At 44.6% G+C, this 65685-nt stretch overlaps 2 protein-coding genes across 2 annotated transcripts; both read right to left on the bottom strand.

Moving 5' to 3' along the window:
• Positions 1–1169: 1169 nt before the first annotated feature.
• On the bottom strand, positions 1170–6932 carry LRRC43 (leucine rich repeat containing 43; the record flags this gene model as incomplete). The annotated part of the gene is made up of 12 exons (XM_009877111.1): positions 6837–6932; positions 6480–6755; positions 6295–6405; positions 6021–6160; positions 5179–5417; positions 4219–4397; positions 3852–3975; positions 3486–3625; positions 3235–3324; positions 2736–2945; positions 2085–2254; positions 1170–1252 (listed from the first exon to the last, which is right to left on the bottom strand). Coding segments are annotated over exons 1-12 (1858 nt in total), but the record flags the coding sequence as incomplete, so codon positions are not given.
• A 12957-nt stretch (positions 6933–19889) lies between these two features.
• MLXIP (MLX interacting protein) lies at positions 19890–39095 on the bottom strand (the record flags this gene model as incomplete). The annotated part of the gene is made up of 16 exons (XM_009877110.1): positions 19890–20477; positions 21176–21305; positions 22170–22293; positions 23272–23399; positions 25348–25446; positions 27306–27430; positions 28214–28400; positions 29111–29232; positions 33411–34074; positions 34215–34306; positions 35199–35288; positions 36219–36390; positions 36952–36993; positions 37216–37305; positions 38595–38680; positions 38989–39095. Coding segments are annotated over 16 exons (2380 nt in total), but the record flags the coding sequence as incomplete, so codon positions are not given.
• Between the last annotated feature and the right edge of the window lie 26590 nt (positions 39096–65685).

Here is a 65685-nt window from a genome sequence, read left to right as displayed (position 1 = left end):
ACCTTGACCCTCCTCCGGTTCTGCAGAGTCTTTGGTTTTTCTTTTTCCTGTGGAAAGAAGTACATCTGTCACATCTGGCACTGTCTCGACAGAATAAATCCCACAGCCGGGGGGGAATCCCCACTGCACTAGTACAGACTTCTGGGCCTTGAGCGGAAATCTAGTTGAATATGAATTTTTTATTTTTGAATATGACTTTTTTATTTTTGAATATGACTTTAAGAAACCCTAAAAGCATCTTAAAACAGGCAATCGATCTGGCTGCACCTTTTGCTTTTTGTTTTTAAACTCCTCTATAATTCCCGGGGTAAAAAAGAAAGATGCAGAAATAAATAATTTCAAGGATCCGGGAAAATCAAGTGTGGGGTGAAATGAGACCTACGTGAGACTACTTCCGAAGACATCCTTCAATGTCTGGGCAAGTTGTTTGCTCGAGACAAAGCTCGCTGCCTTTCCTTTTTGAGCTGTCTGGAAGGGATCCCAATTCCTCTGAGAGGACTTATTATTTGTGTGCATTTGCCAACCGAAGGATGCAAATCAGCCTCAGCTCCCGGCCGTGAGAGCGCCGGTCCCTACGAAGCCTCACTGGACACGCGGCTGCAGCAGAGAGAGGGCTGGGTGCTGCTGCAGCTCCGAGGTACGTGGTACCCAAGTGATGAGCAAGTGCTAAACGACCACGGTTTGATTTCGTGACTCATGGAGCAGCCAGGACTCGCAGACAGTGTGTGCAGCGGCACTTGGAGCAGCCCACCTGCCCCCCTCAGCCGCAATCGGGGTGTGCTTGTGAGTCACAAGTCAGAGCGGAGCACACAGCCACAGGATGCTGGGGGTGCTGGCTGTAGCAAGCTGTGGGGGAAGCGGATATTTAGGCCTGATCTTCTTTTTTGAAATAACACGCTCAGTGGCCTCCACCTGCACAAGGCGTGAGAGGACACCAAATTAAGCATGAGTCTCTAATGATTACTCTGGGTTTCGCGCATCGGCAACAGCTTTCTTTGCATGCAGCACCATCACCCGCCACACAACCCCCTGCAGAAAGGCTTCATTCTCACTCAAATCTGAAAGGAAGTCCCCCTGCATGCACACTGACCCTGGGCACTGGGGTGGAATGGAAGTAAAAAAACCCACTGCTCGACTTTCAGCTGTTTTCAGCAACAGTCTGAGCATACCTTGCAAATACACATCTCCTTGTGAGGAACAATAATCCAAGTACTGCAGGGCTCTGAGATCCTCCCCAAAGTTGAGGATCTCACTGTGGGTGACAGGACACAGAAAGCAGGTGAGAGCTCTCGGGAAAGGGGGTGAATTATGCTCTTAAATCAGCGACTAAATGTGATGCAAAAGCCGAGACAGGAGGCTCCTTTGGCAGCTCTGAGCGGTGCTGGGGAAAGCCAGCCCGCTCCACATCCTCCTTGACTCACGAGCAGCTCCTCAGCATCGCCTGCCACCCCTTCCTTCCCCCATTTCCTTCTGCTCTTGCATTACCCCACCAACATGCTGGCACTGCTCTTTTTTGTGGTCAAAACAAGACTGCTCAAAAAATAACTTGCAAGAGGTAGGGTGAGGTTTGTCTCCAGCATTTTAAGCAACACTGCTGGCTGAGCAGCCTGCGAGCTCCAGGACTCTGAATCTCTTCATGATCAACAGCAGACCAGGGTCTGTTCCCAGCCCTGCCATGGGCTGGCTGGGGCACATGAGGCTCTCTGTACATCTCATCTCTAAACCAGAAAGAACAATAAACCCTTCTGGAAAGTGCTTTGAGATGCAAGTTGGAAATGGATGAGGACCTTATTATGCATCCCAGACAGCACTCCCTGCGCCGGCTGCACCACCGGCTGGATTTAGCAGCAAACAAAGCAGGCAGCAGCATATTTCTCACCCAAAAAATCTGCTTTGCCCTTCTTCCCTGACAGGCAGAGCTGGGAGGTGCACGTCGCTCCCAGGACAGCCTGCAGCTCACCCTCAGCGCTTGTTCAAACACTGATTCAATAGGGTGTCCGGACCTGCGTCTGACCTTCAGCCCCTTCAGTCAATAGATGTATTCACAGCCCAGAGCTCAGGATGTGAGTAAGTGCCCCACTCACAGGGCTGGCAGGGTGCTGGGCACCGCTGCTGTTTGCTCTAACACACACCACCCTCTGCCCAGCCAGCTCCAGTCTCTGTCACCTTTGGCAGACGCCGTGGTTTTCCGCTTGGCCTGACTTTTTCTCTCTGTTTTTGTTTTTTTGCTCTTGCCTTTGCCGCTTCCCCTGTCCTGCGGAGAGAGATGTTTCCATAGTTAGGCTGTGTTGAAATTCGTTGCCCGCATTCGGTCCTGTGACAGCCATCACCATCTGAGTTCCGTCACTGGGATCTGAAGGGCAGAGGAAAGAGGTGAGGGGAAGCAGGCTGCTCAGAAAAGAGAATCTAGAAAATAGAAAATGTTGCTACAGCTGGTGCATGCTGCCATACCAAGAGAAGCATCAGCAGTCGATTTCATGTTCTCAAATAGAAAAATAAACTCATCTGTTTTCCAGGCCCTTAAAAAGTACCAATACTTACTGCTAATGTCAACATTAAATAACAGTATCAGCAGAGATGGATGGTGTTAGGTAGGGCTGTTTCTCACTTTATGGAGAGAACTGAGGGATGGATGGGAGGGATACGCAGGCCAGTGAGGGCAGAGCCGGCTGCGGGGCAGGATATGCTGAAGCCCAGCCCTGCCTCACTGCCTTGCCCCGGGACATACTCTTTACCTTCTCCTCCAAACTTGGTGACTGCAGTGGTTGCTCGGTGATCAGGACCCCAAAGTCACACACAGTTGCCACCAGGTCCTGGGTGGCCAATAGGGCCTCCAGGGTCACCCTCCCAGTGCCCAGGGTCTTCCGAATGGGAGGGTCGCTGCGGAGTTCACATGTTTTTTTCTTTTCCTCCTTCTTTTTCTTCTTGTCCCTGGGCACAGGACCCTGCAGGGCACCAGCAAGGGTACAAGCCTCAGCAGAGGGTTGGGGTCCCTTTATCCAACAGCAAGCAACCCCAACCCAGCCCCGTGCCCATCACTGCATCCAGATGGAGATGGGTGTAAAACCACTGCTGCCTTCTTCCCATAGCAAGGGGGGATGCTGGTGAGAGGTCTGCGATGGAAGGGAGATTCTCTGACAGACCAAACTGGCCCAAGAGAAAGGCCTTTGTTCCCTTATCATTATTTTTGCAGCTCAGATGGTGTTTGGACATCATTTTCTCCCAGCATCCTACCTTGGCACCATCCTTCTGCAGCTCCTGTTTTGCCTTCCCCTTCCTGACTGCATTTTCTTCTGGATCAGCATTGACAGGCCATGAAAGCACCTGCCCGGAGAAAGGAGCTGTTGCTGCAGAGGCTGGGATGCCTGAAGATCCCGGTCTAGGGGTCATCATCACCCCAGACTGCCTCCCAGAAAGAACACAATACTACTGCTGGCCCTCCCAGTAGCAACTTCTCCTTTCATCCAGCTCTGCCTCATGCTCACCTTCTCTTCCACTACCGAGACAATCGTTCCAGCCGCCAGGAAGGACTTCAGCGCCACAAGGTCCCTGGCAGTGTGCTCCTTCTGGTACCTGAAGTCGATGGTGACTGCCCAGGGCTCTCCAGGAGTGACAAACACTTTTGCTGTGCAGGGACACAAAAAAACTCCCCAAAGATATGAGGAGAGACCTTTCCTTCCCCAGGACAGAAGGACCCCTGGGACACGATTAGTGCCAATTCATTATTCCTCAGTCCCAGTAACAGCCCAGCTGCAGCCGAGAGTGCGAGAGACATCCTGATGCCACCACACCAGGAAGGGCCATAAACCTGCCCTGAGCAGTGGGACAGGGGATTTAGAATTCCTCATTACCAGAGTGAGTCTTGGGCTCCTCGGTGGCTGCAGGCTCCAGCTGGATCTTTGTTTCACCCATGTCCTGAGCAGAGCTGTCCACATCCAGGGTGGCCACCACGGGACTCTGATGAATTTTTTTAACCTGGAACCAGAGAGGGATCTCTGCATTCCCACGTGCAGAGTACTGCTGGGCTCCCCAAGAGGGACAGGCAATGTGGCCAGCAGGCACTTGTCCTGCCAGATGTGGCCACGTATGAATTGTCCTCAGTGCTGCTGCTGCCCACACCAGGTCCACTACAAACAGTCTCTGCAGCCTGGAGGTGAAGTCCCCCTGGCTGTGGCCTGACACCGCCTGTTGCTTTGAAGATCTCAGTTAAGCACAAACCTCAGTGCTGCTACCGTCCTTGATCTCCTCTTCCTCTGCAAACTCGTATGTCACACAGTAGCTGTAGGTGATCACCGGAGCCTCGGTACCAACCTCCAGCTGCTGCTGAGCGCTGGGATCAGGTACTCCCTTGATCTCCCCAATGCTCACAACCACTTGTGCTTCGCTTCTGATCAGCTCTGAAAGGAAAACAATCTTGCTATGAAGCGGTGGAGTGCTCCTTCCAAAGAGAGGAAGGCACAGAGCAAACAGAAACCTCCACGACGCCGTGTCCCACCACCCGACATCCCTCCTGCCCCTCCCACGCTAACGCTGTGACAAGCCACTGCCACATGGGGTCACTCAAAAGCCACGCAAACATCTCCTGGCTTGCCTGCTTTGTCTGCCTGCTTAACATTTCAGACTTCAAGGAGAACATCCAGCGCATAAACTCATTGAGAAGGGGCCATCGAGGGGCTTCCCACCCCCAGGTATCCCCAGCTCCCTACTCTCGTCCCAGTAGGGGCTGTGGCACACTGCAGGTTGTGCTGACAGCGCACACCCATGTGAGTATCCTCACCAGTGGAAACGTTCCTCTTTCAGCAGCTCAAGAAGGAAACGCGCGGTCTGAAACCAGACAGTACTGAGGAAGCAAAGAAGCAGGGACAAGAAGCAGGAAGCAAAGACAGGGACAGGCCATGACACCCAGGCAGCGCTAGGAATAAGTTATTCTTGCAATCCTTGGACCTGACTGAGGCGAAAACTACCTTGATTGCAATTACGCTGCTGCAGGGTCTGTCTGCCTGTTGACTGATGTGGTGAAAAACCGAAATCAGGACTCGTACTAGTGGGGTAAAAAGGCATGGAGAAAGATCTCAATTTGAGAAGATCCAGAGTTTTCCTTGGGGACTTCTATCTCAATCACGATGAAAAGGCCTCCTGAATCACAAGGGCAGTATGGACAGGTTCAAGAAAGCTCACCTGGCTGCCTCGCCAAACTGCGGAACTTATGCCTCTCGTCAGTCTCTACGTTGATGTCATCGAGGACGGCGAGCTTGGGCAGGCTGTCCACAAGGAAACCTCTGTAAGTGGGAATGAGAGCCAGCGGGTTCCCTTGGAGCACCAGGACACGGAGCTTCTGCAGACTGGACAGCTGGGAGACCAGCCCCAGCAGATCCGTGAGGTTGTTAAAGCTCAGGTCAAGGGAGACAAGATTTGGCCTAAGGAGAGAACGCAGTGAAGAAGGTGAGGCAAACAGCATCCATCTGAGGACAGAGAGCTACGGCCCTGGACCAAAAGCAGAAACAAAAATTGTGTTTCCCCGCACAAACTGGGTCAAACTGGGAAATCCAATGGTACAATCTCAAGAAGCCAATTCCAAATTCCTGAGCCACGTGATCTGTTGCCAGTCTGTCCCACAACTCAAAACATGTTTCTTCAGCATTCATTAACTGCCCCACTGCATCATTTGGTGATGCGGCACAAACCTGAGATCCTTCCCAGGGCGGGTTCCCAGCAGGCGCTTTGGGAAGGGCATGGAAAAAGGAAGCTGCCCAGGGACATGGAAACTGCAGTCGGCAAGGTGTCAAGGCAGCTCCCCAGGTGATCTGCCCATTCTACACCTTGGCCACAGAGCAAAGACAACCTCTGAGTGTGAGACAGAAGACAGCAGACAGAGACAGACCACTCTGCACAAGCAGCGGACACAGAGCCCTGCTGAAGGGCTGAGATTTCCTAATGTGGGCTGCCTCTGTGGCCTGAGGTCGTTTGTTCACACCTGCCCAGCTCCCTCTCAGGAGCCCTTGTTCAGCCTGTGGCCTTACCAGAAGGCCGCAGTGAGGAACTTGTCCCGTGAAGGGCCGCATAGCCTGTTGTGTCCCAGCCCCAAGTGCTGCAGTTCCAGAGGAGGCTCAACACACAGGTCCTGCAGATCGGCCACAGCATTGCAGCAGAGCTCCAGGACCTGCCCAGGACCGAAGGAAAAACAAGCACCCTTTGTAATGAGCTGTTCAACAAAGTGTTCCTGCCACTCCCTCGAGGTGTTCCCAGACAGGACCTCCTTCCCCATCCCGCCAGTGCAAGGCACCTCTGGCTCACCTTCAGCGTCCGAGGCAAGTTGGCCGAGGTTATTCTGCTGATGTGGTTGGCGCTGAGGACAAGCTCCTCCAACTGCTGTAACTGCAACAGACCCTCGTCCACCTCCTCCACCTGCAAAGAGCTGGGTTTGGCCAACGTGTCCCTGAGCCACCTCATGGCCAAGGTGTACCAGCAGCTGTGCTTACTCCCTTGCCAACGATCCGCAGGGACCTGAGGACCTGGAAGATGTTGGAGCCACAGACGAGCTCAGGTGTCAGCACAGCTGTTTCCCGCAGGTGCTGGTCCTGGGGGGTGCAGCCCAGCGGTGGGGCCCAGGGGCTTTGCCAGTGGCTCAGCAGCTCCACCAGTGCCTCGGGACTCTCCTCGCCTACTGGCATAGCCTCCTCCTGCCCAGCTGGGTCTGTCCTCAGCCACGCTTGGGCTCTGCGGGAGCTTGTGTGGGCATTGAAGCGAGACTTGTTCTGCAGAGGGAGAAGGGAGAGACAGTGACAGCCCTGCAGACCCCGACCACATCCCACGGCTGTGCCCCCCTTGTCCTCTACCCAGCTGCCGAGGCCGCAGGGGAAATCTCGCAGACCCAGGTGCCGCAGGTGCTCCCGAAAAGCAGCTGTGAAACTGCAGCTGCCCGGTGTTGCCATCCAGCCCCAGCCCAGCAAGGAATTTCCTGGCTCAGAGGGACGCACTCAGGTTGCTAGGAGATGGTGAGGATGCGGATGCCTTGGAGACCAGGAAGCAAACTCAGCGTGGAGGGAGCCTAGGACAGCACCGAGCTCCCCAGGCTGGAAATAAATCCCTGGTTTTCTGGATCTCCCAGTGCGAGGGGGGAAGAGGCAGCCCTACAGGGCTGTACACAGCTTTGCGGGGTGCAGCGTCAGCCTGTTCCCCAGCCAAGGACCTGTGGCATGGCATTTGCCATTTCACTTATCTACATCCTGAGTGTCACTCAAGTATTGGGGAGGAAGCAGCCATGTTCTTAGCTGTAAAATCACTCACTGTTCACTCACACGGAGGGCGCAGGCTATCGGAAAACAAAGTTCACAGCTAAAAATTCTGTCTCTTACCTTGGAAAAAGTAGATGAGCCCATGAACAAAAGCCACAGCTCTGTCTCAGGTCAAATTCAGGTCTCTGCGTTCTGAGGTTTATTTGTTTTTTCCTGCGATACTTGTTGAGGCAATGGCTACAAATTCCATTTTAGGGAGACTACAGAGCACTCTGTGTCAGCAAAACTTCACCAAATGAATCGCAGCAGATGCTCTGCGGCATCTGGTGGTTACGTGGTGGAAAACTGAACTTCCACTCGTGTTGGGTTTTACAGGACAGATGCGGATCTGCCCCTTTATCAGCTCAGCAGCTTATCACAGCTGCGTACAGATAGGAAAGGATGTGCAGAGCGTGCACATGCCATGGAGTAGAATAACCAGGCAAACTGCTGTCCTCAGTTCAGCAGAAAATGAAGTCAAATCTTCTAAAAATCTTTGAAAGAGGGTTACCAGTGGTCAAATCGCGTTTCGCGGAAAAGCCAAGCTGTAAGAATGCTGCTTTGATTATTTGTATCACTGTCAAAAATAACTGGGCCCCGTTGCCATCAGTGCTGCACAGAGAGATGTTCCCTGCTCTCGGAGGAAGTTTGGCTGCGATTCCTTGTCTGTCCTTCCTGGCTGTACCCCTCGGGGAGGCTGGAAGGGGACTGGCAGTGCCCACTGACCAGTTTTCTCTTCTTTGTGAAAGTTCACGCACCTTCCACACGTTACCGCTTTTCTGGTGCTTCCAAACCAGCATCCTTCCAAGATCACCCTTCTACCTGAAAGGAGCCATGTGTACCCATCATTTTCTTTGTGGGGATGTTCCTAAGAAACACTTTGCATAAAGAAACATCTCTCTCTCTCTTCATTTTACCCACAGATAATAATAAACCCCTCAGCTAAAATACGTGTCTGCCAGAACTGTCCTTTTCTAGTTCTTCTCCAGCGCTCAGCCGTACTGCCTGCTGCGCCCTCATGCCCTAAGCCATGGTAACTCATTCTCTTACTTTGCATTACTTAGCATTTGGGAACACAGGTCATGCAAGAGCAAATGTATCCTCGTGGGATGCTGCATCCCTCCGCTCAGCTGCACGTGGCAGAACTACATTTGTCAATCTCCATCATTGTGGCTTCAAGCAAACAGACGAGACCTGAAGTTACAGGCTGGTGAGACCCGAGTGCAACATGGTACAGCAGAGACATCCGCTCCCATTTCAGTCCTTGGGAATCAGCTCAGCCCAGAGAACAGTCCTGGTGCCGGCATGAGGTGCTTCAGAGTTCACACGCACACCAAGCTTTTGATTTTCGGGGACAAGATTATTTCACGTGGAAAAGAAAAGTGATTATTTTGACATCAAGATGTTGTTCCTTCAAAGTTTTCTGGTGGCTTGGATCCTCTCTTGATCACAGCCTCACACTTGTAAATCCTAGGAGCAATTTTTCCATTTTGGTATGTACGAGAATTTCCTGCGTTTTTACTGGAAATGGAAAATAGCCTCCAGGGAGTTAGGGAGACAGGCAACAGAGGTGGTGAGGTGGGATCCCAGACATCCTGTGCTGGGTTATGTGAGGGGGTCTCACCCCAGGGACAGAGTCTTGCAGACATCCAGCAAAAGGACACATATGTTGACCTGGAGGCCTTACCTGCCTTGCAAACAAGCTCCTCATGGCTTTTCCAGTCCCCACACTAACCTGCTCTTACACTGACCCTGCTGGCTTTGGGCCACTAACATGCTCGTGTGCTCCAACCACATTTTAAAAAATTACAACAGAGTTTGTTCTGAATCCAACATTTTGGAGAGCCCAAGGATTTAGATGGGACAGCTAAGCCAAGCGCCCTCAACTCCCAGTCAAATACACGATACTGGGCACCATCTGTGTCAGCTTGAAACTGCCTCTAGATCATAATCGGCAAAGACGCATTTGAACCAACTTTTGATGTAATCTTTCAAAAAAGAAAAAACCCCAAACTACCACCCACAAAAAAAAAAAGCCACCATGGAGAAGCCACTGACGCAAAACTCCATGATACTTAAATGCAGCTTGGCCGTCCACATCCACGGCACTCCAGGCAACGAGCAGCTTGAATATCAACATCCAGCCAGCTCCTGGCCAAGGCAGCTTGCTCTCCAAGCCCACCATGAAACGCCGAGCAGGTGAGTGTGACTTAACCTTACTATGTTTGTAAGGTTGCATTGGATGATGTTCTTTGCCATCTCAGCCACTTTATGTCTATACACCTTAGAAATCTAGCAGAAAAACAGGGCGTTTTGCAAAAACTACATGGAGGGTTGAGACTAATAATTGTATTCTTCTTTTGTTTTTCTCTCCCCTCTTCACTGGAATGCAGAGATCAACAGGTTTGCCATCCTCCTCTTCTGTTCACTTGTTTCTTTGGGCAACTTGGCGCCAACAGCCAACTTGGAAGAAAGCAAAATGACTACAGGACAGAGGCAGAAGCACTTTACTACCAGAATAAAGCCCTTAGCATTAGTGATAGAAGAGCAAGCAACCACCTTGTTTAAAAACTACGTAAGTGCACTATTTTGCTTTTGCTGCATCTACTTCTGTCGAGAAATGTGCTGAATTATTATAAAACACTAGAGAGACCATCAGAAAAGAAATATTTGGGTTAGAAACTAAAACAGTTTCTTCTCTGTATTCCATACAAAGAAACCATTAGACCATCAGAAAAGAAATATTTGGGTTAGAACCTAAAATAGTTTCTTCTCTGTATTCCATACAAGGAAATGTGCATTGCATTACTCTAGTGCAGAGTTGGAGCAATACCTAGAAGAGCTTGGGCAATTTTGCTCAGCTCATTTCCAGACTAAAAGCGTTGCTCCTTCTCAGCCTCCTGAGTCACACTGGGCTTGAAGAAGGCATCTTTTTCGAGGAAACTAGTCAGATCACTGGCAAAGGGAGAGAACTGCCTCGCTCTTCAGTCTGATCTTAGTACTACAGCTGTCAGGAGCACTTCTGCCGAAAATCCTGCTCACCCACCCTTTCCCTGGAGATGGTAAAAAGTGCACTGAACGCCAGGGTTAATGCTTCAGAGAAATTTCAGTTCCTGGGAACACGTTCCCAGGAATATAATGATAAAAATAATTGTAAATATTTCCCCTGAATTCATTCCTGAAATTCAAATCACTCTGCCGAAACAGGCGAAAATACGCTCAGGTCAAAGCAAATCTCTTCCATGAATAAATTTTGCCTGTATAGCAAACTAAAAAAATTCAAAAAAACCAAATAAAAAAAACTTAGAAAAGCTGAAAGCAAAGCCAAGCAGGCTGTTGAGATAGGAAGTACTTCACAGTCACAGCCAAAGTGTGCGATACGTACTCAACAGAAGGAGCACAGGTATTAATATAGCTATTTAAAAATAACACCCCCCCCCCAAGCATACACCAACTGAAAGACAAGTGTGTATGTGCCTAGATATTCAAACGCACAGCAACTGCTGGGAAAAACGTAAACCAAAAAGATTCAGAATTTCTCTCTCCTCTTTCTCCCCTCCAGAACACGTGTAGCTCTGTGACACCCCAAATTGAGAGATGGCTAAATGCTGGCTCCCAAGTCAAAGACATGCTGAAGGAAATACCCAACTGCCCGGCTTTTGATGGAGATTGCTGCGTTTTCCACGTTTTCCACAACGTTTTGCAAAACCTGCGAGGTGACATAGAGTTAATCTGCGGTAAGAACTTAACTCTGTTTGTCGATGCGAATGTCAACCAGCTGCGTGTGACCCTGATCGAGCGAGCGGCGCGTTACACCTGCAAGAACAAGGAGCTCCCGCGGCTGGATTGCAGCCAGGTCCAGAGGACGAGAATGGCAGAGAGGAAGATGTGCATCTGGCAGGTTTTGCAGAGATATCAACAGCTTATGCAAAATACAGCAAAAATATACTCCTCAGCAGAAATGTAAAAATCCAGGATGACTAAATAAGTTTAAGATACTAAAGACTTGGCTAAAGGTGACCTGTTGGTAATTACATGATCGTTTGATGCCAGGAACAACATTGATCATGTTCTTGCTACTCCACACATTATAACCATGCAACCTAGTTTTATTTATATTTAAAGGACGAATGTCTTAAATTATTAATCATATTTATTGCAAAACTATTTATACTGTTTTGTGTGCAACAGCATATAAAATGGACTAATGTAAGTCAGGGTGATTTAATTAACCAACCAATCAATAAGCAAACAGGAGAGCATGATTCTAGTAATTTTAAGGTTATTTACATTTTTTTCTTGCAATTACTTCTCAAAAGAGAAGTTGACTGTCAGGAGAGTGACTTTGTACTTCTCTGCTAGCAAACTGTATTTATGAATTTATGTAATACATCTCTTTTTATAACTTTATTTAAGCAACTATAGTTTACGTATATTTATTAAAATTTTTAACTTTTATAATTTAATATTGAAAGGGATTAATTATGTGTTTGCTACTTAGTAGATGAATGGTTTTACTCATTTTCTGTCATTACGTTTGGATGGAACCCGGAATTTAATTAAAATGAGATTAAATAAAACTCATATTGCTGGATTCTCTTTTTACTATGTAATTCTTACCACTCCTGGAGCCTGTTAACAGAGCAAATGCACTTGGATGGTCTGAGAGCAATAGGACTTGTCTTATACTTGTTTTTCCTTTGTTTTGTATTGACTTTGTTTCGTATCAACTTGCAATTACTCCAAATAACGGGGAAGTTAATAATAATACATTTATTAAAGTTAGTCTAAGCATTAAGATCACTTCCAAAAGTTAGCATTATCTATACAGAAAAATTAATTTGACTCGAAATGCCCACTTAAAACACCAAGAATGCTTCCTCTCTCTGGTGCCATCCCCTGTGTTCACTGGTGGCCACACCAGCACACAGCCCCCTGCAGGGCTGACTTTGCTCAAGAGTACTCAGACCCGAGCTCCCAATCTCCAGGGAACTGCAGCTGGACAGCTTCCCTGCAGCCCCTCTCATGTATCCGCAGGCCACTGCTAGGTCACCCTGCAGCCTTCTCTTCTCCAAGCTGAGTAACTCCAGCTCCCTCAGCCTTTTCCTCATAGCAGAGGTTTTCCAGCCTTCCCATGTCATGGGAAGAGCAACTCAAGAAAGGAGTTGTTCTTCCCCACAGGGAACTGCACCACCTGCCCCACAGACTCAGCTCAGGAGCGTGAGCTCCCGCACTTGGGATGCACATTGAAGTGGGGAAACATCAGCTTATGTAAAACTGTGGCAAAGCCGCTGTTCTCCTCCTGTGTGCTTGAAAGAGAACAGCGTGTTGCCACAAGAGTTTGGGATGCACTGAGGCAGAAAGGCTGGCTGACACCAGAACATCAAACTTCAAAGGCCTGAGGTCAGAGAGTGATGACCAGCACCCCACTGAGGAGTCAGAATGAGAGTGCAAGTGCCTGCCCAGGTAAGCGAGACAGAAACAGCGACTGCGGCATTGTCAGGGCTCACATAAATCCCCATAAATCCAGATAAATCCTGGAGGGCTGGAAGTTGAGGGATACACCTGTGCTACATAACATACCTCTGCTATGAAAATGAGGTAGCCACCAGTGAAGTTTCCTTGACAAGCATTTATTCTTATCTCCCATTTATTCTGACTGAAAATGAAGCTGTCGGCTTCCATGGCCTCTGACGAACTTACAGCTGAGATGGAGGAGTCACAGGTGGGTTTTGTAAGAAGTGTCAAAAGGGCAGGGAGCAGCAGGACTTAGGGGCGTGATGAGTCTAATCTTCTGTGGGTTTGTGATATACGCACCTTATTCTCAGATAGGAATGTTAAACATCTCTCTGGAGGACAAGTGGGACTTTTCTGCGTTTGCACACAAGGAACTTCCCCAACACTCAACCACTCCTTGTCCGCCCACCCCCACCTCCTGGGGTGAGGAGCACACTCAGGAGAAAAAAGTCCTCAGTGATGACAGCAGGCAAAGAAGAGGCTCCTGAAGGTAAACACAGGTTAAAAAATTAAAAAAAAAAAAAAAAAAAGAAAGAAAAACTACTGCTACTGAGCATTCTTTTCCATATAAAGGCAGCCCAGAGCCATTTGCCCACCAAAGTGCCAATTCCCTCACAGCAGTGATTTCCTGTGGCATAACTTCCACAGAGCAAACGTAGGCCTGCTTTTGGCACTGTTCAAGGATTAGCAGAAACAGCCACAAAAATAAGCCATTGGCATATTAGCTACAGCTAGAGCAGCCTCCCTGAAATCACCACAAAAACAGCGCTCTCCAACCGCAGCTTCCTCCCAGATAAGCGCGATAGCATCGCTGCAGTAACACTGGCGTTTGTACACTTGGTCAAGAGCAAAGCCAGGCTGAAGCGTTGGTTTATCGCTGTTTAAAGAGCAGTGAAGAATCACTGTCTTCTACCAAAATGCTTTATGTGAGATAAAGCTAGTGATATTAAAAAATGAAATACAGAGTCTGAAAACTGCTATATCTTCTCCTGGAACCACAAGCCTGACTCATCAAAGGTTCTCATAAGCTATGTGAAGTCAAAGTCACCAATCACAAGGATGAGATTAATCAGCATCAACTCTTGTGCAATGACTTTAAATTAAAATCCCTCTTTTCACTTCAACTTAGAGCCTCAGTCGCTCAGTGCTGCTTCCATTAGACAAGAATATCCAATATACCGATAAGGCAACACCTGAAGCATCCTACTGGGGAAAACCAAAAATCAGTCATTAAAGTCAGAGCTGAAATACTGTTTGTTTGATTTTTTTCAGTGGACTTAAGCAGCTCAATGCCTAACACTGACATCAATTTCATGGGAATACCGTGTTGTCCAATCTCAGCGCTGCTCTGTGGAGTCCACTGTCCAGGCAGCACATCAGCCAAGAACCCCAAAACCAAATCTGCAAGAAACCAAGACCCTCAGGGCTCAAGGCACTGGTGCAGCCCCTACAGGGTTAAGAGTTTTACCTTTCTTGGAGAAATACCAGGGCTGCCCTTCGAATTACTAGTATGTTAGAAGTAAGGGCAGAAATAAACAGATGTTTGCCTGCTTACTTTTGTCAAAAGAGCTCGTTCTCACTATTATGCTTAATGTAATTAACGAGGGTCTGATCACTTTAGGAACACATCGGAATATTGATATGTTTGTAAAATGATGTTTTGTAAAATGTGAAAGCACAGGCTCGCTGGTTATCTAGGGTGAAGAACCACGTACGCTCTGCAGACACCCAGACTTGAGGCGACGGTACTTTTACCCACCTGTTTGTTCCCAGTCTCTAACCTGCTTCAGTGAAGGGCAGCAGAGTTGACTACAGAGGGTAATTCTCGGTTTTTGCTGATCTGGCTAACGCTGATTCCGGTGAGACAGGGAACAATCCAGCACAGAGCAAACGCAGCCTGGGAGACAATGCATGAGAAAAGGAAATCACTTGTAGGCTGCTCCAAGTAAGCCCATCAGTGAGTTGATTCTCTCAGCCAAGAAGGGTCCAAGGGGCGCAGAGCTTCTTAAAAGGAGTCCAAGCTTCAGAAGGATAATAAAGGATAAGCCTTGCAATGGGAAAGCCAAACACAGATCCCGAAGGGGTAACTTCAGCATTGCTAACAGGGAAATGAGCCCTTGTCACCTTCCAAAGTTGCAAAGAAGACGGTGGATCCTGGTCCTGGTCCAGAAACAATTCCACTTATTGTTTCCCTATATCCAGCTAGAAAATAAAGGCATTACCATCAATTTCTTCCAAAAAATAACCTTTATTGTTTTGGTTGTAAATATAAAAAAATGCATTGCACAATTTAACAGACCTACTGAAAAGTGCTACATATCAACAGCACAACAGAAGTTGTGTCATGCAACAGAACAGGAAACCTAGGCAAAGCAAGAGCACAACCTGAAGTCCTCATACCTCCGAGCTTTTTTTTTTCTTTTCTTTTTTTTTCTTTTTGTTTTTGCTTTTCTTTTTTATTTAAAACAAGAATGAACTCCACTCACTTAAAACACATTTAAATACAAGGTTAGCAGAAGAAAATGAGCAATTTTTTCACTGTATTGTTAATTAAAAGGCTTGCTCCTAGCATTGGTATCTTTCGATTCAAAACCTTATTCATGTTGGAAAAGTTCAGATATAAAAGCAGTTCAGACAACACCTAGAAAATCATTCTATTATACACCTAAGATGTGTTTCTTTGTAACTGAATCAAGTTTTACAGATCAAGCTGTAATTCAGTCCTATCACTTCTGCTCTAACAGAATAAAGGAGCGTGAAATCCAACCAAGAATGAAACAAAAGGAAACCTGAGGCCTTAAACGAAGTTGTGAGAATAATATTGGGGCCCTATAAAAGAAAAATATAAAATATCTCCTCTGAAATGCAAGTGTATAAATTGAGGAGTAACTGGAAAACTCCCATTGTCTCACCTAATCAAAAACCCTCCTAGAAGTCATCAACAATTGTCCACAGTCCTCTGAGACTGGTATGACTGAACTCCTAAAGCACCTAAACCAGGTAACATCAAGCCTTTTGATTTTTTATTTCATGCAATAAAGGTGAAAATGAACCAAAAGAGAAAGAAAAAGGTCAAAATAGTTAACAAGCCTTTTGATTTTCACTAGTATCTTCTAGTTGGCAACATCAAGGCAAGAATTATCCAGTCCAGAAATGCAGAAAGAGCAACGGCTTCCAAATAATTTGTACTACAAAAGCATTATCTTACTGAATGTTTTTGCAGTGAGCTTCCCTTTCCTGCTCTCAAACTGCTCTTCGGGAGTTTGGGGCTCTAAAAGCAAACAAAACAAAATTTACCTGTCCCTGTCACCTCTCCCACACATGCCTACACACACAGGCACACTCTCAAGGGAATGTAAAAAATCCCCTGAAGGTACAAAGTAAAGGTACGCTATTTTTCCAATGCAATTTGTCATCCCTTTGTCTTTTCAAGCCATTTGATTTAGAGATGCGAGCATTTGCATATTTACTGGGTTTCTGCCAAACTCCTGCTATGACAGTATGGACATGTGTGCACACAGGAGGTGAGGGAGGTGAAGTCAGCAGGAAAGAAGCAATTCTTTCCACGCATAAACATGGTTTTTCGTAACCTCCGTTTCCAAGTGGCCCGGTAACACCACACAGATAAAGTCCTCTTAACCCCCAGGGAAGCCCCACTTCGTCAATTCACCGAATTTTCCGCGTAGCACCGTGTTAAGGGGAAGAATGTACGACTTACCAAACGCAACGCCAAGATCTAAGGCACAGATGGAAACATTCTAGTGAACCTCCCTTCAAGGCAGGCTGCCCGAGGGGTCTCGAAAAGCACAGAAGAACATGCCAGTCAGATGAAGTGGCATTAATCAAGAATCCTTTGGTTTTGTGCAGAAATCAGATGGTCATAATGAAGCATGCCCTTGTCTCTGTTTCTGCTACTCATTAGTTCTCTCAACTCTAGTTTGTTCCTGGACTTTTACCACTTATTCCCTCTGCTCTCAAGGAGCATCATACAAGCCCAGTAACTCCACCACATAATGCACAAGTTCTCCAGAACTTATGTTTGGGGTGGGGGTCATCTACAATATGCTGATTAATAGAAATCAAGGTCAGAAAGAACCACCAGACAAATTCAGTTGGACTTTGTGTGCACAACAGGCCACAAATATTTTATCTAGCCACTCCTTTATTGAGTGAAATATGTTGGGACTTGACCGAATACGACTTGTATTCGATTATCTGGGGATTGTTTAAAAGTTTAGCACCAAGTCACTGAAGACAGACGTGCATCATCTGTGCAGACTATAGGCACCGTGTATTTCACTTGCTGAAGTGTGCTCTGGTGACACTGAGGAAATTCTGCCACAAAAAAATAGGTGAGAAAGTGCTCCCAAACTTTTCTTTTCTCCCTCAATAAACACAGTGTTTAGACTGAGTGGCAAGACAGACAGACTAAGGAGTTCAAATATAAACCAAAGTTGAATATGGTGCAGGAATTAATACATACGTGGTCAATCTCTCTTCATACCAATCCTCAGCAGTTCTGCTGTGCAGATCTGAGACAAAAACCAGCTTTTTCCTCTTGTGTTTTCAAATGAAGTGAAATCACACCCCTCACAAGTTTGACTGATAAAAGAAAAGAATTCTGATTTGCAATAATAGAGTGACAAAAATACACCGAGTCACTGCTTCAAAGAGCAGCCACATCATTTCTGGTAATTGCACTACGTGGAAACTATCTTTTCACTTTTCCTTCCCTCCCTCCTACACTCTTGTCTAAGTAAGCAATTTTGATTTAATTTTTTTTCTCCTTACTCTGTTAAGATTTGTGGTCTTGGTGCCATGAGTTTGTTTCTCCACCACAAGTTATTAAAAAAAGCACTTTCCCTCCAACTGTACCAGCTCATGGTACGATAAGCACGATCGTTTTTCCTTCCGCATCCAGCTAAAAGCTGCTAATGGAAAATTTTTAGCCATTCAGTCACACTACTCCTTCCTATTCCTTTAAGGTCCCTTTCAGCTTCCAACTCATTCAGTGAGATCTGAGATGTTAGGGTTTAAGCTTGGAAGTCATCAAGACTTGCCTGGGCTTTGAAGTATGCTTGTAGTGCACTTTGCTTGTCATGACAAAAAACTCTAATATCATTGATATTAGTAATGGTGCAAAATCCAGCACAATCACTGCCTGACAAGCAGGAGACCATGCCGCAGGGGAGGCATTACAGAATCTGTACATCTGAAAAGTACAGCAAAAACACAAGTGCGTCTGTTCTCGGACAATTTGCCTGCTGATTTCTTTGTAGAAAACCGGATGCATATTTTTAACATGCAAATACGCATGTCGATATCTACGCATCAAAATGAGATAGTCCAGTAAAGAACAAATTTGAGGGACGCTCCCCAGCTAATCACAGTGTTAAATGACTTTACTGGCATTAAGTTCACGATCAATGGTAAAAATACGAGGATTTAAAGCACTGCTTTAAAAAAGAATTTACACTTATTCAACACTTTTTACCCAGATGCCCCAGAGAATATTGCTTAGTGGATTACAACATTATGTATGAAAGACCTAAATATGAATCCCCCAGAAAATCTATTCGTTATTTAATTACTACGACAACCTTTACACACTATTTCAACAAACCATTCCTTAGCTGAGGCCTGGGTTTTGGTTGGTTCTTTCACAGGGACACAGGTTTTCACATGTGCCACAAACTTCAAATGATATGTCAGATACACTGTAAAAACAAAGAACAAAAACAACAAAAAAAGCACATTTCCTCATTCATCTGCCCAACGAGGCGTGCTGGTACTCAGACCGTGCTGTTTTGTCCTTCCCTTAAGTTCCTTTCCCTCCCAAGCAGTCCCCTTCAGCACCCAAATTCCTCCACTCACAGTTCCTCTGCCCAGGGAGAGGGACCTGGCGTTAACGTTTCACGCTTTCTTCTTGCTACAGTGCTGCTCACACCTAAGTGAACTCTACAATGAAAGCCAGTAGCTGCAAAATCTCCGGACAAAGACGAAAGAAGAACTCTCCTCATGCTTAGTCCCACTCCCCAAGCCTCTCGTATCTTTTTCAACTTTGGCGCACCAAGTGGAGAAGATCAGGGACAATGTTGAGAAAACCCACGTGCCCCAAAGGAGAACCTAGAGACCCCATTTCAGCATGCCCAAACGTTTTGGCTGCTCCTCTTTTTAGTTAGCACTGTGCTAGCCTGCTGATCCCCCTGAGCCAGCCCGCTTCTGAAGCTCGAGGTACCAGGGGAACATCACCTACGGTTTGCATAGCTCTTCAGAATCAGAATCAAGTAATAAGTGGAATTCCAAGGGTCACTGGATCATTCCAGACCATGAACAATCAGATGGAACGAATATCTCAGTGCAGCCTCAGGACTTAGTGCTGCTGTAACGAGACTGACCTTATCTGCAGCAGAGCATGGGACTTGCTGTAACTGTCACAGAAAAATGTCACGCAGTATTTTGGGTTTTAAACATATTTTCATGTGTTTTGTAATTCACGTGGAACACCACCTTTCCAGACAGACCAAACTGAGCAAAGTCCTTCAGGTTTTTCAGACAGAAGGCAAAAGGATGAAGAAGCAAAGAAGTGACTACAAGTCCATGTGGTTTGATATAGCTTTCTGAGATAACAAAAGACCCAATTTCTTAAGATTACAAACTCCGTTCTTGTCTCTGAAGCAGTACTACATTTGTCTATGGATTTGTCTTTTATCGGTGCATTTTATGAGGAAAGCAGCTGAACTCTGTGAAGTGCAAGCAAACAGTTCAGAGATTAAATGGGCATCAAATTCACGTGTCTCCCCTAACTGCAGAGTACACGCATTCTAAAACTGCTTCCTTGCACTCACCGCACAGCCTGCTACTCACTTGCAATGGCTATATCAGCAAAATAAAAATCAGTCACTTTATTTGCTAGAAAATAAAGCATGTCTTGAAACTGATTATATGCAATGATACACTCATCAAAATAAAAATACACAAACCAGCCTGAGATTTTAATTCTAGTATTTTTGCCATGAGTTGACGCCATTGACGGATTTTTCTTCTCCTTTGGTTTTTAATATGATCCTGTTTAACAGTTCTTACTATTCAAGTAAAATAAATGGAACTGAATACCGGAAAACAAAATAAAAAGCACATTTTGTTTCACAAAATCAAAAGTATATCTCTCCGTGAAGAGAACATTCCTTAGTGTACAAGATTTACACTTCAGAGAACTTTGTACTTGAAGCTGTTTCATAGAAATACGTTTGTTGCATATAGATGCATGCTGCATTGACGGAGATATATTGCTGCCTGCAGGACTCAAACCTGCTAAATTTACCTGAGCTTGGTGTTTTCTCACTTAACGGAGTACAGCACAGCACTGAAGAGGAATCAAAATGCTACGACAATGTCGCATCACACTTCCACATATTCTGAAGGCAGAGCCAGACGCCCTGAGCAACGTCTCGGGCGATGGAGAGCATTCTTTCTAAAGTGCACCACCTGGAAGGAGACTCCCCAGGCTGCCAGCCTGGCAGGTTCTCCACCCCTTGTACAAGCAACTCATTGTCTTTGGTTGTTAGGTTTCGCCAGCTGTTTTGCTCATCTTGATGACTGCCTCGGTGGCTTGCTCTGGCAGGCACGATGGGTCTGACAGAACTGAGGTGGTTGTGCTTAGATGGCGGAGGGTGTTCAGCACCACTGTAGAAAAAGAAAAAAAAAAGTCAGAAAAGTACCAAGAGAAGTCCTCAGTCTGACTGAAAACAGATCCATGCAGGACAGTGAGCAGGTACTGCAGGGCTGTTATGTGTGACAGACTTGTGGAAACACCTCTGCAAAATGTGTGCACCTCCACACAGCGACAGGGAGTAACAGATGTGCAAGAACTGTGCCCCAGGAACAAGGAATGGAGATCCAGGGCTTTTAAAAAACCCACCTACTTCTTCTACAACAGAGAGTACCACCTGGTAATATCAACTGCAAATGTAAATACATTCTGAATTGCAAGGGGGAAAGGATCAAGTAACCATGCCCAAACAGATCATCATTCCAAAGCTGAATATGAATCTCGGAAGTCTTCCTTCATAACGAGATGAAACACTCTGCAAAACTTCCTCCAACTAGATCAAAGTGTTTGAAATTTAAATGCAGCTTTAGACTGTTCAAATTCTGGTATCTAAATTCAGCAATTTGTTCGGGTTTTTCCTCTGTTCAGTGTTAAGCATGCAGCCAAGTCTCTTCAGTCACAAGAGGTTCTTATTTGTCCACGGAGGTAATAAAAAGGAACTGGAAATCCTAGTCAGCATCATGTGCTTTCCCTGTCATCCACTCACAAGTAATATTATGTGTGGTCTCATTTCCTACAATGCAGAACTACTGCTGGATAGGACTTCACTTACTTGGCCTCAGAACAGGAAGAGGACAGTGCTGATCCAACCAGGCCATTGCTGTTTGATTCAGATCCTTAAAGCTTGTTGTGGAAACCATCCCATTGAAGGACTCAAACAATGGCTTAATAATAATGCTGAACTGCAAATCATCAAATGTTAAGGGAGATGACAAAGGAGGAGTTCAAAACGTCCTACGGGAAAGGCTACTACAGCTCAGTCTGCGGAGAAAAGACGGACTCCTACACAGTGACCTTCAACTACCAGAGGGACTGCAACATTTAAAAAAAAAAATTTTTAAATCTGCAACGCTAAGACAAAGGAAAAAATTGTAGTGTATGAAGATATACAGAGTACCACCATCAGCCTGGGAGCTGGGGCCAGCTGAGGCTTTCGGGTGAGCTTTCCTCAAATGGTCACTGTATTTGAACTCAAATCAGCTTGTTACAACATCATAATTCACCACGCAGATTCCTGCTTACATGTACATTTATTGCAGAAGCTGATTGGATGATAAAACTCATCTGAAGGCCCAGAACCTGTGGTTTTACCTGTTACTCCAGATGGGATTCTCTAACCACAGTCAGCAGCAGGGGAGAACGTGGCCCAAACCCATCTCAGCACTGTCAGGTCCCCATCCTTCTCACTGTGGCTGACAATCAAGATGGGTCTAACGATTGCCTGGAATACTTGGGGGGATGTGCATACCTTAGAGACATTTACAGAGTGACGGGAAGAGCAACGTGGGCATCATTCTATCAGTATTCTAATATTTAAAAGCATTCTATTCTTGGCTTATCTCCAGTAGCCCAAGACCACATTACTCATTTCCCTCCTATACGCAGCAGAAACGACCACATGTCCACACACAGATGTGAATGAAAACTGAGGACATATGTTATTCAAATAACTTGGCTTAAAGTCACAGCATCAGAATCCAGAGTTCCTAGCTCTAAATACATTAGTACCAAATCTCAAAGTCCAGCAGGTTGATATAAAAGGATACAATCCAAAACTTCCAGTTCTGCAGGATCCTGCTTCTCACATACTCATCAAACATCCTCCTCATGTCGTCAAACCTTTGCCGTGTTACAGGAACCCCGGTAGCAGGGAGCTGCTGTTGACAAGAACTGAAAAGAAGATGTTTGGAGGTCAGAATCCCCACCAGAAAGGCCACATTTCTCTTCTAGATTAAATTATAACAAGAGAAAAATTTTTATCCCTGGTACCCTGACCGAGATGGCCTCCCTGTGCGTGACCCCCCAGAATGTAACTGTTGTAGCCCGGAATATATACTGTTTTCCCATCAATTTTGTCTATATTCATGTGGCAAAGTGACTTCAAGCTGCTACACACTCCTTATTACAAGCAACAAAACTAAAAGTATAACATAAAACTGCGTCGTTCTTGGCATCCAATTAGAAAAAGGAGTCAAGGGAAAAATTACAAACATCACAGATTCTTAAGAAACAGATCAATTTAAAACCAGACATTGTTATACTTTTAAAGAAAAACAGAAAGATTTTGATTTGCTGGTAAGTCTAACGCAATGCATAAGCCTAACCCTTCTGCAGATGGAAGAAAAACCACTGGGGTTCTCAACATGCTTTGCAACAGTACATAACTATTGTAAACCCACAGAGGAACGGAGGCACCAGGAAGGTGAAGCAACTTATCAGTTATGTTCAGCCAGTGGCAAGCTCCATGATTCCACGTCCCGCATCTTAGGTACTCAACCACATTTTCCTATAAAGACCGACTGCATTTGGAAAGAAAACTGCAGCAAAGCCATCATGGAGAGCAAGAGTGTTTGATCACCCAGTGAGCACGGCCTTAAAAAAGCATTGTCACTGGCTTCTTCCCAGAATTACTCTAGCTGACCTGATGCATCTTTTTGCATGCTGCCCCTGCTGTGCATTCATCTTCAGAGCCGGCTGAAAATCCACACGGTTTGCTACCAACACGCATCCCACAGCAACTCTGCTTTTTGTTCGCAAGCTGGTAGCAACTCTACGGTTCAAAAACCCCTGAGGCAGACATTCCCTGTTGTTAGCCAAAGCAACATTCCAGCTGCTCTGCTTCGTTACAGAAGACTCCCCAAATCTCACATGATGGCAGCGTTTAGCTCCTCGATTTCTTCCCGAAGGCGCCTGGTTTCCTCTTGCATCTGTGTTCTTTCCTGCTGCAGTTTAGCGATATATTCTACTGTTTTCTGGAGCGTGATTGCATGGCTGATCTAGACCAAACACAAACATAGAGCTCACTTTCGGGAATAAAGCTAGACAGATGAAGAGTTTGCCCCTAACCTGCTGTAACACCCAGAAAAGCACTTCAGCACCTTTTCTTGTTTCCTTCACTGTGTGCAAAAAAGCACTCAGACAGGCAGAGCGAAACACTTAATACTGAACTCTTCATTTCTCTGACTCCTGTGTGCACACTAGTACAGAGAAATGTGTCGGCAGTGGTTGTTTTCTTCCACAAATTGCTTTGTTGAAAGAAGTATTTTAATAATTCAAAATGTTTGGTTTCATTACCTACCCTCTTAAAAATATTTACAGTTCTTACTTAAGTACTGAAGGATGTTCTGCATCTGCTGATAGATTTACAGTGCTGTTAGAAGCATTGTTTGAAGTTGACAATATAGATTATTTAGTTTGGGAAACCCAAAGTTATTAAACAGAAGGTAACACAGTCTAATTATCACCAAAGGAAACAAAAACAATGTCATAGATCTTTTTAAAGATACTCTTCAGTTTTGAGGAACAAATTAAAAATCTGTACTTGATAAATAAACTAATCAGACTTTTATCAAAGCTGAGTTTTCAAAACTGATAACCTTTCAATCAGGCTATTCATAGCAGGAGGTGAATTTCTGAAAACTTATGGCCTAAATGTATAAAACTATAAAAATTATGTGAACATGTCAACATGCCGCACAATAAGTTTTCATGTTTTCCATGTTTTAAAAGACACTGGTATTTAAAGGACGTTTAGAAGTCTCTTGTGCAAATGAGCAGGTGTTCCAACTATTCCGATTTCAATGTAGTGAATAAAGTTAACTGGTGTAGCCAGAGTATGTCACTGGATAATGATAAACCAGGTGGGAATGTTTTTCCTTTCTAAGTCTCTGCACAAAAGACAGGTGACAGAAAAAAAAAAAAAAAAAAAAAAAAAAAAAGCGCCCTGAGAATCTGCAAGGCTGTGGGCACAGGGCCAAATTCTTAAAGGCAGCTGGGTAATACTGGATGTAAAAAGTCCTAGAGGGATTTTCAAAATCTCCTGAACTGGCCAGGTTCCTGACTCTTCCTGGGAGACAGAGATCTCATGGGTGTAGGAAGTTTTAGAAGTTCACTGCACTTGTTCTCTCTTTGGCTCACTGACACACTCCACCAGTACTTCAGGCACGCAAGGCTCTGCCATCCTCTCCGCTGACCGAGCGCAGCACCGCTGTATTCATGTGCAGTGCACAAAGCTAAAGCTAACGCTAACGAGCTGTGCTCATAGGTGGGTGTAATTAACTCGGGCCAAACGCCAACGTATGATAAGCCAGGCCCAGCATCATGCCAACAACACCGACCTGGCTTCTGGCTAGCTCATGGCTCAGGGAAAATGAGCTTGCAGAATCACAGGACCTCTTTGATTGGAAGAGACCCCAAAGATCAATTGAGTGCAATCACTAACCCAGCACGGCCAGGTTACAACACTGGCTCAAGCACAGCTGTTTTTTGAGTCCAGCTATGGGGACCAGAACCCATCCAGAATGGGTATAAAAAGCCAGTATGTCAGGAAAAAGGTGACATAACAGTATATGCAAAGTCATCTTATGCTGCAAACATGACAAAAATCTTCATTACTGGGGTCCCAAGAGCAAGGAGTGCAAAGATCAGGTTTTCTTCTTTCTCTCTTGGCTTCAAAGTTGTAGCATCTTATCAGATAAGAATTATTCAATATTGGAAGCTGCATCAGAAGAAAAACGTCTAAAAGATGAAGCGCTTTCACACTATTTTGACTACAACCTGTGGATTTATCACCCTTCCCTTTCCAAGTCCCTCAGCTCTAGTATCTTCACTGACTGACTGGCATCCTTAGCCAACAGTCAAGAGATTAAATTTATTAACAAGTCTTTTTAGAATAGCTCTTTCTTATATTCCATATTAAACCGTCAGTGCTGCCAATCTACTTACCAACTTGGAGTTGGCTGAAACCAGGCTGTTCAGAGTGCTGAATCCAATCTTGATATTAAACCTTCGTTTTTGTTCTGAAATATTCTTCACTCTTCGATTCTGCATAAACAAAATCAGCTCAGTCTATGCTGTTTTCCTTTACCGTATGGCTATGACTGTTTCAGCTATTCAAACTCAAAGTGTCATTTTTACTGAATTGTGGCATTTCCAGTCTTCCCAGTCAAAGCCACACGACTATAAATTTGCAAACAAGGATTTAAGTTATTAAAAAGAAGTGTTCACTGTATTAAATTCAATTCCAAACGCTGTAGCTTTTCCTTCTGAAGTAGAAATTTGTGTTTAAGGTTGCTACACACAATTCTCTTTTCTGAAGTCAAATTCCAATTTTTGAGACATGTAATTAGTTACGGTCTCACTGAAGCCTTCAAGTTTAAAGCAGTCCACATAATTTATTCCTACTACATACATAATGTCTACTGATGGAACAGGCGGCCTGACAAAAATAAAAAAGAAAAAGAAAAGAATCCACAACTCTGGGACACCCTGAAGTTAAAGGCTTTGCCGGGAACTAGCATTTTCATTTATAGCATTACAAACTTAAATTTTTTTTCCCAAAAAAATTATTGGAAGAAAGTAAGGAGTTCGCACTTTGAGAATGCACTCTTGGAGAGCTAGGCTTTCTGGCAGTAGCTCACCATCGCCCCATTTTATAATGAAGGAAAACAATAAAGTAGTGAGATGGCTGCCCAAAACCACAGAAAATGCAGGTTCAAGAGGAGAACTGAAATTTCCAGTGCCCTCCATGCTTTGCCAAACTGAAAAAAGTAAAGGTACCCAGCAACACAGAACTGTTTAGTCTAACTAACAGTGCAGAGGAGGTAAAGAGCATACATCTACAGACTTGCAAGTGTAACTGCTTTTGTCTTGTCTTACAGAGGAGTTTCTAACAGTACATATCCAAAGCAATTCCAGTCGAAGCAGGTGAATTTAAATGGCTTAAAGCCTATTCCCATTACAGTGACCTTATTTTTAAGAACACTCCTCCATCTAGTGGCCGCTCTGCCACCATCGGTCAGTCCTAACAACCTGCTCTCTAGCAGCACAAACGAGCTGCAACTACCAATTGTGAGCATTACACCAAGCCACTAACTGCAGATTCTCATGAGTAACTTGCAGCACGCTCACCGAGAGGCAGTTCTTATTCTCCCCTGCAACAGAATGAGCATTAAGAGCAATCACAGGCTGCAAGTGTTTAAACTTACCTTTGTGCCCTGGGAGCAATCAATCTGACATCAACTCACAGGGTATACAAAGACAGAAAAGCCAAAAACGGGCTTGGCACTTGCAAAAAAATGGTTCAGTCACGCTTCCTTTCACAAGATTAACGAGAGGGTTACAGCTGATTGTCCTGCATTGGTTGTTTTTCATAGTTAAGTTTCTCATACCATCACAGAAAGTGTTGTGACAAGGTCAGTGTGTGTATGAGGTACAGCCAGCTTTCAGACGCTATCTCTAGACCGCCAAGTTCTTACCCCAATAATTCTCGAAGTTTTTTATAGGTGTAACGTGTAGAGCCTGTGGAGCTGCTTCTCTGTGGAGCAGCACAGCATCACTGGGGACAGGTAAGTAACTCAGCACGTCAAGAATTCCCCCTCCAGTGATGGCCAGAGCCCTGCAGACTGAAGAGCCCCAACAAAACAACGGCAAAAAGCCTGAAACCTTTGACCAAGTAAACTGAGACCTGTCGTAACACTCCTGTGAGCGACAGCAGAGTAGATCTGAAGTCTGACATTTTAAATTGAACAGAGCTGCACAGATGCAGCGCAAGCTAAGCCTAAGGCACAAATACTCTGCTGTTCTGGAAGCGCAACTTGAGATCTCTAGTCCGTACTCAGATGCCAGGGCAGAAAAGTAGCTACAAAGGCAAAGAAAAGCACCTCAAAGGAAAGGGCACACACCTTAAATGCAGCCATATTAGGGTCAGTGGTAGGTTTTCCTGAGCAGCTGTTCTGGGGAGACTGTGGACTGGGGCTCTGCTCAGAGGCGCAGGGAGAAGCTTGGCCTGAATTCTGACAGTCTCGGCCTTCATAAAGGAAGAAAGACAAGTCACATTAACAAACAACTTTCTGTAGCAAAGGAAACCGCTGAGAAGTTTCTATTCAGAATTGAACTGAAATGCAGTCGGCAACCAAATCACACTCATTGATGCAGCAACAACATGCTAGAAAATGTCAAGATTGCTGGGAAAGCTTAGTACTTCACGGCACAAGGCTGACAGACCCCAAATAGCGATACGTAACACTCGTTTCACACACGCATGGTTCAGCAAAGGCATGTTGAACATGGAGGCTGCAATTCCATCGTCCTGCTAAGACTTCCCCATCAGAGGCTCTAAGGGCCTGGGACGTGATCACAACACTCACAAGCCATTTACCAGCGAAACCAGCATATTCCTCTAAAACCAGCCCAGGTACCGCTCTACCAACACGCATGGAAAAGGAGTCTTTGCACTTACCTACTGTTAACAAGGATTGTGTCTGAGATCCTCCCATCAAAATTACAGTTACAATACTGAACAACAAACCTATTCAGCACTTACTACACAGATGCCTTTCAAACGGGTTTCTTTTCCTGGTGACTACGACAGAACACCCTTTTAAAAAGGAGTCACTTAACAGGAAGCACAAAAATCGTAGTTCATGGGAATGCTGCATGGTAGTTTAAGGCAAAGATCGTAAACAACTGGATGCAATCAAAGCTGCAGGACAGAAGGACCTAAAAAGCTTTTCCCTCCAAAATTCCCTGCCTAACCAATGGAACCACACTTTGATGTGTATGGAAGAGAGAGTACAGCTTTCTAACTTACTAGGTGTAGGTGAGGGAACTTGTGAACTGCTACTGTGGGAAGGGATTTTCTCTCCTTTCACCAACACATCCTGGACTACACTAGGAGAGAAGAGATGTGAGACTGTGGACTGGCTTTGTTGACTACTTGGTGCTCGCTGTGCTGGACCAACCAGAATGTTACTACGGAACTCCGTCACCCCGGGAGCCTGGGAACAGCATAGAAATAGCACAGAGAAAAATAGAGAGAAGAAAAACAGAGCAGGAAGGCAGGGATGGGGGCAGAGGGAGAGAAGGGATGAGAGAAAGGAGAAAGGGGAGGAGGGGAGAGAGAGAGAGAGAGAAAAAGAGAGAGATTTGTTACCTTGCCTTTCACTAAAAGTAGCAAATTAATACATGATTAACAATGTGATGACACAAAACAAGGGCAATATAAGGAATTGGCAGGCATTGAAGTCAGACTTCTGGCAGCAGACCAGTATCCTTTCATAACTTAAAGCAGTATTACAACAGATCAACAGCATAATATACTAAAAACTAACTCCATCTTCCTGCACATAACGTATTGGGAAACCCACTTACATACTCAAGGCATGCTTTCCCGTGTGTAAACGGAAAGGTGAGCATTCTGGGTTCCTTCTAGCTTCTGCACAATTAACAAAAAGCACAAACCATCCCCACCCATAGCACTGTTTATACGAGCCTCTTATTGTTGTGTGAGACAAGAGTTTGTGAAGACTAGATAGTACTTCCAGTAGTCAAATTAAAAATAAGCACACATGATGCAGAATGCACAAACGCATACGGCTGGGCAACAGGTGAGGTCTAGCAGACTAGTCACCCTCCTGAACGCATGACAGCTCTAACTACTTGCAAATAACGGGCCTAAAAAAGAAATAGTTTTTTTTCTGCTCCTTACTCTGACAATTCCAGCTGGTGCAATTGCAACATTAGACTGAGACGTGGCTGGCGTCAAAATCCCCTCTCTTTTTAAAGGTGCTGGAGTTACAATCACAGCTCTGGACTGTCCCTGAAAGGCAGCTGAAGAACACAAGTTAGAATAGTTAATGAGACAAAAAAAAAAGCTAGAGATTATTATTTTGTATGAAATAACTTGTCAGTGAACAGAGGAATGAACTAAGGGGCACCTATTTGGTGCTATTTCACTGCAATACACAGTGCCACCAGTTTTACAATGATCTCAATCCCACGAATCCAGTACAAAGCACTAACACACGAGTTATTTCTGAGGCTTCGAGCATCGCTGTCGTTGTTTCAAGGTGAATTTACAGAGGTACCCAGTAAATCAGGGAAGTGCAAAGTGTCTTCGTTCTGTCAGAACTGGGTTTCACAGGCGGAGATCATCTTCACCTCTCCTCTCACAACCATACTTCTTGGCTCTCAGGCTCAGTCTGCTGACCCAGAAAGGGTCAATGACAGCAACCAAGGGAAGGATGCACATTCAATACTCCATGCTTCCTTGTAAATATATATATAAAGTTCTCTTCCTCACCAGTTCACTACTAGCTTCTTTCACTATCTAGTTTTACAGTTGCTTCACACGACACACAAGCACAAGACAAGCACACACGATTGGGAATCAGCACAAAAAAAATCCAGAAAATAGGCTGAAGAATGAGGACTTGTGCAGAGAACCTGGAGATAACTGTGAATAGCAGCAATTGTGTCCATAGAGAAAGTTACAACAAATTCTCAAAAGAAGTCTGTATGAGAGGTTTGCCCCCACAACAGCAATCAAGATCCTTGCTCTGAAGACTTTTCACCACTACAGCATTCTAGTCTAACATAAAACTGTTAGAATTTTTCTACAATTTAACCAATGTGGATGTACAGTTATTGACAGTGCATTAACGCTGACACTGTTCTTGCCCAGACTTTAGAGAGCACGTGACAAACCATTCTATATGGTTACTAAGGGAAGAATCACACAAAGACACAGTTTCTTGCATGCTTTTTGAGAAAACTAAACTAAACTTACTCCATTTCACACTAGCCTGTATTGGCTTCAGCTCTCCTTGGTACCGTTAGGCTAATTCCACCGTCCCAGTGTCCAGTTCAGAGCCAGGGAGTCGCTTTCACACCACACAAAACTTCGCTGCCAGGACCTAAGTCCCTTCGCAGAGGGAGGTTCCGTCGAACCGACGGGCGTCCCAGCTGGCTCCCTAACACACTCACATTCGGAAGATACTATCCTCAGAGCTCAGACTCTAGGTTGCCCAAAGCAGTCCCAGGGGCCAGATTTCATAAAAAAATCAAATAAAAAATAATTTGAGTGGTACAGCAGCAGGATCAGCTCGAGCTGGGTGTCTCCGAAGAGGAACTCCAAACAAAGAAATCCCTGGGCAACTACACCCTTATGGTCTGTGTGCCCACCCCTCACGTGCTCCTCACGAGCCTTTTGGTCCAATGGTTATTTCTGGTCCGGGATCTTCTAACACCTGACTGGGTTCCTTCTCTGTCTCCAGGCAGGTCGTTAACTCTTATCTTGTCAACTTGCAGCTTCTGCTGACCATGGCAGCCTCCTTATCCTCTGGATTATGTTGGCTCTGGAGACTCTGTTTTGCTGAACTAAGGAAAAGCTCCGCATATGTAGGTGACAGTGCACAGCTTGTGGCCTAATGCTTCAGAAAATCCAGCTGCTCATGCTAAGTAATGCTAAAACCCCCAGTATACTGGATTCCCTACAATTATGCTGCAACCCCTACATCCTAACGCTAAATGATTAACTCAGAGCAATTAATTCTATTTAAAACTTACTTATTTAAGCTAAATGGCCAGTATTTCTAACAGAACTAATAAGGCCACGATGTAGGAAAAGTGTCACCATAGCTCAGTCCTGGCCAACCTACCGCTCTGCAGTTTAGCACCAGGATACTGAAGGACAAACACAGCAGAAGAGGGAGACAGTGCAGGGTATCTTAAGTCCTCTCCCTTACTGTGTCGCCCGTGACTAACAACTGTGCTTTGTACCAGCTGAGGTTTCTGTATAGCCTTTATTAGGAAGCCCTGCGGACTGCACAAACGTTGTGCCAGTCCTCACATGGGCGTAGCTGGCAGAGAGCAGCGCTGTCACTCCGCCACAGGGAGTTCATTCTTTGTCTGACCGTTCCCACATGAGAAGCTGGAATCACAGCCCTTCCACTGCTCACTCATGTGCGGCCCAACTTAGGACGTCTCTGTTGAGCTAATGAGCCGACCAGTGCATTAATGCTGCTGCACAGACTCTGTGTTTCTGACTTCCACGCTTGGGTAACTGTAACAATCAACACATATTTAGATGCTCCTTTAGATTTTTCATATTCTATCCTACATCTGCATCTTTTGTAGACTTTCAAAATAATAACATTTATCTCAAAGGGCTGATAGCAGAGTTCTTTCCTATGGGAATTCTCACACCTGATGAGACAATCTATGCAAATTTTTGAGCCCTGGACTCAAAAATCGCATGATAATATGTGTTCCCTTTCTAACACATGTTATCATGCAATTTGTTTTATAGTCTTGAGATGACTGGTTTGTCCTGAACGTAAATGACAGGCATAAATGCCTTAGTTACAAGTACTGATGTTTATTCTACTGCTAAAAATAAAGCTCCAGTCTTTACGCAAAATCTTGGTTTTGACCGCTGAGCTCGGTGTCCCAGTAGTTTATGAGCACTGAGATCCCTGAACACATGACACTGCCAGGAATGAAAAACAGCAATAACTTTAAATCTACAGGAGAACTAAAACCATTTGTTGTGATGGTCCAGAAGTAACTGATGAAGTATTGGGAAAGTGATATGTAGGGTGAGGAACAACCCAAGCAGCACTAAGAAAGCTAGGAGCAAAGGCTTTCTGAAAATGAGCTGCCTAGAATGCTTTACCAGGTGAGAAATGCATGTCTCAACTGCTGAAGGTATGCAGACTCTTGCTTTATAATGTGCTAGAGACAGGAATACTGCTATTAACACCCTAGTGCTATTAATCGTGGGCCAACTTTGTTCCTAATGACATGCCAGTATTAGATCCCTGGGTCTGTTCTGCTCCTATGCAGTGATGATTCTATTTTTTTATCAGTGGCTAACCACAATGCCGTGCCCTGGCAGACACGCCTACTACTTAGTAAAGTCTTTTTAATAATACTCCTCCAGGCAGGGTTTTTCTTGGATTATTGTTGCACATTTCAGGTGGCTGAAGTCACTTGGCCTCCAGCCAGCACAAGTGTAAAAACAGTGTGTGATAGTCCCAAGAAAAAGCATATTAATGCCTTCCCTGCTCTAGCCTTGAGCTTTCTCACAAGAACCACCACAAGCAAAACTTTGTGCTCACACTCGCTGCTCTTAGCCTTGTGTGGTGCTAATGGCTCCAAATCACACCTAGAGTGGAGGTCCCAGCATATCAGTTGGGCACTTCTACTCCAAACTGAAAACCGCGTGTTCCTGACTGCATCTGAGTCTGGAGACAAACATCTCCAGCGCCTCCTGATTGTTCTTAGTCCTTCTCCACTGGAAGGACTGATTCTCATCACCCTGGTCCTGCAAGGGAGCATTGATGGTGGATGAGAGGCACGCTCCCATGGCCAGCAACGCTGTGGTCCCCTTCAGCAGTTGCTCCCTAGCAAACACAATACTCAAAGAGTTTCAGGCACACCCGGGAAGAACATCGGAATACATCCTGACCAAAGGACATACACCAGCACCCTGGTGTTACAGGGCCTGATGTTACACAGGCAGGCACAGCCACTTGTCCACGGCAACCAGATGAGCGAACAGCAGGGACAGATCTGCCATTCTCCACCCCACACGACCTCCCTGCCATCGCCTGCTCTACTGCGGGTGAACGCTCTGAGGGGTAGAGTTAATGAGAACAGCATGATACATCAAAACCAAGGTTTCTAAGGGGCAGGAGCACAGAGCTCTAGTCAACCTATGTGTGGATGCATCTACACTGCCCAGCACAAGTTTTACAAGGAGGTTCCAACCCCCCTTTTGCAAGTCAGCTTTTCACACTCACAACCAAACTGCTTCCAATTCTCACAGCAGTGCAGAGCATCCCACTGAACAGCGTAGCCACACACCAGTGGATTCAGGGGTACCTTGGACACCCTCAGAAAGCTGTATTTTAACCTATCATGTAAACCAAGAAAGGCAAGGCTGTCTCTCCCTCCTGCCAGTCCCACTCAGAAGAGTAAACCATCACCCCACCAGCGCTCCTCACCTGGGGTGATGAAGGCATTCTTTACCAATAAGGACACTGTTTCAGGCTTCGAAGCAGGCACTATTTTTTGTGACTGTTTGGGCCTTGTCCCAGCACTGGTCAGAGGAACAGCTTTGGGGAGTGCAAATGTCAGTTGGGACTGGAGCTGGGGCCGGGGCTGCCCCTGCAGGACAGTAGTCTGGAAAGCCAGGTTACAAGGCACTCCTGCCCCCGGCTGCTGCGTTGCCAGGACAAGGTTCTGGCTCTGGCTGAAGGTGGTGGCAGGGGCATTGTGGGTCAACGTAGCAGAAGCTGTGTGGGTGATAACTGTAGATTCACAGAGGCCAAACTTTTGGGTTTCTGGTGCAGCGAACGCAGCTGGCGGCGAGCTTAAGCTAGAACTCAGAGGCACTGCAGGCAACGGGGACTGGTGCTGTTGTGCTGCAGGTTGAAGCAGCGGCAAGGGTGTCTGAAACACTGGCAGGAAAGTTTGTGGCCCGCTGAGAGAGGAGTCAGGAGTGAAGTCCGCCGGCTGGATGAAAGATCCCCCACTTCTAATGCTGGAACACTGGTCAGTGCCAACATCAGGAATGACAGGAGCAGGTACTGAGGAAGCAATCAGTCCGTCACTGATGTTCCCTGCTGGAAGTGTGTTGGGCAACGAACCCGACGGCAGGACAGGAGACTGACAGAAAAGAAAGACATCACAGATTCAGACATGAGCCCCGAAACTCATCTGAACTTCCTCTGAGAAGGACATTGGTCATATCTGGGTCTTCATAGCACATACGTGTCTGAGATGAGGCTGTTTTAAACCTCCCTTACCTGGGAAGAATGGCTGCTGCTGTCTGTTGTGGCTGAGCTGACAGCAGACACAGACGGGAAATAATTACTGGAACGACTGGGCGTGAATAAATCTGAAATATGAGAAGTCATCTATTAGTTTTCTACTTTTCATACTCAAGATACAGCATTGCTAGATACTAAAATTCACAGGAATATCAATATTGATACTGATTAGCAAACAACAAAACCAGGAGATTTTCCCTTCACACAGCTGCTGCCGACTGAGCAACGAATTGTTGTGTTCCAGAGGAAATGATCTCTTCAGGGCAGACTTCAGCTTTCATGCAAGCTGAGGACAACCCAAAAATCAGTCTGCTGCTTAAGGTTCACCTACACGAAGGCAGCCAAGAGCCAATTCCTCAGCACAGTCCCACAAAACTCAGTTATCTGACACAGACTGCATGCAAATCCAGCAAACGGATGGGACTTTTGACTTCTATGAAGAATCACAACCATCAAAGTTGTCAGCAGTAGTTTAATGTCCTATGTAATTCTTGAGAGTATCAGAAAATGTTCCAAGGCAATTAAAGTATTAAATCACCTCATCACTAAGAAACATTAAAAGGGGAAAACCTTAGTGATTCTGGGAGTTCTCCTGTCCACATCTGATGTTCTGTTTTTGATTACTCAACGACTTAAAAGTCTAAATGCTATTCTTTTGAAAGGCAAATTAACAACCAGGTTCAAACCTTTCAATAAACAATCCTAAAGTGACTCTCAGACCCAGGTAAGCAAAGTACTGGGGTCACAGTAACAAAGGAGTCTACCCACGCAGGCATCTGCTTGAAAAAAAGGGCAACAAAAACACGTGTGAAGTGTTCTTCACCTTTCGTTTAATCTTCCACCTTCTAAAGAGAGTAGACATTTGCAATATTTAATGTGCTGTCAAAAACTAGTTCATAAATCACTGCAATTTTAAAGAAACTGATTGTCTATATATATATGTATGTATATGATTCTTACCCTGAAAAGGCTCAAAAGTGTCCATAAAATCAAAATTTGGCTGGAGAGGAATAAGCCCTGGTTGAATCATGTCAGCATTTCCTAAGTGTCCTGCAAAATTCAGGAGATAGATTACATTACTTTAGCTTCACATCACTTGTACAGTAACAGCAGCAGCATTTGGCTAGAACACCACCACACACTCCACAGCCAGCCTTGGCCAGGATGTGTACAAAAAAATGCTGCTGAAATGAACTGAGCATCTGCTTTTCTTCAGAAATACAGGACTGTTCTGAAATCAAAACCGTTGAGGAACAGAACTTTCACCTCGCCAAATGGAAGAGGTGAAATCAGAAGGCTCTAGCTAACAACCAGGGATCGCCAAGCTTGGATGCCCCCTGTTCCCAAACCTCCTGTCCTGGCCCTGCTGCACAATGCATAAACTCACTGGGAAGCACAACCTGAACCACCAGAGCTCACAGCGTAGTATTTTAAAACACATCATCCATTTATTTTGTGTAATCCACAGTTGCTCTGGAGTTGCTCAGACATCCATGCAGCGAGGATGATGCACGACGGACACCTGCTGTTCCTTTAGACAGAGCCTTCAGCAAGCGTTCAATAACTACAGAGTTCCCGGGACTGTTCTTACAGGAGATGTGACCTGCACTTGTTCTAAGAGGCATACCCAAAGAAAAAAACCATAGGCACTGCTTTAAAAACACAAGCACGTGCATATGCTTTGAGATAAATTATGTCTTCACCACTGATAAATACTGCTCCTTATAGATTTATTCAAAGCAACATTAGAAGACATTGATAGGAGCAGCATGTAATAAGCTAAGACAGAAATTGAATTTGGATGAATAACTGGGATTCCATAACCTATAAAGCATATGGCAGCTACCCTCTCTGACCTATTTTTAACTGTATCAGCAAAGTCAGATACATTTCTTAGGCAAGGCTGTAAGGGCAGCAAAGCAACAAATGACACTTCTCCAAGATGTTCCCCCTGCAAGAGAGCTAAGAGCCAGCAAATACCTATGTCCCTGGAATTTGGCCAGGAAACCAGCTGATGTGAAGACAGTGTGGAGAAGAGCGTGTCGGTGAACTCAGACATAAGCATATCTGCATCCAAGAGGCTGCCTTCCTCCATAGGGACAGGGGTTTCTCTGCCGTACCTTCTTTTTTGCCAGAGAACCACATCGTCATCCTGCCAAAGGAAGGGAAGAGATGTCAGCTGCCTAGACAACGCTAAAGCAGTCTGGTGTGAATGTACAAAAAGTCTCTGTTTTTCACATGGGGCATACTAAATGGTGCTACCACCACTCCTTTAAACATTTTACCTTTTTTCAGGATCCTGGCACATTATTTGCCCAGGTTGTGGGCAGCAGGAAGACTGGCAACATGTAGCACGCACATCTTCTCCGATCCAGTTACACAAGGGAGGCAGCAGTGCCAGTTACGGCTGAGTAATAAGACGAAATAATGTGCCAGCCCTCGAAGAGATTGATCTTTCTGGGCACCTGATGCTGATTCTCATTTCTCCTGCCACAGCACTTTACTTTCAACCTCTCCTCCATCCAATTAAGCCACAAATTTTAGATTGCTCTCTGAGGTGCAGAACCATTAAGGTGTCTAACCTTAACTAAGGCTTAAGCAAGATGCTTGACTTCACATTTCAACCAATGCAAGCTACTACATGTTACAGCTTTGTTATTTATTGTGGCTTCTATAAGCACAAATGCTGCCACTCATCAGTGGTATTACCTACCCTGACCAAACTTGAAAGATCTTCATCTTTATGCTTCTGTAACTGCCAACGAAGACAAAAACAGACAAAGTCAGAACAGGTCAGGTATATGCCAAGAGAAGACCGGATTTTGCAAAATTTTTTAAGACTCAATCATGCACAATTAGTCCCTGCACAATACTACTAGCTTATCATCCATTTTAAGTATTCCTGCATGCTAGCAAAAGTACCATCAGAACTCAAAAAGCAACAAGCAAGCTACTGCTGCTGTGTAAACCAACAGACCCTTTTCTTGAAGTATGTTCTCCACTTGTGGTATTCCCTGATGACTATTTCAATTCTTCGTTTCCAGTATTTCCCTTCTGTTGCAATGGCCTGAGAACACAAACACATACCATGAATTACACGGATTCATGTAATGGCTGAATGTTCAATAAATTTCCAAGCAAACGTTCAGGCATAAAAAATGCAAAAGAAAGCAGGCTAATTCTGTTTGAGTTAATGTATCAGCAGCCCACACTGTCCCAGAGTTCAGCTGTCACAGAGCAAATCTGGCAGTACTAACTTCATCCTTCTCACAAAAAACAAACAAGAGATGATGTCCGACTGCACTGTCAGCATCTCCCACTCAGCTCAACCACAACCAATAGTCAAGAAGTGGCACAAAAGTAGCCCTTTAAAAAATGAATTTACTAAAATATTATGTATAAAGCATACAATACTCTATGCTGCAGAAAACGGGCAAACAGACTTTCACAAGGTTACACAAACACACACATGCAAGAGCTGTTAGGAACGACTCAAAGCAATAGAAATCCAATGAACGGCTCAGCGAGAAGTGTGACCTTGCAGACCACATCCTAATGGCAAGAAAAGGATCAGAACAACACTGGTCTGTAAAGTATCGCAGACAGCAGTGTCCAAGTGGGGGACAGTGGACTAATGAGAGCCGTAACACAACGTTCTTGTGTTTGAGGGTCATTTATCAACATTGTTCTTGCAAAAACCTGAGACAGTTCCACAAACGCATCTGGAACTCCTTTGAGTTATAAATTATTGTAGAGTTAGGCAGTATAGAGAGAATCACATATTGCCACATGAAAGGCCTCACTGGCTTTCTGGAAGGAGCCAGAAGGCGGACATTAGTTTTTATTTACGTTTACAAGAGCACAAAAATGAAAGTAGGCAAACTCATAGTCACTCTTTTTGTGAAGTTACCTTGAAAGAGAAAAAAGAAATTGCTTGTTGTCCTGAAACCACACCTCACCAATTCAATAAAATACAGAAAACATTCACAGGTCGCTTAGACTCAATCCTCAAAATAGTCATCGCTGATTTCTTACTGACTTCAGCAATCTCCAGCCAGAAGAGAGCAGAGGCTGTTAAAATCTTAACTACTCAAATTGCACTTCTATGACTCACGTTTCACCAAGCTACAACACAGACCTAAGATCCATAGGTGACAAACGTCTTTCTGGTTGCACCTTGATCATCTCAATGTGTCAAACTTACAAAAATTAGTTCAGTTTGCCTTATATTAACAGTTTCTTCTAAATAAAGACAAGAAAGCAAACAATTGCTACGCTGCTCTCATTATCTAGTGGACTAGAAAATCTTCTTATAAACTCTAGAGCTCATCAGCTTGTTCCTCAGGTTTTACACACCTCTGGCCGACGATGCTCATCAACATCAACAGAGCCGTCCAGGGGAGTCACAAAGTGGCACACCGGATTCTTGCGCTTCTCCAGGTCTGAAACAAGAATGGAAACTCGAGTGCTCAGCACATGCGGCCTCTGCCGACAAAATGTGAAAAAAAATTTAGCAAGGGTTCCTTTCAGATAACCAACAGGAACTGGGGAGATCTCAGGCTGTGCTTGGATCACTCCACGTGGACACCTCTAGGAAAGCACCGACCCAATGGCACTGCCCTGACAGCCTTGAGACATCTGGGCCTTCAGCAGATTTTTGAGTTTTTCGTTAGACAGTAATTTCAGTTCTCTTGCTTCTTACATTTATGTCTCTTGGAAAATACTTGCAACAACGAAGTGCTATACTTACACTGCATGTACCATGCCCTCCAGATGGCGTTATTGAGACGGATTTTATCTCTCCACTGAAGTTTCAAGCCTTTAAAATTTTTCCATTTTGGCGAAACCAGCTTTCCACTGAAACAAAACAAACAACAAAACATCACGCTTTCAGTTTTCCTCTTCACACTCCTTTCAAGACAAAGCATCCCCCTAAAACCACTAAACTGCCACAGGAAGAAAGTACAAGAAGCCATGCTTGGCCAGTGACAACTTTTTCCACGTGCTGACCAGGGTTTCCTGAGCAAGGTGCCAGAGACAAGTCCAGTTTTTAAGACTCTTTCATGTTCTCACCTGCCTGCTACCAACCATCACAACTGGTCCCGTAAGTATCGTCAGCAGGACTAGAACCCATTTCACTCACACTTTTCTTGTGGCCAGTATCCCACCTTCTCAACCACCAGCCTATGAACTTCCCTCAACTCAGAATAAGATGTTCAAAATTAAGCCCAAGCCCTGGCCTAGAGTTATTTGCATGTTTGGTCACATATAGTTTTGGCTTGGATTTTGCCGAGGAGCTGGACAAAATCAACACAAGCTCATTTCTACAGTTCCAGTCAATTTTCCAGGCTGGTTACACCGGAAAGGAAGAATGAAATGCCAGTTCAGACCAGTGCCAGTTCTACAACGGTGGTAAACACAGCTGAGCCCAAAGTATCACCAACCGGCAACATAACTTCTCCAAGGAACAGGAAGGCTGGAAAGAGAAAGGCCTTATGCATCAGCAATTTTGGGAGGCAGAAAGAAAAAAGAAGCAACGGGGACTCCAGTAAGCACTGAAAAAAACCAAACTACCCAGCCCTTAAAACATACCTTTATGAATCGTTAATCCACGCTACTGACAGAGCAAAGGAAGTATGAAATACTCATCATGGAGTAAATTACAAGCTACAGATTAAGTTACAGGGCTTGTGCCCATCCCAGGTCCTCTCTCTCATTTTGTGTGGTTTTAGCCATACAGCTTCCTAGTTTCTATCTCTTCACGCTGTACATCCCTGCCACAAGGGAATCGGACCAGCGGCACAAACCACAATCAGTACAACAACCCCGCAAAGGCAATGGGCTCATCTTGAAACATTATGAGCATCAGGTGTTCTGTAGTGGCGAGTACACAAAGGAGTGACAGGAGAAATAGCACCTCCAAACACTTCGTCCTCTCGCAAAATCACCAAGTATCTAGTCAGTCGGGAGCAACTTCGACCAGAAATTGCTGTTGCAGTGGAGAGAGAAGTACTAGAACAGGCTCTAAAATGACTATGAGAACAGGAAGCACAGACATCTCCTACAGAAGCGCCAGGCACTGCCTTTGGCTTGCCCAAGGCAGGCCTGAGGCCAGAGAGCTGTTGATTCCCAGTTTCCTACTGGATCTGGAAAAGCCAATCACAACTCTTCTTAAAGAGAACTAATAGAACTTGTAATACTACAAACAAGTAAACAGTCCCCACAACCTACACAGAAGAAGCCAGAATGCCAGAGCTGCCAACAGTAAGATACTGACCTACCACTTTCTTTGAGTATTTGTCTCGTCACTGCTTTCTCCCTGGCCAGCAACCTGGCTCTTACCACTCACGGATTCCCACAACCGTGACAAGAACAGCTCAGCAAATGCCAAAGCACAGCCAAGGGACAGGCACGGAAAAGCCAGCTTTGCTCTTTCAATTCTACTATTACATGTAATGTCAGTTGTAGCAATAGGTTAAACCACCATTAGGCAACCTGTTACCCAAGAGTATAAAGATTATTTTTTTTTTGGACTCCTCATCCTCTTTAAAAATAAACTGCTGGGCTTTTGTAGGGAATTGAGTATAGAGACTGACATCAACTGCACCGAAAGGATGATTCTCAGGAGCAGGAGAGCAGAAGAGTGACAAGCTGGGTCCATGCCCTGCTGCCGCTCAGGGTGGGTGCTGAGCCCTCCGGGCTACACTGAACGGCTCTGCTGCAGCCTTTAGGACTCCGGTGCTTGAGCAGAAATAAAGAACAAACAAAATTTGGTTCATAAAATAGAACACTGGCTTCCTCTAAGGCAAGCAGACTTGCTGGAGCAAGCAGCTTCACTGACTGGAAGTAACAGTAAACCATGTAAACTATTAGTAAGGAACAGGAGAAAACTATTAATATGTTTGTGCTTTTCTCTGTAGCTGGGCTCTCAGACACTCAGCGCAACCACACTTTCTACACTCTTTGAAGTCTTGGAAAGCCCTTCCGTGTTTTTGTTTTGATTTGTAATGCCACTCTGAAACATATCTTGCAAAATCCCACTTCTAAGTTTCAAGACTCAGAAAATTTATGGAAAGCTCTCCAAATTAAGTACTTTATCTCATTGTTACCCTGCTGCTGTGGGTCAGGGCAGACAGTGCATCTTCACTTGTTTAATATTTTCCCCAGCTCTGTGTGCTACCTCGTCCCCTTCACAGCATTCAGTGCACAGCCAGCTCTGCCTCAAAATCTCTGCATACCTTGGCTTATCACTCCTTCTAAATTCAGCTTTAAGCATGTCTTGTTCTGTTTCCCACATGTACATTAACAGTTTGGAGACAGGAGATTAACGGGTTGGTGCATCACCAACACCGACAAAATGCCCACATGCCTTTGACTAAGAAATCTGTCAACTTAATGTTCATCTCTTCATCGCTCTGTGTGACTGGACAGTTTGCCAAAGCAACAAAACTCTTAGTGTTCACTCAGAATAACAAGAACAAATGCTTTTCTACAAAAAACTAAGGGGAACTATAATTAATTCTTGTACGCTCCTTCTATCTTCAAAGAGCCAATTAAAACTGGAATTAAAACACAAATAGTTTAAAATATTTTCCATTATATTCTTACCAAATGCTAAACAAAAGTAGTGCATCAAAAGAAGGAAGTGATTAAGAACCTATTCTTAAAATAATTATTATTTTTAGTTCCCATGGGAGCAAAGCACAAGTCCAGCTTGAGGTCATAAGTGAAACGACTTTAGCCCCAGTGGAAAGGAATCAGCGTGAAGCTGACAACAATATTTAGACATTATTCCAAATTCCAAAGTCAATTACAAAGTCAACAACACTGTGACCGAGAGTAGCCACCTAACTGAAACCTAGCTCCAGATTTTAAAGCATCAAAACAACAACAACAACAACAACAACTCACAAATGGAGAGACCCACTGGGTGCTGCTCCTGCCAGCTCCCTGTCTCCTCAGACCACACCAGCTCCTACAAGGAACTCGGAGCGACCTGTCAGCCACCTCGATGGTCACAGTGTACCTGCGGGCACAAACCCTCAGTGCGCACGCGGTCCTCACTCTTTCTACAACGGCTGCTGCAATTCTGCAGGAGTGCTGGGTCCGAAGCGGGGAGGAGGAGAGCGTCCCCAGGGAGGCTTGGACCAAACACCGCATGGTTCAAGCCAGGACAGTCCAACACCAGCCAGTGCTGGGACTTGGAGGATGTTGGAGCCGCACGGGCGGTGCCTGAGGAGAGGAGCATCGAGGGAACGAGGCTCTCGGTTGCATTCTGAGGGGCTGTTGCTGCCAGAAGCACCAGCTGTGCCCCCCGGGATGTGTCGGCTCATGTAAGCAATGTCGGAGGAATACATGACTTTCCTACCTTCATCATTATCAAACACAGCTCAAATCAAAGTGGCTGAAAACCATCTGGTGGATAATGCGTAACGCATTCCAGCAGCTCAGTTCAGTCTCCCATGTAGAAATCTCCACCTCCTGAGACCAAACGTCCTCAAGTGATCTGATCATAGCAAACCAACTAAAAAAGCTTCAGCTGAACAGCCAGAAGAGCTGGAATTCCCCTTGGACAGGGGGGCCCCGTTGCGCTTTGGCGGGGTCGCAGTGTTTTCCGAAGAGAAGCTGCAGACGCTCAAGGCTGCCGCTTCCATACACTGCAGCTTTCTCCTTCCAGTGCTGGATATGCCAAGAGGCCAGATTCCTTTTCCAAGTTACAGACTTTTTCCCAGCTCAGGAACAACTTCAAGCCACTGAGATGCATGCAGGCAGACAGGCAATGCAGCACTGATTTGTCAGAATAACATAACTCTCAATTTTTAAAATTCCAGTGAAAGCAGCTGTGTTTTAAAAACAATTATAACCCTTCAAACATCACCAGATTTGCAGAAAAGTACAAAAAAACCCCCCCAGACATCCATTGTGAGAGCATGCTCTGATTCCCTTAAACACATTTGATTTTTAATTTTTTCTTCAATCCACTGAAATGTAATTAGGGACAAACTAACATGGTACAAAACAGCTTTTACCTTGCCAATGCCCATTTTTATGCAAAGGTTCACCTCTGAAAACCTCATCATTTTCTTCTGTCTTAAGAACACCCAAAATAAAGCATTTCAGGCACACACGGGCAAATAGCACCTATGGAGGGTTCTTCCGTTTTTATCTCAACAGACTCAGTATGAAGAAGGCAAATGGGTGACCTGCGTCCTTAGCAGGTAGGGGACACACGAGATGCCGTTCACAGCTATTAGGGTGACTTCAAATTTAAACCAGTAGCTCTCTATAGCACTGAAAAACCACTCAATCGATAAGCGTGACTGAAAAACTCCTGCTGACATCGGCAGAAGCACGATCAAGTTCTAATGTAAGATGACTCACAAGAGAAGAATCCCCCGTTCCCCTCCCTAAATCCGAGGATCTCGAGAGGGACCTCAGTCAACATGAGCCACGTGACGCAACTACCCTCTGGATTTGGACAGAAATGCACGTTTATCTGTGTACAGAACCAGAAGTTTGGTTGGTTTGGGAAGTTTTTTTGGTGCTTTTTTTTATTACTAACTAGCATTAAGAAATGTTGGCATTTTAAGAAACACAGATTTCTACAAAGAGCAGAGAAGGAGACTTTTAAATATTAAGATAAATTCCACCCAAAACAAGACAATTTCAGAAGGCTGCTCTGGTCAGCTTACATAACCTCCATTTAACAGATGATCTGAATACATGTTGATTAAATGAAAATGATATAGTACACTACAGTAGAATTCACTTTTTTCATATAGCTCAAATGCTTTATTAAGCTCTTTCTGATTCAACTGGCATTTCCCCATTTTATCTACCTTTGAAATGGTCAAGACGCTAATAGAAGACAACAGGGAAGACTTTGCTGTAAAAAACAATCTGAAAAATCCCCTTCCTGCATTCAGAAAAAAAAAAAATTAAGTTCGTTCTCCACACCATGACATATAAATGTTGCCGAGCAAGGACATTTGAGTTGGCAAGGTACCTTGTAACTGAAGTGAACTAAATGCCGGACAAAATAAGAGGTCTTCACATAGCCTGCGAGGGAAGAAATGTATGTTCTCCTGCTTAAAAATAAGGAAATGAGAGACTGAATTATATGGCCATGGCAACAAAGTGCGTGAGTGACAGCTCTACAAGTGGGACACACACTCTTTTACATACCACTGTGCTCTGCACACAAACCCCTCATTTCCACCCTCTCATCTTTCACTTTTTTATTTAGGGACAAGGAAAATCTCTAGCTAGACTTGGCTCTCTAGCTCAGGAGAAGTTATTTTTTCCTTCTGCACTTGGACAGCACCTGGCCTAGATCTATCGTACTTGGAATTTAAACACAAACCTCTGAGCGCTGCAGCTCAGATTCCACAGGCCTGACCCTGCTGCCCAAATATACGTTCCCAGCAAACACAAAGATATCTTGAAAAGCAGCTACTGCAGACCTGCAGGAATCACTTCTCACACGGACCATAGGGGCCTTGTGTACTACAGCTGTAAGCAAATGATTTTGTTTTCACATCTGAATTTTGTACATTCAATGTACAGGAACAAGCTACTGTGTTTTCCTGTTTAGTTAACAGAGCCATACTGCTCGTCTGTTAAAAGAGCTCATTTTTGCCTGTTTAACTCCTGCCTCAAAACCTACTTCCTCTGTGCCTTTCCCCCCACCCCAATTCCTTCCTGTATAGGACTGTGCAAATCTTTTGAGGTAGACTAAGATTTTTGCTTTCATTTCAAGTGATGAGGCTTTTAATTTAAGCAATAGAAAAAATAATCTGATTTGATATTACATTAGCTAAATAGATTAGCTTTTTCAGCGACACATAAAGGAACTTCTTGGCTTCTCATCTTTTTTTTTTTTGAAGCCGTGGTTCTAGTTTGTTTTTTGATCTCCAATCTGTTTTGCTGGGGAGTTGGGCCTGTCAGCTCAGCTCTCCAAGAGCCAAAACTAACAGTATTTCCCCAAACAAAGGTTCATTCAGAGAATCAGATTATATGCATTGTGTGCTGGAGCAAAGAGGCAGGCAAGTGAAACGAAAACATTTCTACGCTGAGTCAATGTGTGTAGGACTTGCGAGGAGGCCATGCTTTAGTATCTTACTATTTGTACCTACAGAGCTAATCCCAGCTGCAGCCCTAGGATACCGATCTCAGACAAGAGCTCATTTGAAAAGTAGGCATTAGGGCAGCTCATTTTCTTGATTATCTAGTTCATCCTCCTTACCTGAAATCCTCCTGCAGCAGTGGACTCCAGGTTTGCAGAGGGACCTTCGATTGCCCACGCTCCACGTTAGGCAGCTTTGGGCTGAAGTTACACCAAATATTTTAAAACAACCAAGCCCTCCTCACTGTTTGATCCATCTCCCTTTAAAAAAATAATATTTCAGTCTTGAAAGCATAGATACTAGAAAGGACAAACATGGCTTACATCAGCAGACCTGCGCTTTGCCAAGGCAACACACTGAAAAAACTTTGGAGAAAAGCAAGAGCTGAAAAACTCATGTTTTGAGAGTATTATCACATCTACACTGGCAGCTTCTCGTACCAGCATGACGTGAATCAAGGAAAGGAGTTTCGCACCGCAGCTTTAGCCAAACATAACACGGCCAAGAGCTGCTATATGAAGAGGAAGGCTTGCAGACAGCTGGAAGGGATCACTGGAGAAATACTTTCAACAGAAGCAGGTTTCGTGAAAGTTATAAAAGAGTGAAAAGAGTGCTGAAACAGCACAGCGCAAAGGGGAACACAACGAACAGTACAAATATCATGGAGACTTGGAAGCTGTAGTGTGCTTCAGCCAGTGTCTATTTAAAGACTCGGGATATTTAGATAGTTTCTCATTTCCAGTGAAAAATCCAAGGATATTTCTAGAAATAATCCTGCTTTTCAGATATTTGTCCAACATTGACTCACTTTATTACAGAACCAAAACAGCAAGAAAACAGAAAAGGCTTAAGTAACGTCACTAATGTTTGTCAAAAGGCTGAGAAATGGACCTCACCCTTACCATCGCTCCCACCTAACCTGAGCAAAACGTCTCCTTGATCTCTGCTGTACCTGAGTTGGGCCCCCTCCAAAACTCACGTACTTTGTAACTGTAAAAACATTACCACTTTATACAACGTCACATACTTCAACTGCCAAAAATCAAGACTTTCTTCGAAGAACCACCACAGACACAGTCATGAAAAAAGGACACTGCCTCACAGAACTTTCACACACAGTGCTCCGAGATCCGGGCTCCGAGGGAAGTCCCACCACATCCATTTGCCCAACCCTCCACAGTGGAGAACAGCTGCCTGCAGCCACCGAGTACGGCAGTGGCAAAGCGAGAACACCAGCCCATCGTACCCCAGCCACACGCCCCACGCTAGAAATGCTATTAGTAGGAATAAGTTTTAGCAAGGATTAGGTCCACATATTTCAGTTTACATTCCCCAGCTCCTGGTGCGTTTCCCAGCATGAGAGAATAACTTGTGAAATATTTTAATATGTTCAATACGAAAACATTTCTATTTTGAAGGAGAAAGCAACCTTAATTTTTCTCCCACTTGGCAAGATAATTCAAGACAACATAGAATTCATTTTTATCTCTGTGGCAACAGCTTTTCTGTTTACAAACAAGCATTAAAATATTAATATTTTTCTAAACTATTTTGTGAGTCTGCTAGGAACACATCTGTTGGTCAGACACCAGCGTAGGTAAAAACAGGGCTTCGCAAACCTTCCTCTAGAAGATCAAACCTTCCTTTAGAAGAAAGCGTCATTGCAAACATTGTCAGTATGTAAAAAACTTAGAATTGAGTTACAAAACTTCTACAGCAACACAGGCTTGTTATTAAAAAAATAAACTTCACGGGAAGTTGTTCTGATTCTTGTTTAAATAAACATTGCAACCCAAAGCTTCTATTCTGGTACACAAGATTAAGAGACACAATCTGTCATTTATTTTCCTGGCAGATGAGGTGTAGATATGGAAAGCACACAAAGTGAAAAGTATCACAATTTTTAAGTATTCAGTTAAAAAAAATTCCTCTGAAGTAAGAACTAGTGGTTTAAGCATGGGCTTGAAAGTACACTGCATACATTTAGCACGTACGCTATACAAGAGAGTGCAAATCTCAGTTGGAAGTGAATGCCAATGCATGCTTAGTATTAAATTAAATCCTACATAAAAGGAAAATTATGGTAGTGTACACTATCACTACAAAAGGCAGAAAGCATTTGAATTTATGAGCAGGTATCTTTGCACAGTTCTTATTATGAGAAGCCTTTATTACAGGCTCACAAGCAATCTGTCCACAAACTCAGCCTCCATGTAAGGAATAGCTGGCACACAGCGCATCCTGAATATTTAGCACTTCCACTGGTGGCCTCTCACGTCGTTTGCCTTTCAGTGCTCATACCTTGATTTACAGATCATTGCTTAATCTTAACGCATTCCTCACTAGCTTTTCTACGGTGCTTTCACTCTCATTTTGGAGGCGGGAATCTGAGACATAGACCTATTAAGATTTCATGATCCACTTGTCCAATCTGGCCAACGAGAGGCGACATGCCTTGTGTCTGCTCGCAAAACTGCATCCAGCTCCCTCCGCCATCTCTCCGCACGGCAGCCAGACCTCCGCTCCGTGCTCCAGTCACCTCTGCGGTCACTGCTCTGACTAGCTGCTACATCCACTTTCCCAGAAAACTGCAATCACACCAAGTTTACAAACAGTTTTGCAGGACAGAGCACTCCACTCGAACACAGGATACCTCCTCACCAAATTTTAAGGCTCTGCTCTGATCCTTGGGGTAACATAATCTCTGAAAATTGACTGGAGTTTCTTTGCTTTCCATTTTTAAATTTTTATTTATTAATATGGGCAGTATGTTCTGTTTCAGCTTTATTAGTGGGACAGACTAAACTACTTTCAACAGCTTCTCATCCAAAAAAACATAGGCTCAGACCTGGGGAAGTTCAGATCGAACAGTCAAACCAACCAGAAGCACAGTCACCCATCAGGGATTAGCGAGCAACTTTAAGAACAAGAGGCACCATCAGTGCTGCCTACAGTAATTGCCAGGTGAGAGAGTGGAAAGACAATTCTTTTTAGCGTTTTCTGTGGTGTGGCTTAACATCTCATGTTTTAAAGGACATGTGATATGTCCTTGCGACAAAATATGACAGATGCCCTCGACCCGCCCTTAGCCCAACCAGACGCAGTTTGGTGCCGGCTGCCCAGGAGGCAAAGCCCTGAGCAGTTGGGCCAAGAACCTCTCTAGGAAACCCACAAAGGAGCAGAGCACAGCGAGCACCGGGCTTGGAACACCCATCACACAATTAACAGGTGAAGAGCAGGTGGTTTTTCCAGGACTTATTTATGAGGAACAAAGAAGGCTGTGGGTACGAGGAGTCTCGTCACACCTCTCCCATTGTCTGCAATTTGCCTACGAGCCAACTACTTTATCCCACAAATACGACAGCCTGAGTGAGCCTCCTCCGAGGCCAGGCAGCGTGGCTGCATCATGGCCATCTCCCCTTCGGCTGGAATGCTTCTTGGGTTTGCTCCTCAAAGCAATAAGATCTTTTAACAGCGACCGGATGAGCCCAGTTTGAGTTCTCCCTGTACGGCAACGGGACTGCACACCAGGCAACTCTCCCCCTGAGCAGGGACACCTCCCAACACTAAGAGGTGTTAGTCGTATAGCTCAAATAAGTTTTAAACAGAATCAAACAGAGTTATAACGTGGTGTGACTTAGCATGCTGTTTGCTTTGCTTTACTTAACAACAGTAGCTGGGATTGCTGAAGCCTTAGGCCACAAGCTGTAAACTTTCACCTAGATTTACCGAACACGTACCTACTTCAGCGTAACAGAGTCTCCAGAGCCAGCACAATTCAGAAGATAAGGAGGCTGCGAACAGCTGCAACTCGACAAGATAAGAACAGTTAACGGCCTCTCTGGAGACAGAGTAAAAACCCAATGAGGTGTTGGAAGATCCCAGACCAGAAGTCACCACTGCACTGAAAGGCACGTGCAGAGCTGGGTGCAGACCACAAGGGTGTAACTGCCCCAGGATTTCTTTGTTCAGGGTTCCTCTTTGGAGGCAGCCAGCTCGAGCTGACCCTGCTGCTGCATCTCTCTATTAAATTATTTCTTTTTATAAGATTTGCTGCCTAAGACTTCGCTTCGGGAAACCTAGGGTGTTAACTTCATTCGCAACAGACCCTCAGTAAGTGATTGACAGTGTGCTGAATGAATGTCTAATGAAATCCATGTAGCTGATTCCATCAGCCATAAACTGTTGACCAAGTCTGGGACTAAGTCTGGATCCAGCTCTGAGGAAGAGTTTAGAAAGCAAGGAGATCCATTCCGAATGTCGTGACTCAGCAGGAGGGTCTCCCATACCTCTTTGCATCTCTGGTTCTGACTTGATTTTCCTTTGTTTCTTCTACATATTAAGATGCAGAGCGAACCTTGCCATTCAATTTTGTTAATCGCACATTTATAAAATCACATTAAAATCACTTCTCCTATTACCTTTGATGGTGATTCTTGAAGGGATCTTAAACACCCATCCTCATCTCAAAATGATCACGTTATCTCTGTATTTAAAGCAGCAAGCGTGAAACGCGCTCACAGAACGCCAGACAGCTGTTCTCCTGCAAGCTGCAGGCCAAGTATTGAAGTCAAGCTACTAGAGATGCAAAACTTCAAAGCCAACCCACTCTCCAGCTCTCCTCTCACTCGTACTTGCAAAGTTCATGTAACTCAGTCAGTGTCATGCTCTGGGCCAGAAGGACTGGAAAATGACTATCCAGCATCATTCACAAAGTTGTCAAAACTATTTTTAACACAGCAAGCTTGAGAACTTTCACTTAGGGAACACATGCTTTATCCTTTGCCCAAAAAGGAGCAGAAGACAAGCACCAGCCTTAACGTACCTTGTGACATGAAATGCTGCACCAGGAACTAATGCTGTGAGAGTTACCACATTTTCTTTGCTGTGTCATCTTTACCAGCAACCTTTTTTTCCAGCTCCTTCCCCGCTGCACGCTTCCCTTTTAGAAAACAGCCACCACACTCAGCGCACCCCTTCTCTCCACCACTTCCTTCTATTCATCTCACCTCCCCGCCTCTCAAACAAGGTTTAGAAGACTTTGGTGAGGCAAAGGAAAGACTGTATCTAACAATGCTGGGTGTGAAGGCTATCAAGATCAGGTCTACCTTGATCTTTTCTTATATATCTCTGCAGGGAGGTGGAGGAGCTTTCCTACCATTATCAACTGTTATGATGACACCTACCAGATCAATACATTCGGTTTTTCTTGAAGTGTTTCTTGCACTCTCTCACACACAGCAGAAAGTTCAATTTTCAGAGCAGCTTCAATATAAAGGGAAGTGGTCCTACTTGCCTGTTTCACAGTCTTTTGAGATTTTCCACTTCTTCCTAAAACTTGGTTTCTGCCGCTGGCTTTTGCTCAAACTTTTCAGAATCAGAATATTCGTTACAAATGAATATACAAAGAGCTGTTTTACAATGCAGGTGATCAGGGACTGACACGGTTGTCCAGTGCACCCTCCTGCCCATTTCCAAGGATGGCTGTTGGCAAGGACCCTCTTGTACAGGGATCAGGTTGGGATCCTTTTGAATGTAAAGGCATTCGCCTCAACTGACCAAGGTGTGATGCTCTGGGACCTCATTTTAAGCACCTAAAACTACGGTTCAAAGACTTTTGACATGCAGAGCTTCTGAAAAACCCAAACAAATGGTATCAGCGTGGCAGATCAGCACAGCTCTCTGAGCAGCACACATACCGACAGGAACCCAGAGCTGTTTACCACGCTCAACAGGCTGAGAAACCTGAAACCCACACTTCTGCCACAGGGGATAGTGTAACATTCTCCTCACGACATTACAAGCCTATAAATATACTGTGAGACTTCAGGGATCTTATTCCGAAAGCAACTTCAGTGTTTCAAAAAGAAGGGACGCTCCCCCCCACCTCTCCCCTTGTGGCACAAAGCTTTCGTGCCAGCTGTCTGCAACCAGCTGTCTGCAGCGTGAAAAACACCAGACATCACCAAATTCATTAAAGACTCGAGACTGAAACAGTACATACAGTTTATTCAAAGTTTACATAAAAGCTGGATGATAAACTACACAAAAGACTGAAGTAGACTAAAGGCACCACTGTGTTACTGGTAAGGGTCCCAAAGGATTAAAAAAATAATCTTATAGAAAGATAACGAAGAGAGAAAATACATTCCAGAACTAACATAAAACAGAGTGGAATGAGGAAAAAACAGAGTTTAAAAATAAAATGAAAGCATCTCTAAAAGGCCAGGCACACCTAACGGGAGAAGCCCCTACTTAGAGCTTCGTTGGATCTAGGTGCAAAGCAAATGCTTTGACAATGCCTTTGCCCAAAGCAGCCCTTCAGTTGGAGGTGAACACCACAGACCTGTGAAGCAGCTGTTCCTCCTGCTACAGCAGCAGCCACAGCTCTAAGCCCAGCAGTGAAACTCCCAGGGCTTCACCAGTCCAAGACCACAGCCTCCTAGGAAGGTTGAACATTCAGAGGACAAGCACTGGAAAAGAGACCTTCAAGTCTGGGCCACCAGCTCAAACAGGAGCTGGGCAACCTTGGCTGCAGGAGAGGCTGTGCAAGTGACCCTTCATTAATTCGCTGTGACACAGCGGGGAGCACACTAAATGTTTGTGACACACAGTCCTCATCACACTTTTCCCAGACAGCTCTCATTGCCCACTGAGAATCGGGCAGGTCAACGGAGATGCCTGGCTCCCGCTGCAGCCGGCGAGGTGATCAGCCCTGTCCTTGGCAAAGCGGCTCCAGCCACGCTCCGGGGCACAGTTTGTTATTTTACGGTGATGGTGCTCACCACAGCACAGGGCATTGACGAATGTTTCCAAGAAGTTAAATTTATAATGCAATATTTAACCTCATATGCACAGTGTCAGAGAAAGACCTTGGTTTTATTGCAGTATAAAGTTGTAAAGTCATTCCTTTGCTCACAGTAATTACCGTGCTTAAATTTCTACCAGCAAACAGTTGAGAAATTCTCATGTCATTCATCCACGCACAAGTTAAAAAGATGCAGTTGGACTGACTTATCCCCTTCCCTCACCAAGAACACATTTTCAAGCAGACCAAGATGGTTTATGTCCCAAAGCAAGAGGTGACTTCCTGAGTGAAGCATATGACAATATCAGCACCTTCCTGAATCTCACTACAAACAAAAAACCCCGTCACTAAACGACCCTCACACAAGTCTCTTCTTTGAACCATGTTTTTCCCATGTGCCAAAATCACAATAAACCAGCCTCAACTTTCACTGTGTAGAGACCCTTAGAACGCTCAAACAAAAGGTAAATATAATTTCTTACATTTACTGGTATAGAGAGAAGCAATCTCTCTGAAGTTCCTAAGATCTGCTTTCCCATTTTAAAAAGCCTGCTTTATCCACCCAGCCTATAATCACCACCACTGCAGAGGTCAGACCCCAAGCCTACTAATGTGCTAATAAAAACTGCTAATAAAAATCTTAGGCTCCTTAAGCTCCGCTAAGATTTTTACTGGAGATTTGAGTGTTCTACTTGTATGGCTGGATACTGAAAACAGATGGGATCCATGCTGTGCTCCGAAATAACAGCCTTTACAGACCAAAAATTTATTAGAAGCAGTGATGAATTGGCTTTTATTGTGTATTTCTGTGCATCTACTTACAAGTCTCTAAGCTGAGCCCTGCTCTTCAATAACATTTGCTGATTTCAGGAAGTAAATGAGCAAAATCCAACCGCGTGGTTCCTATGAAGGGTTAACTATTTCACACAGCAAGAGAGACAGAATAGAGGAATGCCTCTTGTTCCCATGCAGTTTGATTACAGATTACCCCTCTGTCATAGGAGGAATGACTCAGATCACAGCGTTATTCAAGTCACAAACATATTGGCTCTCTGCTTTCACAACAAGGCGGAATAGCCAGTACCTTCAGGCAGCCAGTTAGGGAAGGCAGCAGCACAGAACGGGGCTGATTATCCCAGAAAGCAGCCACGCACCAACACAAACCGGGCTTAGCTGCAGCTTCCAGACACCAGATGCCACTGACATACATCGTCCTGTGGTGCCCCAAAGAACACCCGCTTCTGTACCAAGTGAAAGTAGAAAATCTGAGCACTCTAGAGCTGTAGTTTTTATAAGGCAAAAGACAAATCTCTTATTTAAAACAAAAAAAGGTTAGCAAACAGTGAAGGTGCTGCTGCCTGGAATTTTGTCACAGCCCCTCTCAACTTAGGGGGCCGCTCAGCTCAGTCAGTTGAGCGTAGCACTAACAACACTAAGGTCGTGGGTTCGATTCCCATTCGGTCCCCATGTGTTGCCTGATCTAGTCGAGAGGTGGCGACCTTGGCGGCAGGGAGGCTGTATTGGAATGATCTCTAAGGTCCCTTCCAGCTTAGGCCATTCCATGATTCTATGAACCGTAAAGAAAAATTATATTAACTTACTCCCTGTGAGTTGGATGAACTACCCTGTTTCCTCATTTTGATACATTTATAGACATCTTTTTTCCCCCCACAGCTGTGTGAGTTGAATACAGGTATTGATTTGGCATATCTCTGTTTTGAAAAGTGAGGGATAATGACATTTTTAATAGAGAACAGCCACCATGGTGACTACTGCAAAAACTCAGATGACCCAGCTTTCGGACAGATTGCCTCAGAATCTTGGCTATTTCACAATCTCTGCTTCCCTTTTTCAGAAGGTCTTAGGTGTCAAACACGGTTGCTCATTACCTGAAAGAAGTGCAGCCTCCTCCTTGAGGATACCTTTGATGGAGTCAGTTTTCTCATCCCAACACTAGGTTCACTTGAAATAAGCTGCAACACGCAAAGCACTGCTCTGGCTCTGTAGCAGATCTAAGTATTTCACAACCATATCTAAATCCTTTGATTTAGTCTTTCTTTCCAAAAGTCCCATATAATCAAACACAGAAAAGTCATTTTTGTGTGTATTCCCAGGTAACTAACCTGTTCCCCCCACTACAACCCCTCCTCTTGTTTTCTGTCTCAAAAGCTGTGTTACAAAGAGCAGAAGCAAAGAGATCCTTCCAAGTCCCTGCCTCATGCCTTCCCACGCCCAGCATGCCACCACCATACACTCTGTGCAAGTTCTCTCAACCCCCATCCTGCCGGGAATAGGTGTTTACCAACCAAACAGAAGGCTGGACCAGCCTGGGCAGATACTTCATGCAGAAGTTTAACTGTATACAGGGAAGCATTTATACCTTCCTTGGACACTGCAGAGTGAGCTAACGGGAGAAGTACAACACGGAACACGCAGACCTTCACGTGCTGCAAACAGACAAGCAAATTTCAGAGCCCATTCCCGAATCCACAACGCAGCTCAGCAGAACCAGGACTTTGTTGTGCTGCCTCTCACTCAAATACCAAGAGTTCCTCTGGTGCAGGCAGCAGAGCTTGACTTGCCATGGGTAAGTTTACTGGCAGGGCTACAGCTGTTACACAAACATTTAGAAATTGATCAGAGTGAACAGAGACCAACCATGCTAGAAAACAACAAATTGTATCAGTCTTTTCCCTGGGAAACGTGGCAACAGATAATAGCCATTGACCAGCAGATCAGGAATGCAACAAGATCTTCCACTGGCCTCCTCCTGTTTGGCACTTCTCCTCTAAGTGCTGCCAGGCACAGCCCAGGTATTTCCTTTTTAACTCTTTTTTTTCATTTTTTTGTTTTTATTTCTCTTTTTACATGTACACTTTTTTTACCTTGTTGATCACTTCAGCCGCTTACACACTGCAAAGTAACATTTTTCAATAGCTAAGACAGGCTACCTTGAGTGTCATACCACAGCACCAAAAGCAAAAGTCTGCATGATAAGAACATAATGAAGAGCAGACATAGATTTCAAAGCAGAATCACAAAGAACTGAGAAGCTCTTCCACAACCCATGCCCCATTTGGTTCCTGTTCCTTTGGGAAATGGTGCCAACAGTGACTAGATTTAGCAGCAGCCTAAAATCTGGATGGAAAATCCAGCAAGAAGAATTGAGCAGAAAAGCCTGTGATGGCTCACATGAATATCCACATGAATGTACAGCTGTGAGACAGTAACTAAATGCAGTGGACCCAAGTTATTTTTAGGTCTATGGTGAAACCCCAATGTCACTTCATTCCAGCTGCTCCAAAGATACAGCATCAGCATCACACAGGCCTGGGCTCTGCATCCTGGTTTGATGGTCTGAGCCTAACCCTTGCCCTACACCAGAATTTTGCTGCCAAGGCGACAAAGTCTCTAGCTCAGACAGGGAGATGCAGAGAAGAAGTGTTTTGGACAAGCAGCTCACGTGGGCTGGCAAGTGTCTGCAGTTGGATAGAGGTCTCACAGCCACGCTGGCCAAGGTCACTTCAGTTGACGTGTCCTTCGACTGCTGCAGGCAGAGCTCCCGTTACTAACGGACCTCGAGGGAACGGAGGGTAAACAAAGTGGTAGAGGGAAACAGAGACCAGGACTTCAAGTAAACATCCCATGCTAGAGAGTTCTGAAAACAATGAACTTGACAGATTCCAGCAGCAAAAGCAGCCTTCGTGCCTCTGCAAAGTTTGTTTGGATCTTGTTAGGCAGATCTATCACTCGACAAAAACACAACTGCTCATATATGAGGACTAACAGGCTTCACTGTGGGAAGGATCAGTAAAAAGAAAAGGCCTCATCCTGTTTAAGCATGCTTCTGCAAACCTGTTCTAAGCAGTAGTGCAAGGAGCAACACAAGCTCTCAAGGACAGAGCTGACTTGCGCATGGTACACCTCTTGCACCCAGCCTGGCGGGACACAGCCCCAGCTCCAGGCTCCTGTACTTAGCACAGCGATTCTAACGGCAGCACGGCTCCGGTGTTCACTCGAACTCCCGAAAGTCCCCTCTGAAGCACCCACATAAGCACACAGGAGGCACGCAGCGCAGGGACCACACGTACACACACAGACCAGGTTCAAAGCAGGGCAGACTTGCAAGCTGCCACCTTGCCCCCAGATTTGCAAAACCCAAGGATAAACAATGCAGCTGCTACCTCACTTCCAAAACAGCAACCCTCTTTCTCAAGAAGGGTGAACCCATTACACAAGAGCAAGGTTATGTGGTTCTTCTCATCCCTTCTGTCACCCTGAAGGCTCAACTCTTCAGTTCTTATTCACAAACCAACCCTAGTACAAGGAAAATCCACCTAACACCAGCAAAGATAAGATCACCCTCCCATCTCCCAGCTGAGATGGAAAAAGCCTTTTCTTGCTCATGCAGAAACAAAGCTGCAGAAAGAATCAGACCCCTGTACTTGTATATTATACTATATTTTTTAAAAGTATTTTTTCTGTACATAGCAAGACTTTCCCATATACAAAAAAATTCAACTAAGAAAAGGCATTAAATATAGCAAAAAGGGCAGCATCCACTGCTGCTTGCACTACACCATCAGCTAAAGTAGAGAGACGCAGAAGTCTCCATCTGTGCAATACTGTTGCAGACCATGTTGTTAGAGCAACGTAAAACCAAGGATCAAAAAGAAGTTCTAATGAGTCATTAAAATTCAGTATGTCATCAAAATCTTTCCGTGTTTTTACAGAAAAAGTGTTCAATTCATTAAGTACTTTAGCTACTTGAACAACTGAAGTCTTTTCCTGGCATCTCAGTACATCACAAACCCTATCATGCCAAGACATGTGCAGGTCAGCAGCGGTCCGTCAAAACACTCTTCCATACCACTAATTAAAGAGAATCAGATTCTTTCAGTAATACTCTGCTATATGATAATCCAAGCGGTGGCCTGCAGGCCCTTCCCATCTGGCCTGTCACCTTCTGTTTTACAGTCTCAGAGGAGACAAAGCAGCTCTGAGAACCGCTCCTGCCACCCTGGGCTTTGTGCCTCTCTCTGTCGCACCTTCCAAGCGGCCACGGGCCGGATAACTGACCAAGGGAAGGGATCATTTCACGGTGCCTTGGGCCTAGATGGTTTCCTACAGCCCTCCCCAATCCTATTTCCTATCAGTCATCTCATGGCACAGGTGGACAGCCCAACGTTAAAAATCCTAGTGTTTCAGAAAAGCAACTGCTGCTGAGTTTGCTCTTCAGTAAGACCTAGAATTTGAACATCTTAAGGCACCACCCGAAATCTTACTTAACTGAGAGGGAATGGCAACTACCCCGCAGCCACCCATTCACACCACAACAGAATGACCAAGGTGTCACTCAGGCTCTCCTCTAACGCTTGCTCCTAAGAGGCATTAAGCCTGCAAGGGATCCGTAAGAGGCTGTCACATGTATGAGAATGACAATAAGATAAACGTTATCCCCACAGGAGCTTGAGTAGACAAACATCTGCTCAGTCCAATGCTACATTTACCACAGCGAGGCAGAGTCCAGTAACTGCGTGCCGAGGGAGGACAGCAGCCAAGGAGCCCCTCACCATTTCTGCTTGCCACGTAAAGACAGTTCTGTAACAGGCAGGGTCCTTGGGCAAGCGGGAGTGGCACGTTCCCCTTCTGAACAAATCCCTCTTGCAGAAACGGGACTTGCCTCACGTGGCAATTAAAGGTTTGACAGCTCAGGGAAGCTGACACCATTTAGATTTCCAAGCCCAACAATTCTCCACAGGTGAATAATCCAAATTATGAACAATGCAGCTCCCGTTGTTCTAAAAGCAGGAGGGGTTTCTAGATTCTCCAGAAGGCCACCACCAGCAGTAACAGACTCGGGAACCCTGAGCTGAGACTACAGATATCCAGGCTTCCTTCGCGGCTGCACGAGGAGAGCGATGACGCCTCTCGGAACCACAACCCTCAGCCCCCGCAGTGAGCAGGTGCTTTTCACAGGCAGTTCAGCGACCGCCGAAGGCACTCGGCAGAACACTGCCTTCCCCAGGCATTATAATTACCATTAAATTATCAGCCTGGTTTTATTGCCTGTAATTTGCATCTGCAGGATTCCTCATCAGTTACAACGGTCAGTAGTTTTTCTGACAGAGGTATTAGTGAACTGCACATCTTCTTCCTCTTCCCCTCCTAAATCTTTCTTCCATTTGTCTCCTTTCCTTTATTATTTAAGTTTGTAGCTGAAGTGTCACACGTGATACGGCCTCCATCTAGACTCCCGTGTTAGCTCACTTCTAAACTTCACATCTGTTTCCCCCTTTCAAACAGACCAGCGCACACATCTGGGTCTCTGAAGCGCTGAGACTGTTTTGGTGATTTTTAGAAGGGAGAAAGGGAGGAAAAAGCAGTTAACTGATTTATCTAAGATCAACAAGCCAAGAAACTAAGGGCTAGCGAAAAGCTTTGTCCTTGTGTCACAAAGTAAATAAGCTGTGGCAAAAGCAGGCTAGAATATTTCCGATGGCGAGTACTGCTTTACTTACAAAGAGATGTCTATATTAATTATATTATGAATGGCACCGAGACAGCGGTGTTCTATGTTGAAAACAAATAATCAGAAATGACCTTCCAACTCCCACTTAAGTAAACAAACAAAAAAAAATTACTTTGCAAACACCATGTTTATAATTTCTATTCTAGTAGGAGAGCTATTAGAAGCAATTTCTGGAAAACCTAGCTTTTCCTAACCCCATTTTTAAGCTTTCCTGCTTCAGAAACTGTGACAATGGTGTAACTCCAGCTTGCACCAAAAACAATCAGATTCAGGTTTTTCCATCACTGTCTGAAAAACAAAGAACCAACTCTATTTTCTTTGGAGGCAACTGAAACAAGCACTTTTCCTAATCATCTTCATAGTTGTTTTATAGACGTTAAAGGTTTCCTTCCCAGACTGAAAGGAAAATTATATGAAAGCTGTAAAATATTTCTATAGCCATCAAAGAGTTTAGAAAGGTTGTCTTTTTCCTCAGAAGTAGCTTAGAAGTTTTGTCTTTAAAGAAACTGCTTGTGCCAGTGACGTTAAAATATCAAAGGACAGATGAGGAAAACTGTAAATGCAATTAATTTCTGCATACAAAGGAAAGGAAGTAACAAGCATATAGCCTGAGGGCCGTCAATTAAAAACGAAATACCAGATTAAACCCAAACTGATCCAAGTTTTTAAACTGATAAGGTTTGTTGTTGTTGTTTCAGAAAGGCAAACCTTCCACTCTAACAGCAAGAGGAAGCCAGGCAGCGTTAGAAGAGCCAAACTGGGAACCCCAGCTCTCCTGCCCGATCACTCGTGACTCCTCCACCTGGGTCCATCCAGCTCCCTCTCCTTGCCAGGCACACCCTCCTACCGAACTCTCCCATCACAGATCAAAGCATAGCGAAGAAATGCTGGACTTCTGACTCCAGACACACCTTTAATCATCCACCCTGACTTCTTGTGTCATCCTTCCTTCCATACCCATTTCTCCTGCTCTTAGCAGCACTGTGCCAGCACTCTCTTTTCTCAACTCATCATTAGCCATTCCCCTTTGTCCTTTTTATCAGATCTCCTCTCAGAACAACAACAATCTCTTCTTCTCCACAACATCCCAGTCGCCCTCAGAGACTTCTCTTTCTTTGCTTCCTCACTCACATGTGTCCAAAAAGTTTGTAACTCAGGCTCAAACCCACTCAGTCAACTGAAAGGTCATTTGTTTGACTTCATAGTATCTTTTTTTTTTCCTCTCTTCCTGTTTCCATCCATGCAGCCTCCTCTACCAACACCATCAAGCCCACTGTGTGGCTTTATCCTGGCCCTTCCAATCCATTCAATGAACTCCTCAAAGATGCTTTTCATTTTACTCCAAATCTCTGTGACCTTCTCGCCTCGTTCTGCACCCTCTCAACTCTTTCTTCTTTGCAGCGGGCCTCTGAGTACTGTCATTAGGGGGAAAAACCCACTCACATATAACAACATAGAGAGTTCGCTCTCTTGTTCAAGCTCGTCAACTTCTGTGCAAATTTCATACGCCTCTGACATCTCAGAAATGCGCAGCCATCAGCTCAACACGCTGCAAAGCTCCCTTTATTTCTCCCCACCACCTTCCAGCTTGCTGCATCACTAGACACCCCTTTGATTAAGACTAATCATAGCTTAAGGACACAGATAAGCAGCTGCTCAAGTGACTGTATATCAACTCCACCTTCCAAAAGAATGGAATTTCCCCCTGCCATGAGAGAGAAACAAACTAGAATGATTCAGTGACCTGCTAAAGGAGCATGTGGAAAAACAGGAGTAAATCTAAGACCTGAATTTCAGGTTTCCTGGCTTTAATTCCTCTTGCCACTCAGTAGAAAGAAAATAAAATGGGTAAGGGGGAGAGAAATGGGACTCAATGTGTTAATTTCTGTTGCCAAACTCAACTTTGCTGAAAGCACATAACAACACAACACAAAATCTTCACTAAAAGTAATTCCAAATCTCACCATTCAGCTAAGGTTTTTTCAGACCACGCAAAAGTTATTGAGAACTGGCAATTTGAGGACAAACCAGCTCCCTCTTCTCTATTTCAGCAACCCATCAAAAACTGTGATTATGAAATTGATGCTGTATTTAAGCCAGAAAATAACATCTGTTTGCTGTGTGAAAACACAAGAGGAGAACTACAACAAAACATGTAGATTAAATAGTAAATCAAAGATGATATCAGCTACATGCTTGCTTGTTTTTAATGAAAAATGTGACCACTGTGCATCGCACCTCTGCAGTAACACCCTACACAGCCAGGTCCCACAGAAACCACTAAAAGTTTGTGACCTGCAGAGCAACCAAAAAAGGAAAATCAGGAGCAGATCAACAACAAAAATTCATCCCTGTATCTAAATCTCCATCTACAGAATTTGTCTTTTCTTCCCGTAAGTCACATGCAGCCCTGAAGACACCAAAACCAAGGCCTTTTCACACTACCACCACTAAAAGTTTATTTTGGCAAATGAAATGCATCTTTGAAAGGAGAACAGCTCGGTAATCTTTCTGCAAACCTTTCTGAGGTTCAAGGTTGTCAAGGTGGAATTTAAAAGTGCGTCTTACATAGAGCTTAAAAGCTTGTGCCTATATCAAGCATTTGACATAAGCAAGGTAAGAGGCTCAGTAGCAATGTCCTGATCCATACCGCACTGAATATAGAGCAACCTTCTTTGAAACAACCCATAACCATGGCTGCTTGGAACACAGCAGCTCTGCTCAAGCCAGGCTCAGTTCATAGGATGGCCTCTATCAGAGTAAGTTCTACAAGCAGCACATAAAATATATAATTAAATCCTGGCAGATTTTCATCTCAAGCCTGCTGTCACCATCGTCGAGAACTTCCCAAACCACATGCTGCACTAACAAAGAATATGTGGCAAAGGTGCTTTGGAAACAAGCTGATCCTTAATGTCAGCCCACTGCTGAAGGGAATATTTTTGGCTTCCATGTACATGAAGTGAAGGGGTCATATTGCTAAAAGGGAGAGATGAGATCGGGAAACTACCTGGCAAGCTGTTCAAAAGGTAGCCTTCATCACGCTGCCCAGTCCCTACTCTCCTGTTCTGTCCAACTTTAACACAGGCGATCCAGAAGGGTTCAGACCAGCATTTGATGTCAGTGTTAACATTCTTACCTTAAGGACAACACCTGGCATGTTCCGTAAGCTTGTATTTGAAGGTGAGAGAACTCTGAGGCTGCTTAATTATAAACGAACCCACAAAGTCATTTTCATCCACCCTATCATAACCTACCGCTAGGTATGACGGACATCAACAGACATGATAATATGCAACAGAAGTTTAAAAAGACCACCACTCACACTGAGGGTGAACAATATCTTTATTAACTCCTGAAATGAAGCCTGTGCTTTGTTTACATGACGTACATGACCACGCACAACTGACTCGCTCACTCACTCAACTGCAGAGATCGTCTCCCCAGCACCATGTCTGGGGAACCTTTGTAAAGAAGATGATTGACTGGCACAGTCCCAGAGCCTCATCAACCTCTTATTTCTTTACTGCGTTAAGTACGAACTGAAGTCTGCACTGTCACTCACCCCTTTTACACCTAGAGAACACAATCAGTAAAGTAGACTTTAATCTACTTTTTCCAGGAGTAATACATTGTATTTCTCACTCCCTGCAAGGGTTACCTCAGTCACTGCAGCATGATTTACCTGTTCACCACCTCAGCATTCAAACCCCGGAGATAAACTAGCACAACGCCACCAATTCCTACTGCACATTTTTTCAGAGCTCCAGGTGCAGAATCCAGAAGATGCAGATCTGCATTTCCAGGGGCATACAGGACCTTAAACAAACTCTACGTCACCGTTCCCAAAGCAGAGTTTTTCCACAGAGAAGTCTAACATTCCCACATTTCAGCCCATTAGGGTCATAAATGGTTTTAACTGCCCTTTCATAAAGCACAATTTTTACCACATATAAGTCTTCAGCCTGCATTCTACAAGGAGCTGAACATCATTCTTCTGCTGATGACAGGAGCTCTCCAAAACAAAGAGGAAAAATCTCTTCTGTCTCAGTCTCAGGAAAAAAACTTCATGATACGCTGTGGTCAGAACATTTTTGAATACAGTTCAGCTTGGGGAAGTTACTTTTGGGTAACGTAATTATTTGGATAATTGAAAAATTATTAAAGGGCTCTACTAAATTAAATATCAAGATCACATATAATTTTACTTAATTCTGCTTAATAATCATTGTAGGCCACATAACCATTAGCATAGTTTGTCACTAGAACAAACAGCATCAAAGATAATTTGCATTTCAGAAAGCATTTTTTTTTATTTAAATCTTTCTGCCTTTAAAGTGGCCTGCTTGCCATCAGGCAATTATAGCTACCTACACACAGCAAGATCTACAAGGTCACACTGTTTTAAAGGGCTGAGATGAAGGGGCCAAAAGAGAAAAAACAGGGTTCTACAACCTCCATCAGTGTGATATAGTTCCCACAATCAATCTCATGAGAAAAATAGGTGGCCTGTAGATAAAGTACAGCCCACGTGACACCTATTGTAAATCCCAGTGTTTATAAGTAACTTATTGATCTAGAAAGATTGGTTTTAATCTCCTAACTGTACAGGGGAGTATGCTATGGCCCTATTTTCCCCTGTGAAATGGCTCATCTGGAACACGGATTTTCAACCTAGGCAACTGGATACATGACTGAAACAGCTAAGACGAAAATTAAAATCAAGCGAGCTTGGACTGCTCAAAGGCATGAGGAAATCACTTCCCTTGTGTTCAGAAACAGCTTCCGTATCCTAAAAAGTCAGACAGTTAACAGCACAAAGGCATGTTAGAAAAACCCCACTTTACAGTACAATTAAAAAAGCCCAAGCTGCCCTGCGCTTCCCAACGTGAAAGCAACACAGAATAAATTTGGTCACTTCCATACATAAGCCATGCTAGGTAATGACTTAGGTAATCTAGAAAAAAATTGCTTTCTAGCTCACTGGTAACGTCAACTGGTACCACACAGCTTAGTGTTTCTTTTTAAAACTTTAAATACTGAAATTCTAGGAATGGGTGTCAAGTGTAAATAAATATTAAATACAGAGTTCTGTTACAGCAACTTCCTTGTTCTTGTATTTAACATCGCTGAACTTCGCCAGCTCTAGAAACACGAGGGGTTAGCTCAGGCCCCTCAGTGCCGGTTCTGCAACAGCCACAAAGCAAAAAAACACATTTCTTCACCATTTTGCTTTGGTTCCCACCCCCCCTCCAGTTCTTTTCTGCAGTGAATTTCTATCCAGCAAAGGCAGATGAAAAAATGTAAACACAGAATCTGCGTGTTTTGCCAGTGCTAGTTCAGATAGACAATAATGGGAAAGATACAGTTGAGGCAACAGCAATGAAAACATCCCAATAAGCCAAACAAGTTCAAATCAAACTTGAAGCCCGGCACAAAAGGCAGCTGCTGTTCACCCGAGTGCCGTATGTTCCCCGAGGAGGATATAGACACGAGAGATCTCTTCTAAGGTAGAAAGGGTCAACTCTCCTGCTTAATCAATCACTTCTTAAACAGTGACAGCTCCTCGTTTCATACCCACATTCCTCATCTCAAATTCAACTTTCCAAAATTACTTTAATCCTTTTTCTGACTCAAGTTTACAATTGCTTTGTTAGGCAGATCTAAAAAATTTATCACAAAGCCATGGAGTAAGGGTGCTGAGTCTGGGCAGAATGTTTCACAGTTGCAACTAAGCAAACCTTTAGGTACCCAAGCACAGAAGTATTAAGAACATGCTTTTCTTTGCTAGCCTCTAAGAAGATATTTTCCGCACCTTGCCTCAAGCTACCACCAATAAGCAGGATAAAATTATTTCTGCTAAAACAGACTCAGTGCTCAATTTACACACCTATCTCAGAGTTCAGTATTGTCAGGTTAGTACCACAGAATTATTCCCTTCCACTAGATGTGATCCTCAGTTTCAAAATCCCAAGTATATGCTAGTGGAAGCACAACATAAAATAAAGCTGACAGAGGCCAATGAGAAAATATATGAGAAGTCTAGTTCTTGCCCTTGTTACACTTGTGGTTCCTTTGCATGTCCCTGTCAGCGTGTACAATAAAAGCAGATTAGTTAATTTTTAATTAAGTTTTACATTTTTATTTCTTCTGTAAACATAAAGAATTCATGTCGATTGTTGCACACACTTTATCTAAGATTCTCTCTCTCTCACCAGTAACTAATAACCCACTTAGTAAAAACTATCAAAACGAGAAGATTTTCTTGCTAACCGTACTGAACGGATAGTTCCTATTGTTTTCTCTCCATTGAGCAATACTTAAACACAGGAATTTGGGGTGGGCACAGTTAATTTTCTTTCAGCAAGCTAATATGGTTCCTATAAATAAGTCTATCCGTTGATATGCTCAGAGGCATTTTCCATCATTCCTTTTAATCAGCTTCCAAATTATGCTCAGCAGAGAATTTCAGACTGGATCCTATTTCTGCTATATCACACGGAACAAAAGACTGGAGCAGGCACACATCTCCTGCAAACACTTCTATTCCATAGCTCTGCCTCCATTTTGGATGACAGACAAAGGGGATAAATGCGAATATAACACTTTATTAGACAGATGAAAGGCAAAACTGAAGTCTGAGCAAAAGGTGTGGATAAGCTCAGGAAGCGTTGCTACCAGCTGCGACGGCCGGAACAAAGGAAACAATGACAGATCCCATCTTCTTCAATTTGTTATAAAAATAAAATTTAGGGGAAAAAAAAATTATTTATTTAAAAAAAATAATTGGCCAGCTTTCATATAGGGCAGGGCACAAGCGTTTACTTGGCTCTGTAAGGATTTCTCCCCAGACTCTTCAGCACCAGACGTTTCCACCAAGTTGCAGCCGCCCGGGGGATGCTGAGCGGGTCCCAGCACCGGGAGGGTCCGGGGAGGCGGCGGCGGGTCCATCCACGCGGGGCCGAGGTCCCGCTTCTCCTC

This window comes from Apaloderma vittatum, unplaced genomic scaffold (assembly GCF_000703405.1).
Source record: "Apaloderma vittatum isolate BGI_N311 unplaced genomic scaffold, ASM70340v1 scaffold6639, whole genome shotgun sequence".
Taxonomy (NCBI): Eukaryota; Metazoa; Chordata; class Aves; order Trogoniformes; family Trogonidae; genus Apaloderma; species Apaloderma vittatum.
Note: the sequence above shows the minus strand (reverse complement) of the source record. Positions and strands in the feature narration are given on the sequence as shown.